Below are 72,089 nucleotides of genomic sequence, written 5' to 3'. Positions count from 1 at the left end.
CTTAACAATGCTGCATATGAGTCCTATTTCTGCAAAGCTCCTTTCTTGGCAAAGGACTTAAACACATTTAAATACTACTGGATTCAGTGACAGCTGAGTACATATTTAAGTATTTTGTTGGTGGCTGGATACCATATTCTGTACCTTGCAGAATCTAGCTTTTAGACAGATCTACTGGGTGGGGGTGGGGGCATTAAAATATAGGATATTGGCACCCATAACATTTTTTTTCCAGCTACAAAGAAGAAAAATTCAAGAAATATACTTTTGAAAGTGAATGCTGAACTTCAAAAGTTTATAGGAAACTTTGAAAACTGGTTTCTCATATTACCACTATGAGATAGCATTGGTAGGAAAAAACCAATTATTAATCTTTAAAATAGTATCACATCACCAGATGTCCTTTCTCAGCTATTCAGTATCCGTATGGCAAACTTTCTTAAGTGTATTTGTCATATACAAAAGCAATCTCCTTAGATATTCTGGACTATCAAAACATGACAGAAAAATGAATGTGCCCCTTTCTATACTCTCTTCCCTTTAAATCTGCCTCCTCAAAATAGCAGATACTTCCAACTGTATATTCATGGACTAGCTTTGCAAGTTAATTACCAGTGTTCTGGATCATTGTAAATGAAACCTAAGGGCCAGTCCAATCTACTGAGCTGCAAGGGAAGTCATTTATTTTATAACGTATGACATATCTAAATATACTGTGTAATCACAGAAACTTTTCTGATGCAATTTAGTTTCAACTGGCTCTGTATTTGATGAAAAGCTTACATAATATAATGATGAAGTACATTAAATACACGTATGTAATTTGCAAAACTTCCAAAAAAGAAGGAATAATTTTTATGAAGATAATAATGCCCACTACAATCATCTTACACTCAGGAACATGAAAGGAATACTAGATTAAAAATGGATTACCACATACGTATTTATATTTCATTGAATAGATAAAAGCGAAGAAAAGCAGTGCAAATTTTGATACACATTCTTGCTGTGATGACTTATTTACCCATAACTTAAATGAATCTGTAGCTCTTTCCTACGGACAACCTGGTCCAGACTGTTCCTTGTACAGTCCACACTCTGCAATTCTTAGTTGATTTATTTTCAGTTATGTTCACAGATGGAGGCAGAAGCTGATCCCCTGACTTTGAACAGTTCGATGTTCATTTGGAACATGAGAAAAAGCTAGTGGTGCCGTGATAAGGCCAAAACAAGATTTTAAAACGCTGACAGACAGCTTTTCTGACTCACTGGGAAGTCTGCAGAGCCAGCACAGACTATGCAACACGACACTTAGTCTTAACTGTGCTTTCACCTCAAGTTGGCAAGCAATGCAAGATTAAGCAGAACAAGTGGCATCCAAAAAGAAGAACACATAGGTAATTATGCAAAGGCAAATCTCACTCAGCAGCGGTAATACTGCTGTCCTCCAGAGATTGCTGCTTCACCATTGTATACATAAAGGATTCAAAATAAATAGCCATTCTCCAGGAACTTGCAGGCTGAAGACAGCATGCAATGCATCGTACAAACCGATAATCAAAGCAATGACTAAGGCACCTACTCAAAAGTATCTCCCCAAAAATGTCTGCTGTAATGGCTCTCACAAATACTCCCAAAAAGAGATATTCCAAAATACAGAGCAGTGTTGAACCAGTGATTACTGGCTTCTGCCACCTAATCACAATGTGCAGCTGCACAGAATAATAGTGAAATTAATTTGAAGTTTGTCCATGCAATAACAATGTTTCCTGGAAAATGTATGCATATTGCTTCAGATCAAATACGTGAACAACTGGTCAGTCTCCAAATACGCAAGTTTTACAGCAGCAGTAACAACTGTTTATACAAAGACAGCCTTAACCTCTGATGAAATATAATGTCTTCTTTCAAAGGAAAGGGCTACACTGATACATTCTGTTGAACAAGGTAGAGAGGCTATGGCAGCAGTGACTAAAGCAATAAAGATCAATAAAAGTGACAGTACAATTCAGAAATGAATGTGATTTTCTGGTAGAACAAAATGGTTTGTAATAGGCACTATAAAATGTAATTGAAAGTTCTGTATATGCCTACATTAGGGGCTTAATTCTTTGGAAAACAGTATAGTTACTCTAAATGGCAATTCATGTTTCAAAGGTGCATAAATTAATAATTGTTCAGTTCTGACTATATGAAAATTCATACTATATTTCAGAAGATTTAAGAAGTAATGAGTGTTGGTTTAAGAGAAACAGAAAGTAACAGACAGTGTTGTGGAAATCCTCGTTACAGGTTAGCTTGTGCACTGGTTTGAAAGCACATGTCAGTACACATTGATTACACACAAGCTGATTTTTCTATTATTATTAAATACACCTACCCCTATGATGTTTACTCCTACTACTCCACAACTAGTACTACCAGTGATGATAATAACACAAGATGGAGAAGCACAGTTTCATTTAAGCGAACAATTTTCTGTTTTCTATCTTCATGCTTCTATCATTCTGGCAATTTACCCAAAGGAACAGCATAGCTAATTGATCCCATCACAATCCAAAGACCTATTAGCTTCTAAGCTTAATTGTATGTATTAGTACAGCAAAGACCAGAAATCCTTTATTTAAAGTGTTGACTTCAGAGAATCTGAAGGCAGAACAAGGGCTGACAAATAATGAAAATTGCTCAAAAATCATTAGGTGTTATTATGAATGGAAATCTGTTCCATCTGTTGCAATGAACCGGTCATATACAGCCTTATTTTAAATAAGATAATTGTCATACAAGCAGTGACTACAGAAAGCGTACTCTTTGTGCTATTCCTACTGTCAGTAGAATTTAACAAGTGGGAACTCAAAATGAGAAAGGAGGTAATGAAAGCATTAGTTAAAATTATGTTATTTAAATAAGGAATGAGGCTAGTTCTCTCGTGTAGGGAGAAAATGAAGGAGAACATAAAAAACAAGCCCTAAGGGATCAAGCCGCCTGCCCGTCTGGCCTCTAACAGGGACCAGAAGCAGGCAGCTAGAGCAGGGCATAAGAGCAGAGCCAGGCAGGGGTATTTTGCTGGCAGCTCCACAGGGGCTGCCCGCCTCCGCCCAGGGTCGGCAGCAGCAGCCCTCTGTTCAAGAGCCTCCGGGGTACTTCGTACCGCAGAGTGTGAGACAGAAAGCAATGCAGAAAATGCCTCAGAGGCAGGAGGTGTCTGCACAAAGAAATTGTGTATTTGCTTTATTCTACTAGAAAGAGAAGATTAAAGACTAAGGCTTGGATTTTGTCAATCCGATGTCTGGAAAACACATAGAGCTTTATTCTTAAACTGTGAACAGGCTTGCACACATTTTGTAGAACACTTTCTCCCTTTCGTACTTATTAAGAACAAACTCCTGGTCAGTTTTGGTGAAGATGGTGAATATTACACCTTGCTGAGGTGCTCAGAGTCCTAGAGAGCTTTACCAAGTGTCAGAAGACCAAGGGTTTGTTCACAGATTCTTACAGGTCTTATCATTTACCCTTGCGTAATGATACTCACATAATGGTCCCAATCCTAGTTAATAGGGCATACCTGCTGAGATCACTAATGCAGCATCTCAATGGTAATTCAATTTAAAAGGAATCTTTTGTAGGGTGTCTGCAGTATACAATTTAATTATATTAAGATTAGTTTACTGTCAGCCTCACTGATAGTACTGATAGTCTGGCTGTGTCAGCCTTATGTTTGAATATCTATTTCACTTAACTTGTAGGCCCAGGCCAAAATAATCAGGAACTTTCTAGACAAATTGCATGTTCCCAGCAGAATAATGGTCAATATATCTACTTGATAGCATAGTTCAGGGGAAATGCAGAGGAGTGAAGTTTATCTGCTTTAAATCTGGACAATACAGAATTTGCCTAATTTTCATCTATACTAAGTCTATGATTTACTATTGTACTACTGCTCTTTGACACAGCATTATAACCAGGCTATTACACTGGTAGCTTCACACTCTTCGCTCCTGTAGGACAGCATTCTGCTCTAAAAACACCTGCCTCTCATAGGTGTGAGGGAGAAAAGGTTTGCAGGAGGGAAGAAGAAACCGCCTTACTGGTAGTAATGCAGCCAAGTAAAAGCTGGGTTAGCTGCTTGGCCCAGGAATGGAGGACAGAATCCAGTTAACGTTATGCATGAACGTCTTGAATGGCACATGGGACAACGTGAGACAAACAGACAACGCACTGATTGGGGTACCACCCAGAGCTGGTCTACAGGGTTTGCTGAGTTCACCAAAGCAAATGCAATCCTGTCCTTTGAAGGCATCACCTTCAGGATCAGTTCCTGAGGAGGCCAAAAGTCCTTCTTTAAAAGCTCTTAGTAGATTCTTTTCTAAGCACGGCTTCAAGAAGAGTATGTGTCATTGAGAGTTTACCCTATGCATTCAGCCATGACAATATATGGAGCATGATAAAAACCGTGCCGGGACAAAACACCTGAAGCCATGCTGCCACCTAAGTCTTCCAACTACCTATTTCACAAGATGGCACATGTCCTCTCTTGTTTTCTGCTGCACAATGACACAACTTCAGCAGCTTTCCCACCCACCTACTCTTCTAAACACAGTAGCTTATACACAGCAAACTCTTAAGAAAGGCATAGAATGTGTGTTTATATCCTTTGAGGGGGAGAACACAACCGAATATGAAAACAGAAGGAAACACCATAGCTCATGGTGGAATGACTCGCACAACTGCAGTGCTGCAATGGGTGGCTGTAAATTCTCCAGAAGGGATAGGCAAGGAAGGAGAGGCGGTGGGGTAGCCCTGTATGTTAGGGAGCGTTTTGACTGTCGAGAGCTTAATGATGGTGACAATAGGGTTGAGTGTTTATGGGCGACAATCAGGGGAAAGGCCAACAAGGCAGATATCATGCTGGGAGTCTGTTATAGACCACCCAACCAGGACGAAAAGGCAGTCCAAGTATTCGATAAGCAGCTGGGAGAAGTCTCACAATCACTAGCCCTTGTTCTTATGGGGGGCTTCAACTTGCCACATGGCTGCTGGAAATACAACACAGCGGAGATGAAACAGTCTAGGAGGTTCCTGGAGTGTGTGGAAGATAACTTCCTGACACAGCTGGTGAGTGAGCCAACTAGGGAAGGCACCCCACTGGACCTGTTGTTTGTGAACAGAGAAGGACTTGTGGGTCATGTGATGGTTGGAGGCCGTCTTGGGCACAGAGATCTTGAAATGATGGAGTTTTCTATTCTCAGAGGAGTAAAGAGGAGGGTCAGCAGAACTGCTACCTTGGACTTACGGAGGGCAGACTTTGACCTGCTTAGGGTCCTGGTTGACAGAGTCCCTTGGGAGGCAGTCCTGAAGGGCAAAGGAGTCCAGGAAGGCTGGACATTCTTCAAGAAGGCAATCTTAAAGGCTCAGGAGCAGGCCGTCCCTATGTGCCGAAAGACCAGTCGGCAGGAAAGAAGAACGGCGTGGCTGAACAGAGAGTTTTTGGTGGAACTCAGGAAAAAAAGGAGAGTTTATGACCTTTGGGAGCAGGGGCAGGCAACTCAGGAAGACTACAAGGATGCCGTGGGGTTATGCAGGGAGAAAATTAGAAGGGCCAAAGCCCAACTAGAACTTAATCTGACTATTGCTGTAAAAGACAATTAAAAAATGTTTCTATAATTCATTAGCAACAAAAGGTGGGCTAAGGAGAATCCCCATCCTTTATTGGATGCGGGGGGGGAACATAGTGACAAAGGATGAGGAAAAGGCTGAGGTACTTAATGCCTTCTTTGCCTCAGTCTTTAATAGTAAGGCCAGTTATTCTTCGGGTACCCAGCCCCCTGAGCTGGAGAGATGGGGAGCAGAATGAAGCCCCCATAATCCAAGGGGAAATGGTTAGCGACCTGCTACACCATTTAGACACACACAAGTCTATGGGGCTGGATGGGATCCACCCAAGTGTACTGAGGAAGCTGGTGGAAGTGCTCACCAAGCCTCTTTCAATCATTTTTCAGCAGTCCTGGCTAACTGGGGAGGTCCCAGTTGACCAAAGGTTAGCAAATGTGACGCACATCTACAAGAAGGGCCAGAAGGAGGATCCAGGGGACTACAGGCCTGTCAGCCTGACCTCGGTGCCAGGGAAGGTTATGGAGCAGATCATCTTGAGTGCCATCACGTGGCACGTACGGGACAACCCGGTGATCAGGCCCAGTCAGCATGGGTTTATGAAAGGCAGGTCCTGCTTGACTAACCTGATCTCCTTCTATGACAAGGTGACCCACTTAGTGGATGAGGGAAAGGCTGTGGATGTGGTCTACCTGGACCTTAGTAAAGCCTTTGACACCATTTCCCACAGCATTCTCCCAGAGAAACTGGCTGCTCCTGGCTTGGACGGGCATACTCTTCGCTGGGTAAAAAACTGGCTGGATGGCCGGTCCCAAAGAGTTGTGGTGAATGGAGTTACATCCAGTTGGCGAACGGTCACTAGTGGCGTTCTCCAGGGCTCAGTATTGGGGCCAGTTCTGTTTAATATCTTTATCAATGATCTGGATGAAGGAATCGAGTGCACCCTCAGTAAGTTTGCAGATGACACCAAGTTGAGCGGGAGTGTTGATCTGCTCGAGGGTAGGAAGGCTCTGCAGAGGGACCTGGACAGGCTGGATCGATGGGCCCAGGCCAACTGTATGAGGTTCAACAAGGCCAAGTGCTGGGTCCTGCACTTGGGACACAACAGCCCCATGCAACGCTACAGGCTTGGGGAAGAGTGGATGGAAAGCTGCCTGTCGGAAAAGGACCTGGGGGTGTTGGTCAACAGCCAGCTGAACATGAGCCGGCAGTGTGCCCAGGCGGCCAAGAAGGCCAATGGCATCCTGGCCTGTATCAGCAATAGTGTGGCCAGCAGGAGTAGGGAAGTGATCGTGCCCCTCTACTCGGCCCTGGTGAGGCCGCACCTCAAATACTGTGTTCAGTTTTGGGCCCCTCACTACAAGAAGGACGTTGAGGTGTTAGTGCGTGTCCAGAGAAGGGCAACAAGGCTGGTGAGGGGTCTGGAGAACAAGTCTTATGAGGAGCGGCTGAGGGAACTGGGGTTGTTTAGCCTGGAGAAAAGGAGGCTGAGGGGAGACCTCATTGCTCTCTACAACTACCTGAAAGGAGGTTGTAGGGAGGTGGGTGTCGGTCTCTTCTCCCAAGTAACTAGCGATGAGAGGAAATGGCCTCAAGTTGCGCCAGGGGAGGTTTCGATTGGATGTGAGGAAAAATGTCTTTACTGAAAGAGTGGTTAAACATTGGAACAGGCTGCCCAGGGAAGTGGTTGATTCACCATCCCTGGAAATATTTAAAAGACATGTAGATGAGGTGCTTAGGGACATGGTTTAGTGGGCATGGTGGTGTTGGGTTGACGGTTGGACTTGATGATCTTAGAGGTCTTTTCCAACCTTAATGATTCTATGATTCTATGAAGCATAAGTATCTTGATCTACAACTAGGATTTTGAAAGGTGATCCTAACTTGCTAAATGATCGTGGATGAACCTAAAGGTTCATCTTCCACACACGCCAAGCCCCACTTTAGGCGTATAAATCTTCTACCACAGGGCTCTGGTATCTCAGTTCACCAGCCAGTGCTGCAAAGGGGTTAAATGGATCAGTGACTTTTCTTGCTCACACAGAACCTGCTCACAGTGTTCTTTTGTGGAAAACTTCAAGAACGAGTGATTCATCTCCGAGTTTCATCATATGGGGCTTTGTTGGCCTGGGGGAACTATATACATTGTCAATGCTAGGGTGAATTTTCTTAATGGCACAGGAGCACAAGGCGGTGAGTTAGATAAAGCAGCTGTTCAGCTGGAAAAGCTTATGAAAAAATACCAGTCTCTAGGCTCAGGCAAATAATTTGAAGAAATATACAACTGAGGAAGATGGAGACTTTGCTGAAGATGCAGACATTGTAATTCAAGGTTAATGCATTTCCCAAGAGTTTTAGAGAGTGATTCTGACATTACAGAAGTTTTCAAGCTGTTAACATAATACGACATTTATAAGATATCTTTGAATGGGTTTTAAAATGGGTGTTTGGAAACCTTGATGATTTAATATATTTGATAATGATAGTGCAGTAATTACAAATTATTTTGCTTCCACTTAAGATTATGAATGATCAAGACCTAGAACGAAAAGCAATTTTACAGAATTCAAAAGGAAAAGCGAGCTATGTCCAACCTGCATTATTTCTCCTTCAGATCCTTTAAGACTAGACTCTAGTGCCTTGTGGGCACTAGAATGGAATTACTGAAATACTGTACTTTAAAAAATGTATTTTCCTGAATGTTTCAGAAGAAACTTATAAAAGAAATTCAGAAACTTATCTAAAGCAGTAAAGCCAAGCTGCAAAGTGTTGGGCCAAAAACTATTTCTTTGTGAAAAGCATGGTCTGAAAAGCTGATCCTGGTCAAGGCTTCATTAAATCAGCCACTGGCTAAGACAGAGAAAACAACCGCTTTATTGAATAGGCAGTAGAAGGAGGGAAAAAATTTCTCCCTGTTATTGCATGCATGCAATTGTGTGATGTCATCCATGTATGTAAATAGCATAATAAAAGTAAAGCAAAATATGGGTTTGGAACAATCATTAGGGTCTTGCAAAAATACTGAGAAACAGATTAAATCCATGTTTCCAGTGGATGTTCAGGTGCTTCTGTAAAATTAACATTATATATAAACACAAATCAGTGTTTAAGTGCCAGATGGTTAATGAAGGCCAGCCAGGCAACTTCCATAATTCACAATAATGAGTATGGTAATGAGCCTGCATTATAAACTGAACAGCCGAGTGATACACAGTGCCTACTTGAAGAAACAAAGCATTTGGAGTGTTTGATATTAGCGAAAAATGTTGCACTTCCACAAAAAAAGACAGGGAATGTGATAGATTTAGTTAAGTTGAATGAAAAGATCCTCAAAGTTTGTTACAAGTATTATAAATAAATTTAATCTCCATTAATAGCAAGCAACTAGAATTAAAATGAAGTGACAGAAATTTAAACATGAAATTAGTTCCACTAATGCATTCAATAATGAACAGCTTTTCCATTCCAGCATTTTCTGTTTTCATTGGCTTTGCTAGTGGCAACACAGGCTCCTCCTGCTTTTTTGGGTCTTCATTCTTGTGAAAGTGAGGTTTGGTACAACCATGATAGTGGCACATCTAGCACTTGTCTGTGATAATGGATTGATGTAATAATCTATTTGCATGTGCAGTTACAAGATGATACCTGCAGATTAGTCCTACAGTTGAAACTAACCATTACCACTGTGGCCTCTGTATGCAGCCCACTTTTTAAAAGAAAACAAGGTTGAATTCTTTCCTCCATTATTGACAGGGACCAGTCGGGGTCATAGATTGTGTCTCAAATACTTAGGAGATGGCCGGGTAAAAGGTGATGCTAAAACGCAGTTATGGGGTAAGAAAAGTAAAGTCCTGTGGTACTACCTGAAAGCTGATCACTTGTGAAGGTGGTTCCACTTCTTCCATTCACGGGTGGTCTCTGGTGGGAACCCTATACTCTAGAGCTGTCAAAATGCTGTTCTCCTTTCTTAGACACAGGCTTTTGTCCTCAGACCATGCCTGAACAGCTGCTTTTATCTTTGCAGCAGATGCCTTCACCTTGACCCTTTTTTTTTCAGACAGCCTTTTAGCCTTCTGAAATGCTCATGTGATCTGACACATCTGTTTTGCTTTTCCTTCAGAGTAACCTTCAGAGTAGCAAAACTGCAATAAAACAAAGACTTCCTCTTTCTTTCCTCGTCATCTTCAGGACTTTAACATCTGTTTTACCGGTAGTCACATCTTCATTTTCTGGCTAGCTGTTCATGCAAGGTACCTCCTTAAGAAGAGATAAATCACAAGGTGCTGGCATTTTCATCAACCTACATCAGTATGTTAATAAACATAGGCTCAGCAGATCTATACTGCTAACAGTTCTAACATCATTATTTTTAAAGCATTTATTCATGGAATAGTTAAAAAAACCTTAGAATTTGATTTAAAAAAAAATGTGGACAGTCTTCTATTTGAGCCATAGAAATGGGGACTTAAGTGTAAAATTTTCACTGCATTCAGTAACCCTTTTATCATTGATTGAATTCTTACTTTTTCATGAAAATTCTTGTCCTACACTTTCTTGATCTCATAAAGCCATTAAAATTTCTGTAATTAATCAGTTCATCATTTTCACATCAACAACTTGTAAACTTTCAGGGTCTATTTGGTCACTTCCTTACACCTTGCACAGACATCATTCAGCTGGAGCCTGCTGATTTTTCTGGAGTCTGCAGATTTTTCTGCAGTCTGGGCTGGTGAGAAATATGCTTGACACCATTTTACTAGCAGTCAGTTTGGAATGAAACTGCTGTTGACAACAGACTAGTGGCGCTCTGCTTCTTCCAACAGCTCTGTAATCTGCCTCCTTTTACTAATCTACATCCTCCTTCTTACCCTTCCGTCTTGTCAAACAGATGCCATGACACTGCATTGTCAATAGAAAGTAGTTTAAAAGATGCCTATATAAAAATACTATAGATCCGCAAAATGGGTGCACTCAGAATGAGAGTTCAATATTCCCTTTGGATTCTTTTCACAGAAGGGTGACCCTAATGGGTGCAAAGCAAAATCTTGCTTTCTTAGCCTTATGCCTCGGATTAGACCACTAGCCAAAACCCCACTTGTTTTAAAGAAGTGTCAAAGCAAAAACAGTGGAACGATGGGCTTTGTGCAACACATTTGCTTTAGCCATACTGTTCTTCCACTTCCTTCTTCCCTCTCATTAATAATATTAGGCACTTCAGGAGCCCATTTTTCTGTCTGCCTTATTAATCCTTTTCTTGTATTTCACATCCTATTTCAGTCATTTCTGTACATTATTGTATGCTGTTTGTATTTGCTTGTTCTGCACAGCATGCCTTCCATTACCCAGTTTGTTTTCCTTTTGTTTCAAGCCATGTGGTTTCCCTGGATTCCTTTCTGGATGTTGGTTGCTTTGTTGTTTCTCAGCATTTCTACATGAGTCATTTCATTTTGGCTTTTGATTCTGTTGTTCAGGTTTAGTATCTATTTTAGATGTATTATATCACAAAATGTTCATAATTCTACTTTAAAATTGCTGACTGCCATTATGATATTAATTTATTTACTTTCAATCTAGATGTACCAAGGAAATTTTGAATATTAGTAATATGACTTCAAGCATGATTTGATGGGGAGAGGATATTATTGTGCCAAAGAGACTTTGAAAATGCTTTTTCAGTATCTTTCATACACAAACAATTTAAATAGAATAAATCAAATTTGATTACTGTAAGATTTCTATGTAAGCTAAAGAAAAATACTAATCTTCTGTGGGAGGAATAATGATTGGTTACTAGTAAGACATAAACCTCTGGGACAAACCTGAGAGACGTTTTAAAATCCTGGCAGTAACAGTCTGCAAGATTTCAATAGCTGCCTAAGAAAAGGGTCAAATAAGAAGGATAACACATTACCGACCAACGTAGTCTGAAAGTAACTTCAGACAGAAATCGTTATCATAAATACTGATGGGTTGGCTTCGCTTTCTCCCTTTACTGTACATCTGTCATTCTAACTTTCTCTCTCTTGCTTTTTCTCACTCCTCCTTTTCTTCCCCTCCCCCTCTCCTTTTTCTCCTGAATATTTCTCTTTCTCTCATTTCATCTCTCATTGTTATCAGACTCAATACTCCACATGTCTTTTATCCCATTCTGGTTTTACTACAAGGAGAAACCATAAATGAATACATTCTACAAGCACAGACATCTAAGACAACAGCTTGCATCAATGTTTTCAGAACAGGATCACTCAAATTCATAATATTATGAACTATGTTCAGTATAATTTTTCTTCTGAGTTGTTTTTTAAATTGCCAGAATATACCTGTGTTGTTTTCTGGTATACATGCATTTTTCCATTTAAATGGAATGACAATCTGTCGCATTCTAATATAGGAATAAATACAACTACAACTACTAAAGCCTTTGTCTAATACATCTGATATATGCAGTATATGATACTTTATAAAATGTAAGATATAAAATTTTAAAGAAATACAATTTACCTCTGGGAATACATATTAATGGTGCTGCTACTGTTGTTACTATGTTTGTGTAATGAGCTTGGGGGTCCTGGTAATACTGAGCTATGTATAGATATAGAGCAAAGAAACTGCCTTTGTTTTGAAGAATTTGTGATATATTCATTTCATTCAGGTATACATATTCCACTATAAAGTTACATGAAATTTATATAGCCAAGATGATTTATAAATAAATAATGTCCATACTGAATGACTCCAGAAATAGAATTTTAAAAGGAAAATTCAAGGGGACTTAGTCTCTCTAAATGGGATTTTAGTCTCTCAATGGGATTTAGGTTCTCTTGAAATTCAAGCTTTGTGATTATAAAATCGTATTTTATTAAATGTCTCACAGTTATGAATCTAAAATGAGTTGTCGTTATTGCTTTTCAGTGTTATTCGTATAATCAACTTGCTTCATTTGAGGGAAGCCAGGGATTAGCTATTTCTTCTTTAATGCCTTCCTGAATATTCTGACACACTTTGATTGAACATGCATGATTTTTCTTTACCTTCCAGGGATATTTCCTCAGACCTGTGTCTGTGAGAATGGGATAGGAGATCAGTACAACTGTCTCATAAAGACACTGTTATTTTTTGAAGAGCATTAATTACTGTATATATAATTTAAAACATTTAAAAATAATTGTGAAGGACAGGGGAAAATTAAAAATGGATTCAGAATACAGAGACTTTCTCATGTGTGATTTGTGAAGGAGGAAAGCAGGAAAAAAGATTGTTTTCTGTCTTGTAATGATTAGATAAAAAGCAAGAATAATTACCAGCTCAGTGGGTAGGCTGGTACAAAGGAAGAAACACTCATCAAGCAGTTGTTTTTTCAGCTTTGGCAGATTGCGCACATAAACACACACACACACACCCCTCGGTGAGTTTTGCTATCCTGTAAAATCTGATTAATTATATTCATGGCACATTTTGATGCATATTGTTCCATATGATCGGTTGATGTCATTCCAGTTTTTATATTGTCTCAGACTTAACTAATGGCTGCAATTCAAATTAAGGGTAACAAGGTAGGTATGGAAATGCTGAGTGCATTTTCCCAAGTCTTTCCAGATTAAGCTTGTTACCAGCATGAGATACAATGATGACTCTATGAATAATTCTTAATAATCTTGAGTGTAAAATGTAGACCAATCTCGATAAACCCTAGTGAAATAAAGCTTCTGTTTCCCCACTTGGTATTCTGGAGTTTGTTCACGTAAGAGATTACTTCTTTTATCAACTATTTGTTCAAGTAAATTTCAGCATAGACCTAGGAGTTCTGTAAATCTGGTACAGAGTAAACTCGTTAGTATTAAACAGTCTGCTATTTTATCCAAAATTGCTTGATGTACCTTACATTCTTTGTCAAAATGCTCTGAAGGGTTATCATATGCCTTGCTCACAGGAAGAGGACCTTCAGAAAACCAGGTTACAGAAATCCAGACTTGGTATCTAAGACAGGAATGACCAGACCAACACAGACCAACACAAAGACCAAATACAGAATTAGGCTTGTCAAGTCAGATAGTTCAATGGCTATGGTTTAATTCATTAACATATGTCTGTTGGGAGTCAAATTCTCCCGTAAGTGTTGCACAGGCTTCTAAGTCTGAATCCACCAAAATACTAAGTTTCCTGTCTCCCATAACAGCATATTTTCTGAGGTGTCAACTGGCTATAATTCTTGTTTATGTAGTGGGTATCATTAGTTTTAAGATAAGGACAGGACATTTACAGAAATTAACAATGGAAATGTATCAGCCAGTACTGGAGAGGAGGAACAAGAAAATTTTAGAAATATCCATCTTCTAGTCATTTCCTCCTAGCAATAGGCATGGGGGCTGTAGATTCAAGGGTTAGTGTCAGGAGAGAAGAAACGCTTACTGAAATTCATGGTTCACATCACCCTGGTACCAAAGCATGCTTAGATCATGGCTGCCCCCCATTTTCTGTTCCCTGTCACTTAAACCAATGCTTTATTCTCTTTAGAGTACTGGGTGCAATATAAACCAAAGACTGCACATTCCTTTTTTCCCTTTTTTTTTTTCTTTAGATCCATAAAATCTTTCAAATCCTGTAATGATTTAAGGAACAACACTACTTGCTCACTAAACTATATGGTGTAACACACAGTTAATAGACTGTCCATGCTCCTTTCAATGAAAGATCAAAATGATGTACATAATTCCTTTCTCATTGGTACCAATTTTAAACCCATCATGGGAGTATTACATGACATTTTACTGCTGTTCTAGTTTGTTCTTCTCAGTGATGCATACCCCATACTTGGATTTAAATGGATCTTAAAAGTTAGAAACACTCAGACCCGGTATTTGTTACCAGGAAACACCCATCAGCTGAATTGTTTCAAGATACTAATTTGTGTAAAAATAAAGGGTCTGTATTATAGGGAAAAGAGATGGGTGCAAAACATAAGACAATAATCCTCAAGCAGATGAGGAAAGTAAAAGACTTTCCCAAAACAGAAAGTATAATCTGTCTTCTATAGACTCACCTAAGCTATGCAAATTTGCAATGTGTTCAGCAACCAGTAAATGTGGTCACAGTAAAGATGGATGTCTCATATACGGGAAAGGCAATGCTTATCCAGATGCTGCAAAGCTATCTTAATTTGTGGCTCCTTTAGACCAAGAACAAAGCAGATTGCCCGCAACCATAGCTACTAGTTCAAATGTCAAATTTCTCTCTTAAACATACTACAGAGGCAGCAGCAGCTGACAGGCAATCCAAGTGTAGAGGATAAGTGGATAATGGAAATTCCAGGAGAGATCCCTTGCAACAACTAAGGAAAGCCAAAGGTGAAAAGAAATGCTAGTCACTTGGGTGTGAATGTTTGTGAATATTGCTGTTACATTCTGCTGTGAGCAGCGCAAATTCAGTATTGTTTCTGTCATCTTCCTGTTCTCCTGCCAGAATACACGATTCTTTTTCTTTTTTTGCCTTTATTACTGGAAATGCAGACTACAGCAACAATATCAAGTGAAAATCTGACCCACTCAGCAAAAAATGAGAAATGTAGCCAGGGATTCTCAGTTACTGCCTCATGTCTAAATGCATGGAAATTGTACTATCTACCCAGGTAGAGAGCAGAAAACTGTAAGGCTCCTTTACTTACGGTGATCCTTCATGAACACAGTCCTTCACAAGTCAGCACCAGTGCCTAGTGGGCTTACTGGACCAGGTAGCAAAACACATAATTTTGAATAGGTTTAAGTTTTGCTCTGTTTTATAGTGCTTTTGGATGGGATAAAACTAATGGAGAGATCTGACCCTCCCATTGCTTTGGAAGGTCATTCTTATCTCTACAACTCACCTTTGAGGGAGCAAGTGAAGATTTATTTACTTTTTCTTTTTATATAAGAGAAGCCAGACAAAAGAGCAGAGGAAAATTCCAGAGAGAAGTCCCACTGTGAAGCATAGGGATAGGACAGAACAGTTCAACTAGAGAGCATAATTTTTTTAAATTAAGTTCCTTGTTTAACGTGAGTTTTAACCATTGTCACACTGACAGCTGGGGTGCTGAATAAGCTTGTTTGGGGTATGGGCTAGCATTTGCATGTGTATGTGCTTATGTGTAATTTACATAGTTTTTTTTAAGATACTTCACAATTTGCATCACTTTTTCTAAAGTGCTTGCAATATACCAGATGGAATAATTGTGTTTCTTTTCTGAAGTATTATTTTAAAACAAGATCCCCAGTGCAGTACTTTATTTATAAGTACAGAGAAAAGTAAGAAGCAAGACATGAAGGAACTATATGAAATACTATTTTATTTTGTCAGAGTTCTTAGATGACATTTGACCTCTGTGAACAGTTGCTGCTTATCTTCTCTCTGGACTAAAAAACTCTTTTTTCCATATCCCAGGATGCATTATAACAAAGTCAAATGTCCTTTATATGCATTAAAATTTGAAATGGTCCTTTTTCACTGGAACTGCAATGCTCTGACAGTAGCATCAGTTGCTTCAAAAGAAAACACAAGTACTCCTGCAGCAAATGGCTTAAGGAGAAAAAATATAGTTCAAGATAAATCTCCTTCAACTAAGAGAACAGTTTAGTGTAGCATAGTCCACTTTAAACAGTCTTCTTGAAGGAAAAGGTAACCATATGAAGCTTGGCTTTAGCCACCTTGTTTCAGATACCCAAGCTGGTTCATACAAAGCTAGTCAGGGCACCTCTGTAACCCATTACAGCAGAAGTATACCTTAGCTTTGCTTCAAAGTTCATATAAACTTTTGAATACAGCAAGGTTATAAAGTCAGTTTGTTTACTGACATTAAAAAAAAATTTTTTTTTTTCCTTTTCAATATATTCAGTTTGGTTACATATCATAAACGTTTGAAAAATGTACTTCACAACCTATCTACAAGCTGATGGGTCTGACTAGATGGCGTAACAAAAGAAATATTTGAGAGACAATTCGCTCTCCCAGTTTTGTTCCTATAGATTTTTGGAGTATGCTGATTAGATGACAGACTGGTATGATACACACACACAAATAAAATTAACAAAGAAACCTCCCACCTTAGGGCACCATCTGATCTTCCTGCAACTCTGTGTGAAAGTAGTAAAAAGTCTAAATTTCAAGCGTATTATTACCCTTTCCCCTTTATCTTCTGAAGGCCTAAATAGTGCATGCCCACCTATGCACACCTCCTTCTGTCACATAGCTAAAATGATGACAGTACTCCATGTGTTTTATAGATTCTTTTGGCAAGGTTCTACATATTTTGAGATTTGCATAATCTTCATGAAAACCAAAGGGAAATAATACTTTTGAAACTATTTTGCAAGGCCATCCTGAGAAAAGAAATGGAATTACTTAAAATTGCTCCAAAAACTTTTTGGAAAGCTAACAACCTGGTAAAGTCTGATATCACCCAGCTCCTTTGCTTGATTAAACTAAACCTTTCCCAAGTAATTTTTCTTTTATTAGAAATGTGACCTATGAATCTTCATATAATTAAGATTTACAGTAGATTAGGGACAAGGTAAAGTTTGCATTTGTTGTAGGTTTAAAAAAATTATCATCCTATTTCTGGTAAACATACCTGTTTCACACATGCTCCTTAAAATTTTGTAGTAAATCCCTGGAGTGAAATCAGTGAAAACAGTGCTGAGTCACAAGGACATCACTATTCACGGATACAAACACCAAACCCAAGAAACTCCTTTCCAGCAGCAAATTGTAGATAATGCTTTTTTCATCACTTCTCTCTCCTTAGTGTCTACCTATAATACAAGAACAACTTATTTAAGAAACCAAACATGAAGTCCTGAAACAAGTCCTATTAAAAACCCTCACAATATTGAAAGATACAATGTTGACTTTGAAGAAATGATGCCAACAGCAACAGCTGTAAAAATCTATCATTCCTCATGTTTCTATGAAGCTAAGAATATGGATAGCCTATTATCTTGAGTGTCGTGACACTATTCCTGAGTACAGCAGTATTATTCAGAGGGAATTAACTGTAACTATACCAGTAGGAGGGTATTTGCATGATGAAAGGAGTACAGATGTAAGAAAAGACTTTTTAATGCTTTGGGAACCGACAATTTGTTAGACCAAATCTGTAGCAAAACACGTGCAAGAACTGCTGCTGGTGTGCTTTCTTTCAAAGGCAGCACTGCATCCAAGATTAGGATACCAACTAGCACAAAATATCACGAAAATATAGGAAAAGCGTAACTTACAGTGCTATTTTATTTTAAACAGTATTCTTGTAAAGTGGTTTTCCATTTTCCAGGAAGGCCGTTCTGTTTCATTTTGTTCCTCACTAAAATGCTCAGAAAATAACTTACCCTTGAAGGATCTCTGTGGAAAAATTTGCTATGTTGTCCTGAGCGGACAGTCCTAGTTGGGATATTTGGTCAGGAGAACAACTGGAGACTAAACACCCATGGGGAAATTAGGAACACATTGTTAAGCTCTTAGGACAGCACTCTGCGGCCTTCTTGACTCTGCATAACTCCTACCCATTTGTCCCTTACTGATAGCAGTGATTCGCAGACTGTAAAGTATGACCTTTGGAATGGTGTCAGTGCTGGGCACCATAGCTGTTACCTGGCCCCTGCTCCCAGTAACAAGACCAGTCAACTTTTGGAAGATGTGGATGGTACGGAAGAGCTTTGATAACTATGAAATAAGCAGAGTACAGTGCAGAGCTATCTGTCAGCCACCTCGGTAAACCGTTCCTCAGCCACAAAGCCCTGGCTGCTTGTAGTTAACATGCTTTGCCTCTCTCTCTGTTTATCATCTGTAGGGAGAAAACACTCCACACTGAATATAGTAATGAAAGTCAGTATAAGGTATATATTGCAGAAATTATATAAAAATATAATTTAGTGAATAAATTATTCTGTCAGATAGAATTCAATTGCTCTGAGAAAGAGCAATTAGTGGCACCGACATGGGAAAAGGAGATATGGCATACAATGCAGTTTGAAAGAAGGGGGGAAGTTAGCAAGATACAGATGGCAGGAAACGAAGAGAAAAGAATGTTGATGTTAATGGCTTGCACAGTCTGCAAAGGAAAAAAGAAAGGAAGCAGGTTAAAAAAGAAGATTAAAAAAAAAGGAAGTGATGGTGGAGAGACAAGTTAGGGGCTATATCCGAGAGGTGAACTGCAGAAAATCTGTATAGATTTTTAAAAGAAAGAGGTGGTTTTGAATTGGATTCTGAAAGGGCTGAGGAGTCATTTCAAGGTGATCTGTTTCTATTCTTAGTCGAAGTGGTAAGATTGGTTGCAGAGTTCTGCAGGTAAGAAGATGACAGAGGAGTTACAAGGGTGACAAAAGGGAATTAAAGGGAATGTAAAGACAAACAGGCTGGAAGATTTCAACACTGTTGGACAGCGTACTCAAACAGAAATATGTGCTGACAGTGGGAAAAGAAGCATAGCTTGGGATCCAGGACTCCATTGCTCTGAGAGAAGTCAAAGACAAGTAAGCAGGGAGCAGCCTCCTCAGAATCCTCCTTACTGTTGTAATACAGCATCTTTAGCATTTTCTAGTGTTATTTCCAAATGAAGCCAGCACACCAGCCAGCAGTAGAAACCAAATAAATTTTGCCAGCTACCCACCCTACCTGCTAATTGCAAATGGGGCCTGTAACTGCGAGAATTACCGTTAATCAGATTCCAGTATTATTTAACAACCTCTGGCTTTAACAACCTATCTCCAGTTTAAAAATGTATTTTGAGCATTGAAACAGAGTGGCGGAGTAATTTTCTGAAGTAATACCTAATGCTGGTGTACATTCCTATTTTACACAGTAGCCTCCAGACTTCTCAATACAGATGTTTTCACCATGTGCTTGCATCCTGCTAAGTCAAATGCTTTGGAGTATCCAGAAGTATCCAGAAGTCAGTAAGCCAGAAAGCTGGAAACAGCAGTCGTCTAAGGAAGAGCTAAAGTCCTACTGACACACAAATGATTTCTAGCTCTAACTTTTTAGAAGATTGAAGTTGTGTTGTTGCTTTAATGACATTTACTCAGCTGAATAATTACATACAAACTTAGCTCTGTGTTAAAAAAATACCAGACAAAAATACTTTTGAAATAAACTTCGCTAAAGGAGTCTTTCTAAAAGAGCCTTTCTCCCTTCTTGGATACACCAGACACTTATTTCCAGCTTCCTAGTTTACAGACTTCTCAGCATATTAACTTTTTGGCCTGTCAGCTGTATGTCTGTTGACCTTAGGGACTGTTGCCTTTACGGTTTTTAACCATATGTCCGGCTCCCACAGCAACTGCAGGGGTGGATTATCACAAAGGCCTTAGAGATAAGGAGTGACATCATGCACTATTGTTACTGCCTTTGCTAGCTCAGCAATACACACATCCATGCAGCCAAACACTCATGGACTTCCTCTCCATGTTGCGTTTCAGTTGTTGCAGGCATGACCCATACAATAGTACAGAATTATCCAAACGCTTAGTTCTTCAATAGCAGTTCTGATATAAACTGCTTGTGTTAGATATTTCTGTGGTACACTAAGAGCTGTAATCTGTATGTGTAATCCTCTTTATGTTGTGACGTAGCACATGAGTCGGCTGTCCGATACCATATTCCTATCCTCTCTGGACAAAAAAAGGCAGCTAAATCACTGTGGCATCATGAAATTGCAGCATATTAAGCTGTTTGTATCATAATGCTCTGGATACTTTCCACATTCTGAAAAATAGGGATTAAATTGTATTTTCCAAATCCTACTCTTGAAGAAATTAAAGTGGTAAGTAAGGGTATCAAAAATGATCATCATACCATGGCACCAAGTTCACAGAAACACATGTACCTTCTGCATAGCTGCCAGAGCCTCCCCACACCTTTTGCTGCTTTTCTACATGTGTATGAAGTGTCCCTGGACATGATGTCCTTTGAAGGTGAAGACCAAGAATAGAACTTTCTTCATCAATAGCTTATTTTTCCTGGCATTTTATCAGAATCCGTACTTCCAAATCCACAACAGGGATTGTATTATAGCAAGGGAAAATGTCACTACTGCAAGAAGTTTACAAATTAATGGCTCCTAAGAAAGTGAAATCCTTTTTATTTATTTATAAATACACGAGTACTTCAGAGTTCCTGAATCCTACCCTCCTTTCTCTCCTCTCTTCCCTATCAACAAGAGTTCTGCACCTTTTAGAAGGCCGCCTTTAGTAAACGCTTGCTGGTACCAAACGCTCTGTACTGACGGGCACAGAGGTTTTTCTGCCTGCTGGTGGAGGGGCGCGGGCTCCCGCAGGCCCCTGCCAGGCACAGGACACCCCCGGCCCGGCCCGGCCCTGCGCACCGGCTGCCAGCTCCGCGCTCACAACATGGCGGGCCCCCCCGCCCCCGGTGCCGGGGAGCTCTTCAGGGCTTTCCGATGAGGCAAGCCCGCCGTGGATTCTTCCCGCCGCGCTCGCCGAAGTGAGGATGAGTTTCTCCCCGTCCCTGACAGAGGGCAGCAGCAGGCCGGGGCAACCCCGCCCGCACCCACTCCGCTGTGCCCCCGGCGCCCACACCCCCGGCTCCGCCGCCGGGCGTCCCGCAGCCGCCGCCTCCCGCCAACAGCCGCCACCCCCCGCGGGGGGTTGGTGGGTGCGCGCGCTCCGGCCGCACAGCAGCGGCGCGGCGCCATCTGCCGGCCGGCCGGCGGGGATGGGGGGCGGACGACGTGAGGGAGCCGAGGGGAACAAGGCCCCCGCCCTTACCTTGGATCAATTAAGTTCATTAACTACAGATGTAAAGCTGCTGCCTATTCCCAGGGGAGGCTTCTCCTTTCCTCACCGAATGCCCCTCGCGAGGTGAAACACGTCCCTACCTCAGCCGGGGCCTTGGGCGCGCGAGGTTGGCCACCTCGCTTGCCAAGCAGAGAGGCCGCCCGTCCCCGTTCGGTGCTCTGGCGGCTCTCTGGGGCCAGGGTTTCAGGAGTACTTGACAGGACGAAGCTTGGAGGGAAGAAAACATCCTTGAAAATAGCTGCAGTGCAAGGATGAGGCACCAAAGCTGGTTGTAAATTTGCCCGCTCGGGTGCTGGGTACCGGCACGGCGGCTGGGGTCTCACCTTCTGCGACCTACAGCTCTACCCACCAGTCAGCTTCACAAAGCTGGATCCATGTGAAGCTGTCCAGATGCGGTAGTTTTCTTCTGGAGCTGAAGATGTCACCATTTTACATTGGCTACAGCTGCCTCCTCTGAGAATTGATTTTGGGGGCAGCCAGCTAATGCTGCCCCCTCACCTCTGCAGCTCAAGTCCTAAGACCTAGATCTGCTACTGAGCGTCTTCATCTTTGACCAAAACCTCCCAGTTTTGTCTCATTTAATAGCTGGATGCTTTAGAGCATCATGATAACCCATAGGCTGTGTGAGATACTTAGAATTATCCTTTAGTATTAGCTTTCCTTCTTGTAAACGGCAGGGGTAAAATGCATATGGAGACTCTGCTGGAAACCTTGACATAGCTGGCTAACAGGCCCATTAGACAGCAGTGCAATTCACCCCTTGATCCTCTACAGAGCTACGCTCTGAGCAAGTGGGGGGATAGTCTTTCACCGTAATAATTGGCTGCAATTTGAACTGAAGTCCGCAGGAGGCTAGCTGACCATTAGCGACAAGTTGTAGGAATACATTGCATACTGAATTCTTTGAAAAACATCCTTCCATTTCTAAAACTTTATATTGAGTGTATGTGGCCAGTTGCCAGCCGATGTTCTTCTCTTGTACTGTGAGAATTCTCTTCCCCTGGCTCAGTACCTTTACACTGTGAGCTCTTCAGGGCTGGGACAAACATTCATGTTTTGTTTTGTCTGAAAAAATAGAAAACATAAACCAGATAATAGTAGTTAATAAGTATTCATGTTGTGCTATGATGTCTGCATATTCATACAGGTTAAGGAATTGCTCCAGGTCTGTAGATGTTTGCAGGTCAGAGATGCTTGAAAATTATCTCTGTTTTAAAAATACCAGTTTTTCAGAATGAAAACCTCTGCAGAAATGTCTCAATCCAGGAAAAAATCCATTTAGAAATTAATAGATAAGGTGATGGTTTCATAAGGTGAAACCATCAAATTTCATTTTGGAAAGCAGCATTTAACTTTTTTCTGTTTCAAAAGCATAGAGTATCATTTTTATATTTTGTATAATAAAAATGCTAAAAGCTGGAAATACACACTGGTTTGCAAACCATTCAGAATCTTCACTCACTCACTTTTTTTTAGCTGTATAAGGTATTGCTGAAAGGACCTACAGAGATTTTTTGCAGGCAGAGTAGATCACCAGGGTTTCTTTCAGGAACTTCTGCTCAAGTGAATGACACTCCAAATTTAATTGTTGAGATCTGCAAATGTTGTGAGATACATAATTTTATTTTATTCTAACTTTCTTTGTAACAGTGGGCTTTATTTTTTCAATGTTTACTTTGAACAATGAGCTTCTAAAATCTGTAAATTATCTGCATATAATAATGTTGCAATATTTTCCATGATTCATTTTAACATAAGAGGTAAGACTTGGGAAATTCTATGAGACAGCTTTCTGTGTGATTTGTTGGTTAGTTTCTCCCAAAAGCCTTTTTCTGAAGGCAGATAGCCGGACTAGTACTACCATATATATTTTCCATTCGGATTTACGTATGGACAGTAGTATTGGATCTCATTCCTTAATGTTATCTCTGGGGCACACAGGACTGAATGCTGTCTCTTCAAGTCTGTCCTGTGGTGCAGCTTCTTAATCAGAGCTGACTGGTAGCTTTTCCATTCCTATATACACGGTAGGTGGAGAATATCTGGACTTACATACTTACAAAGGTAGAATGGTTGTTGGTAGACTTTCCTCCTTTGAAATTAGATGAGATGTTGCTGCAGTGAAAATATTCTTTCACTGTTTATTTTCTGGATGATACATTAAAATATTGCTATTGGGAAAATCAACACATTTTATTTGAAATTGTACAGAAGCAGTAAAAAAAGATAAAGGGAGTTGAGCATAGTTTTGCATGTTACAGCAATTGTTTTAAGTGAGATAACTGTGTTTTGTATCCTTATTAACTGGCTTAGTTTGAATAAGCAATCTGACTGGCCAGGGAAGATTACGAACTCGATAAATAAAGAAAATTCACACTGTGTATATATTCTACTTTCTTTGCCAGGAAACAAATTAGTTTGAAGCATGTAATAGAATAAACAAAATAGACTTGACTTCCGCAGTACAATCTGCGAGTCTTGCAGAAGTTACGCAGAACTTTCAGATTCTGCCAACGATCTCCTGACATTTTACACATAAAAGATATGAACACAGCCAGCAGTTTCTGGAGGATAGGGAAGTATCTAGCAATCAATAGTATAGTAGATTATCAAAAAATGTAACAAGGTGCCTTGACTGGAAGCAGGTCAATATGTATATCCAGTTTAATATTTTCAAGTTGTCCTACACAATGACTGTATAAAAATCAATCACTTTTTTCTCCAAGATTTAGCAAAATTGCCATCTGGTTTGCTAGTTACATCAATAAAATCTTACAGGTGCTGTTACTGAAACAGAATGAAGATAAGTAGCAAGATAATTCCTATAATAACTCCTAGACAGATTCTGGTTGGTGAAAAATCAATCTCTAGCAAATGAATTATGCCATCCTATTTAATTTGGAAAGTTTACATTCTGAATTTTCAGCACCTCTGTTAATTATGTTGTTTGTATCATTTTTAAATCAGTTCTGTGAAGAGAAGAACTGATGGGTCTGGTCTCCTGTGGATGAAAGAACTGATGCTGAGCAAACATGAGAGTTATCCCATATGGGGTGGACTGCGCTGCTGTTTTCACAGTGAAGTCTGTCCTACCCACTGTCTTTGAAACACGTAGAAGCTGAAAAAACTCCGAGGCAGACAGACAAATAATCAGATTAATTAGGAAACCAAACTGCAGATATGACATATTTAACCATGGAATTTCAATATTTTAACCTTCTAATACGTAGGCAGCACCAATTTTTGGATCAGTTAACTTTTTGATGAAGCTGTATCTAAGAACTGTCAGATTTTACCCTCTTCATAAATTAGTTTTCATTACAACAATATTTTACTTTCTCAGACTTATTTTAGTTAAAGGGATAGAAATTGCTGTTTCCAAAACAACTGCAGACTTTGTCTGTAGCTTCAGCCAGAGTATCCAGCACAGTTCTGCTATGCAGTGTTAAGGAGGGAGGACCCTGGGGTATTTTCTGTGCAGCAATGTTATCAGTGTTAGGTAGTTGTCCTAGTTTCTCTAGGGTGGTACGGGCAGAGGCTACATAATTACAGAATGGGTATCTATAAGGAGACATCTGAATTCCTCCATAGCCATTCACGCGAAGACTCGCTATAGCACTACCTGCCTAGAACAACTTGTAAAGATTCAGTCTTGAGTTTGAGAAAAACTGCACACTAAAAGGTGTGAGAGACCAGAATCTATTAAACATAAGCTACCTATTGTGGTGGTGAAGGGACTGACATGCCTATCTTAAGCCTGTTGGAAAATCTTACCCACAATACCTACAGGTAAGATCACCATTGGTGTAATTATCATCTAAAGAAGGCTTATCCCCTTTTGTTAAGCCAGGACCTATTTTGGTACATGTCATCGTGGACATACTTAAAAAGTTCTTTACAGTACCCAGATTTAGTAAGGAAAAAAATGCTGAAGTAGTCGTGAAAAATATATTCAAAGCCCTTCACAGTGGTTTCACTGTACCGGCTAGGGATTCTTTAACTTCAGTAGCTGAAGACGGAAAAAAGCTCAGTTCACTCTATCAAGGCAAAAAAAAAAAATCAATCCTCTGTTGACACAAATACATACATCCTCACAAAAAGCTGGCAGTTTTCAAAATAATAGTTTTTTGTAGTAATTTCTGAACAACTGTTACATACATGGGTTTGAAAGACATGCTTGCAGCAGCTTGCAACTCGTACAGTTTTTTCCCATTTTAGGATCCAGTCTTCACCCATAGCACCTACTAACTGAAAGAGTGCCTTAATGCATTAGATCTGCCTTCTCTTAAGTCAGAGAGAAGGGGAAAGGAATGTCTTGAGCAGTTGTGTATTCAAGGGTGTCAGTAAAAACACTGAAAGAATCATTTGGAACTTGGAAAAAAATACAATAGCCCAAACTTTACTGTCAGTTACACAAATACAACTCCCAGGATCATACTGTCTTTGCCAGAAATGCAGTCAGAAGTAAAAATGCATCAACATTGTCTATTCTTGAACCTGCATCTCTGCGCCTGAAAGCAGAATTTAGTTCCATGTTTATAAATACATCTGCCAGATCACCAACAGGCTGACAAACTCCCCTTCCATGATTGTTCAAGCTAAAATGCCAGGCTGTGGGCCAGAGATCCTCAGACACAGGCACATTTTCCATTGTGACTGCTCGAGAAAAGTAATCTTTATCTTCTCTGAGCTTGGGAATGGTAATCTTTATCTTCTCAGAGCGGCAGAAATCCTTGCACTGTGCAACTTCAGAAGACACTTTTACTGAGCTTTTGAGGAGCTTTCCAAAACTTTGGCTCTTTCTCCTTGACTAAGCCAAGATTTATTTTTTAATTTAATCCTTACCATGATACCAAGAATGATAACACAGCAGACCCCTTAACTTATCTGGCACCTAACTGATTAAACTCGGTACTTATCTCTAACACTTTGAGATCCCTCTCTCAAGAAACAAACAATTGCCAGCGTTAAACTCCAAAATTGTTTCTTTTTGTTAAAACAGTGTACCAAAATTGCATCAGGGTGCAACAAGGCCTGGCTGTTCTGCAAAGGAAGGAGAGCCGGGAGCCGACTGGGACAGCAAGTCAGATGGGAGCAGTGGCCTCGCCGACAGCATTGCAGGGCTCAGGATCAGGGCCAGAGGTGATGATCACAGTCAGACACAGTGCAGTGATGCCCCAGCAAGGCCATAGCGCTGGGGCAGGTGTAAGGCTGAGCCAGGAAGCCCAGCCGGGGGGTCTGGGTCAGGACCAGACTGGGGGAGTTCAGGGACTGGGTGCAGACCAGCTGTTGCACAGCTGTGGTACCAGTGGTAAAGCCACAGCTGGAAAGAGCCCCCGGGGGAAAGGAGAGGCAAGTCCTTGCTTCCAGCTTTCACTGCACCAGTGAAGGAGCCCACCTTGGACTCAGCCAGCTGAACTCCTTCACTCTGCCAGCTAAACACCAGAAGGGGTTCACGCTTACAGCCCTGACAAATTGGACTTTGTGCCAAAATTTGGAGACATAACACACGTGCATAGACACACACTGTACTTCAATCAGCGCCAGAGAACACTGACAGAATTACTTCAGCTATTCTGGACTTTGGTGTCAGAAATGTTTTGTAATTCTGTTCTGAAGAGCAGAAATTAACCATTTTAGAACAACTGTTAGGACTTTCCAATTAAGCTGGTTAGCTTACTGGCTGGTTAGCTTAATGGCCAACAATACAAACTCTTGAAACTAGTGACCGAAACATTTTTCTATATATTTAAAAAATAATCCTAGTATCACTTCATTTTTTTGAGCTGACAAACCTAATCAGTGATTGTGACAGTATTCATTTCTCCTGATGTGCTTACAGGATGTAGTGTCACCATTTTACTGTGTTGCAATATCACTGACATACCTGAGAAATTTGGTAGAGGGGATTAATCTTGCCCAGTTACAAGCTTTTATCTCACCCTTTTTGTTGGATCTTTCATGCCTAGTTTTAAAGTGTGTTGCATGCCTAGGATGTAGCAAGTTCAAAGCAACAGCTGTAACTGCTACACTACATGAAGAGTAAGCATCAAAGCAATTAGTTGTCTTCTAACATTATTTTCTTTTTTTCAGGACAGAAAATTTGACTGCTTCCATTTAAACATGCTGTAATTTAGGAAGGAGGCACAGGGAGAGATTTCCACGACAATTGTAAGAAATACAAGAATCTAGGGAGCTAGAAGCCTTTGACTTGCTCGTGTGTAGGCCTTCATGCATCTGTTTGAGTGCTTTCCTGACAAAGAATATTTTCCTGACTAAAGCCCTTCGCATTTTAATCCTAGTGTGTGCTGGGTTGATGAATAGACAGGAATTATGTTTGTATATTGATTAGGAGAGTCTCAGGTCTGCAGCTATAACTAGTACAGTACCTGTTTGTGTAGTAGCTTTTTGTGGAATTTCATGGGGTTTTGGGGGCGTGTTGTTTTGTTTTGTTTTGTTTTTAATACAGAGCTGTTAGCTAGGATCAAAACTTTGATTCAACATATCACTGCTGAATGAATTGGATTAATCAGAGACCTTGCTAGGAATTTAAGTTATAAATTGTTTTTATTTAGAGAGTACTTTAGGACATAGAAAGATTGCATGCAGTACTTTGTTCATACTTTATAGCCTGTGTACATCTTGGTACATTATTATGAGATATAAATACATGTAGAGAGTATTCAGCCTCATTAATGAAACTTTAAATTGTTTTGGTTGCCCTGGGAATTTTTTGGTAGTTAGGATTTCATTTACTACTCTGAGTTATCCTGCAGAGCTCAGTTTTTGCTAACCCATAACAAGAGCTATTTTAGGAGGCTTGGGCAATAGGAACATGGCTGAATCACTAATGCATAGTATACAGGTGATGTAAGTTCCCATCTAGCATAACGCTGGACCTGGCTTCCTAGAGAGGTGATCAATGACCCATGCCTGTCAGTGTTTAAGAGGGATTTGGACGATGCCCTTAGTAACATGCTTTAACTTTTTGTCAGCCCTGACAGGCAGTTGGACCAGATGATCATTGTCGGTCCCTTCCAACTGAACTGCTCTGCTCTGCTCTGCTCTACTCTACTCTATTCTAAGTAATTGCAATATAAAAGATACATTTATTAATCAGTTAGTAATTGCTATGAATAACAACCACATCTTACCAATAAAGCAACCATTTAAATATTGTTATTCTTTAATAACTGAGTTAATTATTCAGCCCAATTTCAGACTATAAGAGCAATTTTTTAATATCTTATTGTTGTGTTTTAGCATCTAAGTAATTATCTAGACAATGTGACCTAGAATAAAATCATATTCCATTTGTTATCTTTTTTGTTTTGGTTTGGTTTTGGAAATGTAAAAAGACCTGAAATAGTAGATAGCTTGTTTAGAAGCTCAGTAGGCTGGGTCCTAGTGCCATGCAAAGAACAGTAAGTGATGTTAGCTATATAAAGAGAAATTATTTTTATTAAGCTAGTTTAAAATCTTTGTTTATTTGCAGTACTATTTCATTGATTTTAATACAGAAAGAAATGTTTTGTTACATAGAAATTGCCATACTGAATCAAGAAAAAACTTAAATCTTTTTAAATCTTCTTTAAAATAGTGTCAGGAATCAAAGGCCCTTGGGGAAGCACTCTGAAGTACAAGGGTAGGGATTTCATGCTGAAATGATCTTCTTAATCAATTAAAAATACTTTAAAATCTCAAATTCTGAACATGGATTTATAATCTTTCTTTCCATAATTGTTGGTATGCATTTGTTATTTATACTATTGTAAACCTAGATGTTGACATTATCTATATAAACTGCAAAGTATATCTTGTATCCTGCTAAACACTTGTTCTTAACGATAGTTACAAGTAATGTTACTTATAAGTAATGCTACCTTGCAGAAATAACCCTTGGCTAATTTTACAATGTGTCAGCAAAATTATTTTAACTGATTTAAAATTTTCTGCTTTTATTTTATTAAACTGAATGTTTTCTTGTTCTTGAATGGCAGGTGAATTTTAGTATGACGGGATTGTATTAACATTATCTGTGTTTTAAACTGGAACATATCATGCTTTCCTGAATTTATAGCCACCTGAATTTTTGGGAGAGGAGATTTAATTTGCAGTATTGTGTTGTTATTGGCGTTTTTACAGCTTGTTGTGCTGTAATTTTAGAGTTTTGGGGATGCATCTGAGTAACTGTACTTGAACAAATCACTTGTAGAGTATATATACAATAATTCTCATGCTTCTAAGAAATATTTGCTCTGCTGTGAAATACACATAGTATCTCATTTGCTCAAAAATATCCAGAAATAACCAAAGGTACAACATTCCTAACATACAACAGTAACTCCAGTTGAAGCTACCATTCACGCACACTGTAGGAATACCAACATCTGAAAAAAAAGAAAATTCTTGAAAACTACTGGGAAAAATTTCTGGACAGAAAATGGGATGTGTCCAAGAAAACACACAGGCATGACAGTTTATTGTTTGCAATACAATTTTGTTACAGGAATCATCGTATTGTTTTTCATTACTGCCTTTCAGTACTCTGTCATAGTTTTCTTTGAATTCCTCTATGAGAGAGGATGAACTTGATCATAAAAAGATTCCTTTCTTGTTATAAAACCTAATAATCGGGGCTTGAAAAAAAGAGGTGGTGCTCCTCGATACGGTGGTATTCTGTATGTTCTTACTGGGCACAGAATCAATATGTGCAGCTACAGTTTGGCTTCCTGAGAAAAAAGTTTGGTCTGAATACTATGAATATTAAAAATGTTACAAAATTCTAAATGCTTACATGCAGCTCGCATGAAAAATCTTTCTACTTATGTGTTTATTTACTCTTTTGAATACAATATAAATGATAGCATGGATGCATCAGTGATACGGAGGTGTGTCATGCAACTATTTAAAATTATTAGAAAGAAACTGTTAGACTTCCTGGACTCTTGGTGGACTTTTGGATTATGTCTTTACTGGAGCATGATCACCAATCAGCAAAGCAAGTCTTCAGGAAGAATTCACTCTTGCTCCCCAGCTGAGGTTACAAACTCAAGATGCTTGCACAGTAGTAGTGTTCTTCTATTTAGACTGACATTTTCTGCCAAAACTTGTTGTATTTCTGTGGAGCGATGGATTGATGCACCATGAAAAGTATTCACAGAGGCCTTTTTTGTAAATTGTAATAATGTTGGCTGGCTTCCAGTCAGCGGGAACCTCCCCAGACTCCCAAGACCTTTGGTAGATGATCGAGAGGGTCCTGCCGTAATGTCTGCTAGCTCCTTCAGTACCCTGGGATGAATCCCATCAGGCCCCATGGACTTGTGAACATTCAGCTGATACAGCTGGTCCCTGACAATTTCAGTGTCCACAAATAGAAAGTCACTGTTCCCACACTCATGGCCCTCCAACTCAGGGGGCCAAGCAGCCCAAGGTCTGTCAGTTTTATTAAAGACTGAGGCAAAAAAAAGCATTGAATGCCTCCACTTTTTCTTCATCCCTATTCGTCAGGTGACCATCTTCAACATGCTTAGATTTCTGTAAGTTCTGCAAAAATTAGCAGCTATGTACAGGGGAAAGCAAACCAAGTTAGCACTTCTACTGAGCATGAACTCTACAGTTAGCCATTTATATGGTTTCCTGGCTAGCAGTCGGCATGCAGGTACTGGCTAAGCTATCAGCATGTAGAAAGCTAGTAACCAGCCTCAGTATGCCCTGCCGCTTGTCTTGCTTAAAATGGAGGGATGTGAAAAATAATTATAGGAAATATGGAAGGGCAGAATGGCCAAAGAGCGAGAACTGAACTGATAAAGTAAGAGGGGAGGGGAGGAGTTGTAAGAAAATGGATGACCGGGGATTCTTGTTGCTGAGTGGCAGCAGGAGTATGGGACACATTCATAGAAATCACATTTCATTAGATCCAGTGTTCACTTGTTTTCTTCTTTGGGGATGAAGTTTGTTCTTGACCTTGGTTTTCATGTTTCAATAAGTAGATATTGTTGTTCATAAGTGATTCATTCCTAACTGTTATGTTTAGAGTGTACCCAACATGGTAATACTGGACGACTAAAAAGCTTTTGTTGTAGATGGAAGCAGGCTAGAATACCATCCATCATCTAATAATTTTTTTTTTTTTTGCAAGAACTGACTCTGTTTATTATTGGAACAGAAAGTAGGGATACTTATGCCGACAAGAGTGTTGAACAATGTAAGCGTATGCTAGTTGAAATATTCTACACAAAGTTGATAATGAGAGATTTTCCTGAGGAATGACTAATCATATTAATAAAAATCAATATTCAAACTTTATAAAAAATAGTAGTTGAAAACAGGTGAAGCTTCATTACTGTAGACAATGTGCAGCATGTCTTCTCTGGCCTTGTTTTTGTATGGCAAGTCTCTGCTCTGTCTTCATCTCAAATGCCGTGAGCTTCTCCTCCTGCTTCCTGTATGCACAGAACATAGCACAGTTCTTCTCGTGTGAGGCCACTATTTTTCTTCTTTTCCCTTGCTCTGCCTTTGTTTCCTCTGTAACGTATATGTCTTTTTGCTTATCTCCCTCTTTAGTACAATGTGTATCGCCCGATGTTGTGCGTAAATCTTTCTGTCCTACCGCGAGCCACCCTTATCCACTCCTCCACAGTAAAACGTGAAATTGCTTTCTGCCTGCCTCTGAATAGTAAAGTCTCCTCCTAAATTCAGATAAGCGACCGGCCCAGAGGTGAACTCACTCTGCATGATTAACAACTGATTAAAAGGCTAACAGTAATTTATTCAGTAACAGAGAACAAATAAAGCCCAGAAGCACGAAATCCGGGCAGGAACACCGCTCCAGGTGAGCAGCTCGGTGGCGGCTGGCGGTGATGAGGTACGCTGGCCGCCACGGCGTCCCTGCCGCGGCTGCCTTAGGGCCGGCAAGGCCCTGTCACCTCGGAGGCGTCCGCCCTCCTCGCACGACTCGGGAAGAGGTCAGCGGCCCTCCTGCCGCGGGAGCTCACCTCAGTCGGTACAGCCGCGGTGCGCCGCCGGCTTCCGGAGGTTGTAGCTACACAACCTCCACCGCCGCCGGGCACCCCCCGGGCGGCAGCCGGGCCGCACGGTCCTCGGGGGGGGGGGGGGGGGTCCTGCCGGCCGAAGGCCGGGGAACAAGCAGCAGCGCCCGGCAAGCCGGCCCGGCCGTCCCGGCCTCTCACCCCATCAAGGCACCCCCCCCCGCCCCGCCCCTCCGTGGGCGGCAGTGCCCCCGTTCCCGCTCCTGGATCGGGATTGGTCGCTGCGTTTTCACCCTGGCCAAGTATTGGCCGCTGCTAGCGGCTGCAGAGCGATAGGATTGGCTGTAGTGGCGGACGCGGGCAGGCAGGCGGCGGCTGCGGGGAGGCGGGCGACCCGGGCTCGGGAGGGGTGAGTGCGGGCCCCCGCGGGGGCCGGCCTGGCCCGGCCCGGCTGGGCGGCTGCGGGTCGAGCCCGGGCCAGCCTCGGCTCGAGACCGGGGCTCTGCGTGCGGCCTCCGGCTGGGGAGGGAGGGCGGTAGTAGAGCCAGGCAGGGCCGCGCCGCGGCCGTCTTCAGCCCCCGGGGCGGTCGCTTGGGCCGCGGAGCGGCGGCCTCCCCTCAGGGACGGGCTTGCGGAGCGCGGCCCGATCCGGGGGGCGGCACCGGTGGTGCTGTGGCCGAAGAAGCGGGCCGCAGCCAGTGGGCCGAGGGAGAGGCCGAGAGGGCCCCGCGGCCGCCTCCCTCCGGCGCAGCGGGCCGTGGTGGCCCGGCGTGTGCTTGTGCGTGAGGGGCCGAGGCCGTCGGCTCGCGCGGGGAAGCCGGCAGGGCACGCAGCTACAGAGCAGGCATGGACAGGCCTTCAGTTCGAGGTTTTTTGTTTTGTTTTGTTTTTTTCTGTGGGTTTTTTTTGGGGGTTGGGTGTGGGGTTTTTTTTTTCCCCTAAACCAGTGTGATTCGGTATGCCGGGACGGAATGGGGAGCCTGCTGCGTTGGTGCTGAGGCTGGAGAGCTGTCGGCGATGGCGGGCATGGGCTACCCGTCCTGCGCAGCAAGCCTCTGAGAGCAGCCCTGCCAGCTGGGCGGGTTGGGTTCTTGCTGTGCTACCTCAGGCAAAATAAAAATGGGTGTGAGCAGGCTCACTTCTAAAGTAAGCCACTTGACCTTGCTTGAACTCAGTTATGAAGCACTCGCACTACCTGTTTGCTGGAGGAGAGGTGGTCTGAGCCGGCAGTGAGCAGAACCACCCCCAAATTAAGGGACAGAAGGAATGTGTCTTGGGCCTGGAATCCAGAGGAGATTTTTTAAGGTGCATCAGCTAAAAGCGTGCATTTTCTTACACAGAAGCAAAAATGCATTAACGTGTAGTTACACTGAGCAGGACAGGTTTTGCACCTGGATGAGAGCCTCCTTGAGGGTGTTTCCTGTGTGTGCTTTGATGTTGCACCTTTAATACGCTCACTTGAACTGCTTGTCTTCAGCTGAGCTGTCTGTGGTGGAACTGAGTTCTCTCAGAATACTGTGCACTGCAGATATGCTTGACTGGATACCGCTGGTGAATTAACACTTTTTATGAAGAATATATATCAGTTACATAGCATGTGAACCTGCATGGTGCACAAAGGTATAAAAAGTTGGTATTATAACTGTGGTGCTGAGTACTTTATAGGATGTGTCTGAAAGCTTAGAGACTGCATTTAGGTTGTTTTTCTATACTCTGACGTGTTCAGACACTTCATTCTTTCAGTGTGGTTCTTGATTTGCACTTGTCTGTATACACAGTTAAGCGATTTAGAGGAATGATTTTTGATTAAATTTCTGTTACACTGTGTCTAGAAAAAATAAATTATATCCTGTAGCAATAAAGAGTGCTGTCAGACTGTTACTATTCTCTGTTAATGCACAAATCATGAAGAATATGTACTTTATAGATGTAAATTTCATTTAGGAGCATGCATATTTAAATTTGTGTAAGCAAATATATGTAATAAAATAAGTTTATCTGCAGCTGAGTCAGACTTGAACAGAATTGATTTCCTGTTCTTTCTCACCCATTAAAGAAAGCAAAATGTCTGGAAAAAGTTGTTCAGAAAAATCATTGCTTTGAAGTTGCATTAAAAAGCAGGATTAGGAAACTTTTGTGAAATACGTCTATTTTTTTTGTTTCCTTTGCCAACTCAGTGAATTGCAATGCAGTGTAGGTAGTGTGCAAAAGTTCTTGACTGATCAAAGCCTCATCAAAATAAGACACATTTATGAATTATTGCCTTGTTACGTTAGCTGCTCCCATGAAGATGTTTACTTCTGCAAAAGTAGTTTTGCATAGCGGATTAAAAATACTGATACAATGTATTGGGTTAATTCAGCAAATACTGTCATGGGTATTTGTAGCAAAAAGTTAATGGCATTGCTACCATTTTAACATAGTAATCTCCCTTGTGGTCCGTAGTACTTGTTGAGTTGTGTTTGTTTTGATTCTTGGTCTCTTGGGAAGGCTTGAATAAAACAAGAAGTATTACTGTGCTCTACAGCAGTAGAGGCCAGAATCCCACTGTACCGAGGGCAATACAAATGTAAGGCAGACAGTCCCTGGCTTATAGTTTGCAGTGTAAGTAGTGTTTGTTTGGCATCTGAGGTAATTGGAGTTGTGGATGTAATTGAAGTGGCAAGCATAAAATTTACAGTTCAATGAAGGTTTATCCTAGTATTTCTGAATAATATTTTGAACAAAGTATGGGGAGCAAATTTGTTGTAATTCGTTTATTCACTGATATGTTAATGATCCCGCTGCATTTTTATCAGACTTACAGCCTTATCCATAGAGTCCACTGCAGAGTTATAATGAAGCTTCAGCGGTCGTTTATCTGTATGTTTAGTAGTGTATTTGGACACGTCCCAAAGGTCTACTTTGCATTCATTTCAGTTGGCAAATGTATTTAAAAACTTCAGTTAATGCCTTGAAACAATGTTCGAGTTACAGAAACAACTATGTATGTGGGATAAATATAGGTAAACCCAAACCACTGGAGGGGAATGCTAACTAACCGCAGCATACTGTTTAGACCATCCATGGAGAAGTGATACTTTGAATGTCCTTAAAAGACAGGCTAACCTGAGCTTAGGATGGTACTTTCCATCAGTGTTTGGAACTTCAGCTTCTGTGGGTTTGATAGCCTGAGCTTGAACGAAACACACTTCATGCTGTTTATCACAGGAATACCCTGAAGTGCTTGGGGGAATGCTGTACATATTTAATACAGGGGCGCCTATTTGAGTTGTCAAAGTGTAAAATATAGCAGGTCTTGCAAGAACCATGGTTCTCTTATAGGCCACACCTGGCTGGCTGTTTTTGTGGTATCTGTGGAGCAGAGCGATCATTTATATGGGAAATGGAGGTAATTATTAACGAGCTTTTAGTAATGAGTTGAATATTCTGCAAGGATCACAGAATGGATGCTTATATAAATTGCTGAATGCTTATGTGTCTCAGTGGGAGAAAGCATTCAGAAATTCTGCTGCCAATGGTATTAATCATTCTGAATAGTTTTAAAACAGCTTTTCAAATTTGATTAATGTCAAGTGTGATGTTTTGATACTAGACCCTTATATAGCATTTCAGGTAACTAAATATGTGACTGTGGAAGCAGAGAGAGTTCCAGCTGGCACATATGTGTGCGTCCTTTCATATGTGCTTACAATTATTAAAACATGACCTGAAAAGTTTGCGGTTGTTCAGATGCTAAAATCCCCTGCCATTTTTATGTATTGCTGTAACATCGGCAGTATCTCTCTGCTAGGTGCTAAGCAGGGAAAAGAAAATCCAAGGTGATAACTGATTTGAGTATGAAATGATGCAACTAGTTGATACTATAGAAAAGGAGAATACAGAGAAAATTTTCTGATCCTGAGGATGGATTGTGGATGATTGCTCAGGAGATTAGTGATAACCAGTTATACCAAAATGTCCTACCCCGTCAGCTTAGTGTCAGAGGTGAAATTTCTGAAACAGTCGAGAGAGAAGTTTCCATAACCCAAATTATTTTAAAACAATAGCAAAACCCGCCTTCTGTTTTAGTGGCTCTGTAGTCAACTTCACATCTTAAATAGGTGCGTCTTCATCACATGTTCAGAGAACAAGACATTTGTAGCTTGGTGACAGCTTAAAAAAAAAACCTGTAGTGTAAGATTTTGAGCAGTTCTGAGAGCCAGGAATCTGCAACAGTATTTTTGAGGCCTAAAAATTGGCTCCTAGGTAATGGATCTGTAATATGCTTCCACAATTGTAATAAGGTGCTTTAAGTGAAAAGTGGTTGTTTTTAAAAGGAGATGACAAAAATAATCAAGTATTTGTGCTACACCCAGTAAAATTGGTGCAATTTCATACAGCATATCAATCGTGTAACCTTTTAGAAATTTTTAAAAAAGAAAAAAATGTGTAAAAGTAATAGAGAAATTGATTAGTAGAGAAATTGTGATTTATCTTCTAAGTTATATGAAAGCAAGCAAATAGTGATTGGGAGTCACATTGTAGGTTGTATCATATTCTACACACCAGGGGTTTGGAAGAAAACCACACAGATTCTCCCTTCCACCCTATGATTGTGATTCCAGCCCTGGGAGCAGAATAAATATCTGAAATTCTGGAGGGCTAGTTTAGGGAAATGATCATGGGGCTGGCAGGGACCTCAAACAGGTATCCTGTCGGGCTTTTCCTCTCTCTCAACCCTTCCTCACAGTGATTCTTACACTAGATGTTTGAAACTCTTTCTCTGGGCTGCATTGCTGATTGATATTCTTCAGCCTCCCCAGGCAATCTGTTGTGATACAATATTCTTACTGGTAGAAACATTTCCCTAATGTCATTTCCATGTGTTGTTTCCAAGTGTCAGGGAAATCTTCCTTGCTGCCATTTAAGAGTGGTCTTTTTTGAAGTATAGTACTTAAAACTATATGCAGAGTGCTACATCTGATTTTAACATCATTGATCAGGATAGAAGGATTACTTTTCCTGTCTTGCAGCCTTCATTCTTAATACAGCTCTGTATGTTGCTGTTTGCCAAAACAGAGGGAAAGTATTGACTTGTGTGTAACTTGCGGTCCTCTATAATCCTCCTCTGCTCTTCTGCTTAGCTGCACACTGCCGATTATTCCCCCTTTGGTAATTTGCTCAGTTGTTTATTCCTACCTGACAATAATATCCTGCACTTCTTTTTGAGAATAATCTCACTTTCTTCACAGGTATATTAGAATCACTTCAGATTCTGTTTCTAGAATTTAGAAGTTGTGATGGCCCAACTGACTTTAGGTGAGCTCTGCTGTCTGTCGGTTGGATCAGAGGCTTTTGTTACCCTTGTATCCAAGATACGGAATTCTGTTTATGAAAGGAAAAGAAAGAGTTTAAAGCAGTTTTTGCTGTTCTTCAGGAAAAAAATTACTTGCAAAAAATGATTTTCACTACTTTTTGTAATGAATCCTTATCTGCTACCATGTTTTGGGTTAACTTTGCTTTAATAAAGACAGTTATGTAAGATGAAAGACAACAATGCAAAAATGTCTTTGGGTCTGAGAGTTTGCTGAATTGTATCTCTCCATCATGTCAGAGTTTCAACTACCTGAACTTCCACCTTGGGATTCTCTTGTCATCTCTTATTTGCTGTGTTTATCAGGGAGAAAGGAAGCGACTGCTCTAAATTTTAAAGTATGTTGAGGTCATCTGCACTGACAAAAGTAAAAGTGAACCTTGTCTGCTTAAACAATAGAAAAGTTTTGGCGTTTTGTTTAGTACTGGCTTCTACTTGCTGTCTTTCAGCTCTAGACAGATGCTTCCTTCTATAGAAAGTTTGTAATTGGAACTGAAATAGAAATGCAAAATGGTGAAAGTCATAGGCAAAGGAAAAAGAGGACAGATTGGGGGGGAGGGCATTTTTTTTTTTTAGTGGATGAGTAATTTGAGTGGGAAGGAGAGAAGAAGACAGACTACCAGTACACCTTTTATTAAAAATAAGGACCGAATTTCTGGATATCTTCTGAAAGGCAGTAGGTAAAAATTACTACTTCCATGCCCTTAGTTTAGTACACATATTTAGAATACAAAAACTTGTGATGCTGGGGAAGGAGAGAGATATGAAGGTTCAGCTGATGATTAGCAGCCCGTAATAGTGTAATAGTGTAATAGTGTTCTGTTAACACAGAACGTGTTAACCGAACGTCTTAACCTAACTTCTAACCACAGAACATCACTACAGGGGCTACTGGCAAAGTTAGGCTTTTTGTTCTTAAAGTTGTAATACTAACTTTCTAAGAAAGGGTGGGACTTGTTCTTAATTGGTTAGTACATGACACATACACCATCCTTGTCTTTAAGAGCTTTTAGTACTTCAGTTACTTAATCTTCCCTCTCTCTTGAGTTGAGATTTAACGTGGAATTTCTGCTGAAGCTATCTGTCAGGATAAAAACTGGAAAAGCAGTTATTGTGGTAAGCCAGAGCTGGCAGTTGATAGGACAGATTTGCATGTCCTACCAAAGTCAGGGTTGAATCAAAGTCAAGGAAGAAGAAAGTGATGCATTCAAACTATTTACAGTTTTGTGTGAGACAGTAAAGAGAGCGGGGCTAAAATGGGAGCAAGTCAGTGCAAATAAACTGGAAATAATGCAGAAGTTGAGTATAATGTTGGAGCAGCTAGATGGTCAGAGGACAGTGAAAAATCAGCACTGGAATGGTTACAGATCAGTGCCCAGTGAAGAGTGGGTCCGTGGCTCAAGGATACAGGGACTTCGGCAGCAGAGTTTGTGTATTGATTCCTGCCTCAAGCTGCTTGCGTCTGGCCCGGTTCTACCGCCTCAGCTGTGCTAATGCAACTATCTACTGAGCTTTAAAAAAACAAAGACAGAATTAAACCCTCAGAGAAGGGGATTTGGTAAAACTGAGTAAGTTCACTCAGTCCAGTTTACAGCTTGACAGCCAACTGTTATAACCACAGCTGAACCTGCATCAGAGCAACCCAGCCTAACCCTGGCTCCTTGGCTGAAGCGAACAGGTGGCAGACATCTGTGTAGAGGGATTCTGTGCACCCATGTTGATCAGAAGAGCCTGGATGAAGGAATAGGAACCGTGCAGGATCTTGAACTCTAGGAGGATGTCTAAGGATAGAAAGGAACTGTATGAAGATGGTGGTTTGTAGCAACTTACCCATTCAGACACCTCTATATATGGGAGGTGATGAGTGGGCTCCACTTGTAAAGAGTTCTGGACTTGAAGCAATTTTGTGTCTCTCTTTTTCTTCATAACTTTACTAAATACTGATTGCCCTGTGAATATATCTAATGCATTTCATTCAGAGCAACCATTTAGACTTTCCTGCATATACTTGAATTCACTATTGTTTGTATAGTGCCAGCACCTGTTCCCTTTAAAGTCTGGCAAAAATTTTCATAATTTGGATAGAGTTGTGAATTGTATATGCTGATTATAGGAGGTCATTAATTGAGATTAGGAGTATGCAGACAATGTCCAAAATACTAATAGGCTTGCTTCTTTTAGCCTGCATGCTGACTAATGCTTTGATAAATGTAGAAATTGAACTATTTATATTTGTATGCTTAATGGATTGAAATACTTCAGAACCTTAGTTTTGCATTTATGGCACAAAATGCATACAAAACTGCAAACTTTTGGGGAAATGCAAAACAGAAACTGTTTAGTAATGAAGTGAAAGGAAGCTGCTATCAGCTTGCTGGTATTCAACCCCTCGCTTTTGGTATTTGGGAAGAGACTCAGATCAGTATCAGAATATTTTGCAATGATCTTGCTTTTGGGGGTCTTTCATTTCAAAATATGTATGTGTGGAGGTGGATGCTAGTAGTCTTTTGTTGTTTTATATATAAATATTTGTTTATTACCTTTTCAGGCAATTCCAATGGATGTCTGTTATGTTAACATAATCTAACAAGCATTTGTATGGCATTGAGCTAAGACAAATTGTATTCATCAGGAAGGAGAGGGAGAAAAAGACATAAAGCCTGCTTCAAATTTATCTTCAGAGCTCTTCTGTTGAAATAGAAAGCTTTTTTTCTGAAGCAGCATTTTAGAGTTTCTGTCCTCTAAATTGCCGGTTACTAACCGTTTATGTTTTAAGCACAAATAATATGCTTCATACAATATCACCACGCATCTTACATTAAAATGCTACTAAATATCGGGGAGATAGTGTCTATTTGGTGGTCTCATCTTCCTTCTGTCTTCCCAAAAAACAATCTCTTGCTACTCTTTGATCTGATTTGGTATTCCTTGCAGACTGGGAATTTGGCCTGTAATAAAAATTGCAGTGGAAGGGTGCACTGGAACTAAATCCTTCCCCTCCCTTTCAGCCCTGGGAATGCGCAACCTTCCTCTTCTTGCCTGTTACCAGACGACTGGCTGTGCACTGCCGCTGTGGTTTCCAGCCCTGCTGCTGCCGGGAGCACGGTCTGGTTCTGATCTCTTCTTCCTGCCGCTGGAGCTGAAAGCCTGTGCCGATTGCCTTACTCTAGGGGTAGGGCTGCAAGGCATGTGGGGAGGGCTGTGGACGGGTGAGGGCAGTACAGAGCAGAGGATGAGTGAACTGTCTTAAAAGTGTTAGTATCTAATTTTGGTATTGTATATATTTAGTGTCATAAGACTGCCTTGTATCGCTATTTTACTGTCGCTAGCATTGATTCCGGTTATATCAAAACTGATAGGGTCAGGCTAGTAGTATAAGTATAAACATGTTGACACCAAGTGTGCATGCACGCTTAAGTTATGAGTTTAGTTTGGAGTGACTTAGCAAGTAAGTGTGAAAAGCCCAGCAGTATTTTTGAAGTTCACAAAATATGAATTTTCTGTGATTAATGTTTCCATTAGCTCTCTAAATAGGGTTAAATGCAGAATTATTTTTGTCATTAAAGTGGGCAAGGTGACAGTAAGATTTTCCTTTATTCACAAAGGTATTCAGATATCTTTAATTGCCTATGCTGTATTTCCAAAGTTAGGCCCACAGTGGAAAAAATACCTGATTCATGTTTGCACTGTTGAGATTCCAGAGACCTAGACTGGTCCATCTGTTTGAAGGTGCAACCAGCTGCTGTTTCAGTTGTTAACAAAATAATAATTTTCTGTAATCTGAGAGGTAAAAAAAAAAAAAAGAAAAAAAGTAGTTTATTTTCATTTAAAGTGAATTCAGTGGTAGGCCAACCTGCCAGCTTATTGAACTTGGACAACAGGCTACTTTCAGCCTCAAAGAGAAGGAATTATACTAAGTAAAAATGTTGACTTAGTGGAATCTATAGCTCAAAGGAGAGTGCAAAATGACCCAGAAGGTTAATGAAAAGACAATAATTAATGCCTGAAAAACAAATCCCTGAAGCATATTCCATTTTTCAATGTACATGTAGCTGAGTTGATCCTGCTTACGGAAATAATCACTACTGTGTTCTCGAATATCCTAGCGAGCAGCCTAAAGTTACTGCTAAACCAAAGACTTTGAAGAAGAAAATTTTGGGTGAATAAATCTGATCCTTTAGAAAAACGTTTAATTTTTGCTTATGATATGGTGTACTAGTTTCAGCTGGGATAGAGTTAAATTTCTTCACAGTAGCTAATATGGGGCTGTGTTTTGGATTTTTTTTTGCTGAAAACAGCATTGATAACACAGGGATGTTTTAGTTGTTGCTGAGCAGTGCTTAGACAGAGTCAAGGCCTTTTCTGCTTCTCACCCCACCCCACCAGCGAGTAGGCTGGGGGGGCACAAGAAGCTGGGAGGGGACACAGCCGGGACAGCTGACCCCAACTGGCCACAGGGATATTCCATACCATGTGACATCATGCTCAGCAATAAAACTGGAAGGGAAAGGAGGTTGGCCAGGCTGCCGTTACTTTGGAACTGTCTGGGCATAGGTGAATTGCTGGTGAGCAATTAGGGGTTTTTTGTATCACTCTTTTTCCTTGCTTTTGTTTCTTTTCCTCATCATTCTTTTTTCCTTTTTAAAAAATTATTAAACTGTCTTTATCTCAGCCCACGAGTTTTCTCACTTTTACCCTTCTGATTCTCTCCCCTGTCCCACTGGGTGGGGAAGTGAGTGAGTGGCTGTGTGGTGCTTAGCTGCCTACTGGGCTTAGACCATGAAATACCTTTGCTGTCTGGGATTTACCTAAACCTCAGAAAGCTATAAGTTCTAACTGAATATTCATTGTTTTGAGTAGAAATTTGCCAATGTATGTAGTTTGAAGCTTGTGAGCATCATAAAACATTTAAAGAATTTCAGTGTTAATCTGCCCATAGTGGCAAAAGAGGGAAATTGACAGTAATATGTTGTTTTAAATTATTGAAATATTTTCTCTCCCTTTTTGGGATTATTCCATGCCTTTCTTCTGTTAACTGGAGTAATCTCTCCACTGTTCTGAGCAGTGGTGCTTGGAAAACTGGAAATTCTCCATTCTAATTCAAATTTTTTTAATTAATCTGCTCTTGGAAGCTTTCAATACCTGCAGGGAAGAAAGAGATGTAGAATATTGGTTACAGATAAAGAATATTGGATAATACAGTTTAAAAGATAATGTGAATATTTTTACCTGCAACTTTTGTCTGAGTTGATCAGGGATATGCTTTCATTATGATTCAGAATTAGTCAGGTAAGGGAGAGGGTGTCAAGAATGTGAGTTGTTTTTAACTTTCACCCATTTGACAGCTAAATGCATTGATACACTTAGGGAGTAAATGCAGATTTTTTTTTTTTTAAGACGGTAACCTAGAAAACAGTAATTGTGTCAGTATTACATGCATTCCCTTTTCAGACCTTGAATGTGAGATCCTGTTCTTGCGCTGTGGAAGAAAATGGTTTCTGTAATTCACAGGTGTAAAGGAAAAAAGAGCAGTAGGATGCTGCTGAGTAGGATGAAGGAGATTTGTTTTTCCTTCTATGTCAAATGTTGGTGAGACTGAAACCGGAATATGCATACAAGTTTTTTAAGAATGCTGGGAAAAATTTGGGGAAGAGTGGAAAAAGTTATGAGTTATTAAAAGATTGAAAAAAATACTTCTTAGAGAGCTATTTGAAGTTCACTTTACATGTCTTAAGGGAAAAAAATAATAAAGCTAGTTAAATACCTTCTGCAGAAAATGATGACCCCCCATCCCCTCTTTGGGATGAAAAACACTTGGGACTGCTTCCCCACCACCCCAGCTTCTACCCCCCGCTCCTCCCTCTCCCCATGCCACACACTCCTAATTTTGTTTTCCCCCTGTGAGGTATATAATAGGCCTAGGAGGTGACTGTATGTGTGAATGAATGATACCAAGGAAATAAAATTGGACATAATAGGGTGAAAAGAAGATCCAGGGGAATTTGATGGAATACTTAACTGAAAATGTCCTTGTGAGGTTTCTAGGGTTATGGGATATATTTTTTTTTTTTTTTTTTTTTCAGTGGAAGTTACAAAACTCAGTTGTCTTCTCCTTGAACTACAAAAATTGCTAGGTATGTAAGAGAAAGTTTTCAGTATTTCAGCTCTTGGAAGAAAGGCAAGATTTTGTTCAGATGTTCAGAACTGCTTTAGGTAAACTGCGATTTCTTTATTTTATATAACTTTTTTACTGTTGTTTCTATGGATTAGACTCTGCTCCAACAAAGTGGTGCCGTCCAAGTAGGTCACAGCAGTTCTGGGAGTCATGAATAAGACCTGCCTGCCTCTGTGGCAGTCAACATCGCCCTGTTCAGGTGTATGCCACAATTGGTGTCTTACATCTGTATGGGTGATGGTGATTTGTTTGAGTAGCGTTGTAGATCTAGGTCATGCACTCCTTGATCCCAGAAAGCTGCTTCTCTGTTTGTCTAGTGTGCAGGATGTGAGGGAGTCAAGAGGACAGGGGAGAATGAAAGGTAATAGAAAGGAGAGTAAAGGGAGGTTTCTGGGTTTCAGTGGGTGAGGACTGGGATCCTGTTGGAGGACTGAGCAAGTAACTGAGCAGGAGACACCAGTGGTCCTAAATCGGGCTCTGTAAATTAGATTGGTTTGAGATTTATATGTAGGATTCTGGTCAAGGGGATGGATCATTTCTGAACGTTCAAGTTACGGTGCTAGGTTGTGAACACATGTATGCATGCATCTACAGTTAACCTTGAACATTGTGTTACTTCTGGAAAAACAGTGATTTTTTTGTGGGAGAGGACAAGTTGGTTATGCAAGTCAGATGGATTGGGTCTAGATTCTCAGGCTTTCTATGGTACAGCCTGTAGTTTGCTGGCTCCAGGGAGTGGAGTCCTCAGTGCAGTATTTGTAGAAGTAAAGAGGAAGTATGCCATTCTGTGTCAGTGATTAAGTCAGTGCCAGGGAAAGACTGGACCTACCTGTTTGTGCACTGTGCATTTCAGGAGACACTCTCCCCTGTTTTTTTTTTTTTTAATCCAGCTCTGGTCATCTAAAATGCTTTTCTGCTTTGACAGCTGCTGCTGATCCTTTGAGGAGTTCAGGTGACTGTAGTACCCTTTTGAAAGGATGGAGGTGTGTGTATAAACATCTTTAGCCTGAGAAGGGAATAAATAGCCTGTTTCCCCTACCTGGATTATTTAGTCACTGGTGTGTTGCATGTCTAAGATGGGTCAGTTTTGCAGAACTCTGTCTTGTCAGCAGGTATTGGGTGTGTTTTGAACAGGACTACTAAACTGAGCTTCTGAAAGAAGATGGAGCATTACCTACTTTTAAGGTTGGGTTAGCCTGGAAGAAAGACCCGAGAGAGGATATTACACATCTCAGGAACTTGATTGCCTGAAGGGTTTCTTGTAAATTGGTCTCTGGATTCAGATGACTAAATGCTGCCCATTTTAGGCATGTAGGCAAATAAATGCATGGCTGCTTCTCTTATTTTGAGATATTTTGTATCTAGGTAGAAGTTAACCACTCCTGTAAACCAAATGTGACATCCAAACTTTCAGTAACTGGTGAAAGCTTTCACTATATTGATCCAATAAATCTTTCCCAGGGCAGAAGAATAACTGCATGATGTAGCTTTTAAGAACAATTGCATATGAGATGAGATAATTCTCTCACATGCAGAGTATTTGGAACAAAAAATGTAGTGCATTGCACCCAGCTCTAAAGATTTTGCATGCTGTGAACATCAATTTTAAAAAATAAAACATTTGCATTCGGACAGTTTGACTCTCTTGAGTGGACATCTGGTTTTGAACAATACTGGTGTTTTAGAGAACAAACTAAAATTAAGAATTAGGCAGTTATGTTGTATTTTTACCTTTTTTATTTCAACTACTTGTATTACCATGTTTGAGGCAGACTTCTCTGTTGCTGTGCTGATTTACTAATCTAACTGTTGGATTCTGCTCTGCAAGTTCAGATGTGGCTGCTTATTGTCAGGTCCCTCTGGCAGTCTGCTAACCAGCCATGTTATAATCAGTGGAAATTTAAGAATTGTCAGAGCTTGCTTGAATAAACATGACTTGCTGGTTGACTTAATTAGTCAGCCAGTTAATATCCTTACTAAGAAAACTAATTGTCAGTCCCCTTTTTCTTGCATTAGTTGCAGAGACTTTTTTTTTTTGCAAAGGTGGTAGAGAGTTTTCACCTTTCCAAGGATTGCAGGAGTAGTAGAGTTAATACTGAATTGACCATTTTAGCTTCTGTTGTTTAATGTGGGAAGGGCAGGTTTGGACAAATACCTGAAAATATTTTCAAGGGAGATTATATGGAATCAAACTACGTAGAGCTTCATAGATAAATGAGAAAAAAGCCTGTGATACCTGCTAATTTTTTCTCCAAAGGTTCAACTGAGTTGTATTCCCAGGTCTGTAGAAATAAGCAGTATCACAATATTGCAGCTAGTGATGGACACGTTTGGACTTCTGCAGTGTTCATGGAACTGGGCTATGGTTGGAGAGATTCCATGTGTGGGAAGAAGAGTGGAAGGAAGACGTGACTAGAATTGCATGTTTTAAGGGAGATTTAGAGCCATAGATATAGTGTGGTGAGTTATAGCACAACATTTTTGTAGCAAATGGTTTCTTAGAATTGGCTAAAGATAACAAAAAGTGAAGCTGACAACATTAGACAAAAGATTCTTCATCTTATAATTTGCTTAAATGTTCCAATTTTAAGCAATTGAATTGTAAATATTTGCCTTTTAATTTTAAGCACTGCAAGTATCTTCACTGTTGCTGTCAATTCACCTGGGAATGAAACAGTAATATTTTAGACTCTTGTGGCAGGTGTTCTATTGTGAGTGTAATTTTGTTTGGTTTACTCCAACCTTAATTTTTTTCCATGTCAGGCTGAAAGAGAAAGTGATTATTTTTTTCCTGGGACTTGCATTTTTTTCTGAGGCCTTGCGTGTTCCACCATCATTATACTACTCATGTTTCTGTGTTTTTTTTTTTTTTCCCCTGTGGGGAAGATCAGGCAGAAAGTATTTGGATTTTTTCTACAGAAATTTGACTGAAGTGCAGATTGCTAGGAAATGTTTTCAGAATTGCCATGCTGGCAATTGTAGACCAAATTCTTGTAGGATGTTATGTGTCTGAACCTCTTAAGACTAGCTTCTACTAGAAGCTGTAGTTTACCATAGGTAACTTTCCTTCTATTTGCTTCTTCATTAAAGCTTTTAAGGGATCATGTGATTTCTGCAAGTGGAGCCCCAAGAAAAATATTTAATTTTTTTCCTTGCATTTTATTTTTCATTATTTATGTTAGGTAGGCAGCAACAGAGTTAGCTTCCTGTATGTCAGTCCTAGCAAAATGACAGCTTCAACAGTGATGCTAGTTTAAAAAACAAACAAAGAAAAAAAAACAACCTGCTTGGACTGTGACAGTTGGTACATGTGTGCAGTTGTATGTTTTAGGCAGTCCACATATTGTAACTACCAGCTTTACTAGTGGCTATACCACTCGAAGCTGCATAAAATAACTGCTAATAAATTATGTCTTTGCATATAAATATTCTCTTTTTAAGGGTAGTGAAGAGATTGGTTTAACAGCCAGGAAAGCTTTCTTATTTTTCTGAAGTTCAGAAAACCGTTTGGTAATGGTTGCAGACTTTATTTTCCTGGAGTTTAATGTCTCCTCTTCAGTTTGGTGAGTTTCAAGAACAGAAAAGCTACTATGTTAATTCCATATCTAGTAAAGACTAAAAGTGACTTAGAGGGACATGAAAAAGCCACTGAACTTCTAATTGCATTTGTACAAGCAACAGCCTTTGGACATGAATACTTGTGTTAGATTATTAATAGCTGATCCTACTGCTCTATTAAAATCTCTCTTCGTTACATCAGCAGCTTTTCCCCACTGTTTTTCAAGTTTCCTTGTACTACTCGTCCCATGTTTTCTTGGTAAAAGCATTAAGATCCATTAATATGGAATACTGGTATAATAGGAGCCATATGTGGGCAATTGCTTTGTATGGCCATGCCTGAACATACTACCTAGTGTAAAGAATAAAGCCTTCTCCCTGGGACTTGGGACTTTTCTTTTAGAAGGCGTGATTTGATTAATTGTACTTTTCCTGTCACAGAGATAAGGTAGCTAGGGCTGGCTGAATTGTGCTACATCACCTGAAGGCTTTTCCATTACAGTGCTTGCAAATGTTTTTTGCAAGCTGACATATGTGTTGTGTCAGAGCTATGTGCAGAAGTGTATCACATTCAAAAAAAAGTCATGTGACATCTGGACTTGATTTTTTAAATTTTTTTAATAAAGTCTCTGTTATTTACTACACCATGTTAAGATGGGGGCAAAGATAGGTGTTCTTCTATATTATTTAGTGTAGATGAAAATTCTGTTATGTGCTTTCATAACACATGTGCCCAGAGCACTTCAGGCTCTTAATAAGCGTATTGTGAGTGAAGCTCAAGACTTCACAGAAATGTGAAATTTCTTGCTAAAAAAATTGTATCAGAGTGTTTGGGAAGAGGGAAATTATAAAGACATATTGTTGTCTAACACAGTCTCTCTGTCTTTTTCCTTCCTCCATAATCTCTTGTAGCAATGGGTCAAGAAGCTGGCAAACTTGAATGGCCTGAACCAGCAGGAGGATATCAAACTATTACAGGTAGAAGATATGGAAGAAGACATGCCTATGTCGGTTTTAGACCATCTTTGAATAGCCAAGACAGAGATGAACATCAATACAATGAAGACTGCGAACGATTACAATTGGAGGATGGTCAGAAAGAGAATTCTTTATGTATGTGCATATCTTTGTGTATGTGTCATTTGAATGCAAACTGGGATGCATGGGAGTGGAGGGGGAAGGCGCATAGAGGAGTGAAGGGAAGAGAGTAGCCACTTAAATAACACGTGTAAAGTACATTTCATGTGGCTTAATAGAATGAAACTTAGCATGAAGGCAAATTAAAGTATAGTCTATCTTAGGCTGTTTAATTTTGCCTGAAGAAGTGCATTCCTGAATGAGTTAATGCATTCTAACCAACTAGATAGCCATAACATTGTATAATTCAAATGATTTTGTCTTCAAATCAAATTACAAATCACATTTGGAAGAGAATACCTGTTCTAAAACCTTCTATTTGGAACTAGGTTGTGAAATATTTGATGTATCATGGACCAGGTTGTTCTGTCTTTGTCAACCTTAGTGTAGTCACAGTGGAAATTAGTTTAAGCCTATAAAATGTCTTTAAAGGGTCTCCTTTTATTTGTTTATACCAGTCAGACCACTTCCCTTTCTTGTTTAATGAATATTGAACAGTAGTAATTCCCAGAATAAATCAGAAATTTGTCTTCGAGAAATGTTTTGGATTGATTTATTTCCCTTACCTCAACTAGGTTACATTTTTCCCCCATCAATACTTATTTTTTGATGGGTGGGTACTACCTAAAATACGCTGCATACTTCCTTGCTAATTGGCTTGACATATTATATACATCTGAGCAATTGTGGAAGATGCATAGAAGGAGATATCATTGGAAATATTAAAATCTGACTGCACTTGGTCCTTGGTAACCTACTATAGGTGACTCTGCTTGAGCAAGAGGGGTGGACTGGGTGATATTCAGAGGCACCTGCCTGCCAACTTCAGCTGTTAGGAATTTCGTGAAGGAGCTTCAAGATTTTAATTAGGTAAAATGTAATGTTACAGTATTGCTTCCTGCAAGCCAGACTCCTAGTGCTGAGAGGCACAGCTCTCATAAGAGTTCAGTGCCATGACTTCACCAACCTCATTTAAATGAGATTCTTTTTTCTTTTCTAAGTTTTTTTTTTTTAACCCCAGAACACTGATTTTACATGGTTTCCTACTTCTACCTGTTTTTAAAATAACATGCTAGGGAATCCCTTCATTAACCATGCATGTCTCTCTCTCTTTGTGTGTTGTTTTTTTTTTTTTTTTTTGTCTTAGAGTTAAGTTTCCAAATCTCTTAATATTGACTTAAAAACTTTAAGTATTCTCATCAAGTTACACAAGCCATTGTATGTTCAAAAATACTTTGGACTATTGCCTTGGTTAGGAGTTTACAGATGACTTGAACTAAACTTTAATTTTGTAGTAGCAGCAGTATACATGGTTTTAGGTTCTTTAACTCTTGCTGCTGGGTTTGATATTTATTGTCCCTTTATGCAAGAGGTGTTCAAGTGTAGTATAACCAAACTGAATTTGTGATGATGGTAACTACTAACTGTAATTCCACATTCATCCCTGCTATTATTTTCTTCTTCTGGGGAGTTGCACTCACAGCTGCATGTACAAAATATAGTGCTATTAGTATGTAATTTATAATAGCAACAAATGGCTTTATCTGAGTGTGGCAGGAGGCACAATTTAGCCAGTTAATGAATGGATAGTCCAATTTTTAACTTATGGAAAGAAATGTTGCAGCTTTTTTAATCTTCCAGTGTTTTTTCAGATTTCCTGTTCTCATTTTAAAATCCCCTTTTATATAAACAATGTAAAAATACTGCTTATGAACATGTTCTTTTAATACCTGTTTTTTTGCTGTCACAGGCTGAGCTCAAATTGTGTCATTTAAGTCTATGTCTATATGCTTAGCTTATATAAATGAGGACTTAAATATTTTAGTGAAGACTGCACCTCTGGTAAACGTTTCTCTTTATCAAATTGCACTGCAGTCCTAGTGAACTACCCTTTCTTTTTCATGAGCAGTTGTTGTAGATGACAATATTTCTATTGTTTTTGATTATTCCAATGCATTCTTTCTTACAACTTTCTGTGAAGGTTCCAGTCCATTGGTTCAAGTTTCTTCTGGTTTATTGGATGAGCCTTCATTAGAAAATATCGGAACTGGAGAACCCTTTTGCCAAAGTGTATTGAGCCGAACTTCTGAAGAAAACACAGTACCATTTTCTCTATTCTCTTATGGTCTGGAAGGCAACAAAATCTCAGGGAACTTTATGAATCCTTATGAAAATTCTGAGGACCTTGCAGAATACGAGTCTGAAGGGCATAATGATTTGAATGGTCATAATGGAATTGCTTTTGTAAACATTGACTCTTATGAGCCAGATGACAGTGGTGGAGAGGAAGGTGATGCTCAAGATGAATTTTCTTTGGCAAGAGAAGAAGCAGGTATATTTCAGGAAACACTAGATAGCATGCTTTCTGAGTTAGACAAAGGTGTAGAGTCTTTTACTGATTTACAGTCCCAATTGTCGGCTCTCAACCACAGAGTTTCTAGAGAATTTTGTGAAGAAGCAGGACCAATGCCTTTAATGAGATATTTTAGCATAGGTTCAGACTTGGCATGTCCAAACAACAGGACATTTAAATCTTCTGCTGAAGATAAAGCTATATTGAAAAGTAACCTGAGTGATGCCAATTGTGAAACACAGCAGATAAGAAATATAGTGGATGTTGGAATCAGAACCCCTATAGCAATTGCTAATGAATTGAATGCCAATGATGGAAAGACTGACCAAGGAAATTCACCTGAGCTAGTAGTGAGACCTAAAATAAGAAAACAAAATACTGCAAACCAGTTGGAGAGAGAGAAGTTTCTTCCTAATGATGATGAAGAAAGTGGTTCCCGGAGGAGAAGTGAAATTGCTGAAGTCCAGCAAGGCCGTGCTGAGTATGCCTTGCGAAATAGCAAAGAAGAAATGAGTTCTAGTATGCTCTTTGACTCAATAGAGTACAAAGGTCACCAAAAGAACACAGAATCAGACCTAAGGAAAAATACAGCAGCTCAAAACCAAAAAAATGTTCTAGGTGATAGCACTTTTTGGGATGAGTTTGAAGACTGCAGCAGACGCTTCTCAATGTCCCACAAAGATGAAGACAGGTAAAATTTTGTTTTTATATCTGTATTAGTATTGAATCTTTTGTGTAAATAATGTGCAAGTCTGAATAATTTGTTAGCAAATGGGACATAAAAACTCAAGCAATTTCAGAATATGATCAGATCACAAGATGCCAACTTTTCCTTTCAGTTCTCCTTCATCCTTCCTCAAGTCCATCTAAAGAAATGGTAACGTACATTTTTCTGGTAATGTAAAAAGCCTTTCCTTATATTTAGGGTCAAAGCACCTTACCACTAAGGAAGATTGCTTGTTTATTTTTATTTTATTTTTACTGAGCAGATGGAGAGTAGAGAGGGAAAACCTTGTTCAGCGTGGGTTTTGGCAAATTATGGGTCTTTGAAAGTTCCCTTCAAGACTTGTTATTTTCAGAATTTGTTCTTTTTGCCATCAAATCTCAATACTCTGCATGACAGCCTATGTATGTTCTTGTCTCCAGCCTTTTGAAAGAAATTATTCTTCCTTGTCATATCTGGAGAATAACTTGATAGGATTGCTTATAATCCCTTTTTTAATGCAAGTTTTTTATACTAGTAGGTGTTTCCAAAGTAACTATTAATGAATACAGTTTCAGATCTACAAATGGCTCTGACCTGGACACCAGGAGCAGTATTCAGGCTCCTACTGTTTTGGGCTCTCTACCCAGAAGACAGCCTAATTTGGATAAACCTTATGTTGATTAACTTTTACTCATATAATGCTGGTTAAGAACTTTTCACTGAGAATTGGAGTTACGTAACTAAGCTATTTGACGGTAAAAGAAATTTCTAACCTGCTGTTCATTTATGGTAAATGCAGTAGTGTTTGTGATGGCTTTTGTTTGTTTTTTTTCTGCCCTATTTTTCTTCTACTTTGCTTTCATCTTGCTGAGTCTGTTCCCACTGCATTCTTTACAAGACATGTCTTCTGGATGTTTATGTGGCCTTTGTTGTGTGTGCTTGCCATCAGGCTTCATAAGCTAACCTGCCTAGTAGATTGTGTTTCCACTGCTTTTGTGGGGAGAAGAGCATGAAAATTAATCTGCATAAACCCTCGTCCTTAAAATATTGCCAAGTCCCAATTATGAGAGAACAAAATCCTTAAGATTACAAGGCATTGTAAAATAGGTCAGTAGACTTAATTTTGTTTTTTCTTATTAAATATATAGGTGGACTTGCAAATGAATCCTTTCCTTCCTCGTAAGGTTTACTTTTCAAAAATTTTTGTTACTGCATAATCTTTTCTCTTCCCCTTCTGAAATGTTGCTACTAGAAGATTAAAATGCAATGGAGGAAATGGACTCTATTTTACAATTATAGCATTGGCTTCCATGATGCAAAGTGATGGATTGTTGTAGCATGACAAAAAGAAATATAGACTGAATATCTGAAAGTGACTATGTCATGATGGCAATAACTGAACCACTAAACAGGAAGCATATGTGTTCTTTAACTTAAAAAACCCATAATTTGTGTTCCAGACCCTCAAAAGACTTATCCTTATGAAGTAAATTGTCAATGATTACTCTGTACAAAGAAGTAATGTTTTACACTCTCAAAAGGTAGTTTTATGTTTAAAGGGTTAATCCATATTACATGTTTAAATATACATATATAGCTGCTTAAAAAGCAGAATTGACATATGTGTCAAACTAAATCCTGCAACTCAGCTTTCACTTCTTTCCAACCCAGGGAGAAATTCACTTTGCTGATTGCTGCAGCCTGGGCCTTCACCTCACATTTTTGCCTCAAGGAAGTGCCCAGCTATTATGGTGTTAGCATGTAGAAGCTGTGTGAGAAGGAGAAAGTCTTGCATATTTGTTAGAACCACATATGGTCTAAGTTGGAAGGGTCATGGTAGGTCATCGGAGGGCAGGGGTGGTGGGATGAGGATCATATCCTTTAGCTCACTCCATTTAGTTTTGGATCATATGGCAAGTACAGGCCAGTTCAGCCAGGGGAGAGACTATTCTCAGAAAATCCATGTGCAGATGCTAAATTAATGTGTTATGCTTTTGGCAAGTGACAAGTCTATAACTCTCTAACCGTTAAGTGATGTTCTGCTTCTCTGCAGAATTGGGCACAGTTAAATACGAAGTTTTGAAATACACACATTCAATGTTCTTCCTTTGTTCAGTATTAATGATTTTAGGCATATCTTCTTTTCTGGTTTGAATTAGTGTTTGTGTATAAACTTTAAAGAGAACAAATTGGACTAACAACATAGCAATATTATTATAAACTGTGTTGGAAATCACTCCTGTATTGTAAAATAGAGAAAACTAAAATAAGAGACTTGAGTATTTGGGTTAGTTTTACATTATGCTTAATTAACCTTTTTAAAACAAACCCAAACAAAACAAAAGGTTCTAAAATGTTAGTGTTCAGCTTTAGTTGGTGTAATATAAGATGCATTAGACTGCATATCAGAATTTCTTAACAGATATGATTTCTGTTGTAAAGTAGTCCTTTAAAATAGCCCAAAGTTAATGAATATTCTCATTTCCATCACTTTCCCTAGTCATCAAAATTGTGATAGAAAAATATATTCCTGCTTCAAATTAAAATGCTTCCATGTAATCTGTCTCGATTTTCTTTGTTGTAAAACTTGCAGTGTATAATGTGCAGTTTTTCAAAAGTAGTTGTAATTCATTAAATAGTAAGTTTTATTGGCATGTGCTTGTAATGTTATATAGAAGGAGGGTTTCTTTAAAGTGAGTTTGTAGGTGGGAAGATAACATTGATAGACATAGACATACTGGGTTTAGCAGATTGCAGACTGAGCTGCAAGTGTTGTGGATTGCTGTGTAAGATGTGCTCTATTAAGCATGCTTGCTGTTCACATATTTATTAGTTTTTTGTAACTTTTTGAAGTGACATAGCTAGTTGACTATAGCTTGAATTTTGGTAGGTGTCAACTGTCATTGTTAGTATTGAGTAAACCTTCTAAGTGGCATTACCAAAGGTAACAGTAGATAAGTTCATCCTTCTTGAGATTCTGCTAACATCACTATTTTTTTTAAGCTGCCCACAACTTATTTACTGCCCTTTTCTATGTGGTGGCTGAGCAAATTCTCTTTGAAAAACTCCCTGCCATTCATCTGTTCTAGCTAGTGAATTATATAATTTGCAGCAAGTCATCCGTTGTATCTTTGTATAATTTTTTTTTTTGAAAAAAAGGACCATTGTATATGGCTTAGAGGTTACGAGAGCTTTTACTTTAAGTTTTGTTTGGCTGAGAGGTAAGGCCGACATTGCTTCTTGTTTGTTAGGCAAGCATTGGTGTTCTCAGTGTCACTGCTGCTGTTTTCTCTTTGTGTGCTAGGAGAAAGATGTGTATAGTGGGTCTGGGCTTATATTCCTGAGTTGTTTTATGTACTCTGCAAATGTGGAGGGGGAAGAACAAAAACCTTTTTGCAAAGTGGGATGGGCAGAATTCTTTTTAGGAATTGATTTTTTTTTTTTAATCAGCTCCTTATGTATACTTGCCTTATAATATATCTTTAAATAGTACAAAATTAATTTGTCCTAGAAAAAATAGTCTATATTGCGGTCATAGAAAAGTAGGAAATCACAGAATGTTTGTGTTTGTTTTCTTTCCCCTAAAGCAGTGTTTAAATTCACACCCTGTTCCTTGTTTAAATTGCAGCTCAGAATGCAGTGATGGAGAATGGTCTACAACTGTGCCTACCTATTTTACTGCTACAGAAAAAGAACAGTCTTCAAGTGATGAGAGCTGGGAGACTGTCCCAGGCAGGGAGGAACGTGAGCCTGAAGTGCAGAGCAGCAGCAGTAGCGTAGGAGAGGAGAACGCAGACTTCTGTTTCCAAGGAGGGTATGGCTTTATTTTATTAGCTAACTTCCTGTAAGTTCTGACATCAGCAGTAACACGGTATCCACGTGACACTATACAGAATAACATCAATTCTAAAAGTAGTTACTATACTAGCAAGAATCATTTGCCTACATCAAAATACTCTGAATAGTTGTATGTATTTCAAATCGGGGAAAAATGGCATGTCATGCAAAAATTCTGTTTTATGAAAGATACGGAAATAATGAGAGGGCATTGACATATAGTGTCAATAAGGATAATAGGCTGGATATACTGACTTTAAAAAGCCAGATTAGGCAAGTTGACACACTCAAGGGTATAAAAGGGAGCTGGCAGAAGTGCTCACCAAGACTCTTTCAATCATTTTTCAGCAGTCCTGGCTAACTGGGGAGGTCCCAGTTGACTGGAGGGTAGCAAATATGACACCCATCTACAAGAAGGGCCAGAAGGAGGATCTGGGGGACTACAGGCCTGTCAGTCTGACCTCGGTGCCAGGGAAGGTTATGGAGCAGATCATCTTGAGTGCCATCACGTGGCACATACGGGACAACCCGGTGATCAGGCCCAGTCAGCATGGGTTTATGAAAGGCAGGTCCTGCTTGACTAACCTGATCTCCTTCTATGACAAGGTGACCCACTTAGTGAATGAGAGAAAGGCTGTGGATGTGGTCTACCTGGACCTTAGTAAAGCCTTTGACACCATTTCCCACAGCATTCTCCCAGAGAAACTGGCTGCTCCTGGCTTAGACAGGCATATTCTTTGCTAGGTCAAAAACTGGCTGGATGGCCGGTCCCAAAGAGTTGTGGTGAATGGAGTTAAATCCAGTTGGCGAACGGTCACTAGTGGCGTTCTCCAGGGCTCAGTATTGGGGCCAGTTCTGTTTAATATCTTTATCAATGATCTGGATGAAGGAATCGAGTGCACCCTCAGTAAGTTTGCAGACGACACCAAGTTGGGCGGGAGTGTTGATCTGCTCGAGGGTAGGAAGGCTCTGCAGAGGGATCTGGACAGGCTGGATCGATGGGCCCAGGCCAACTGTATGAGGTTCAACAAGGCCAAGTGCCGGGTCCTGCACTTTGGCCACAACAACCCCATGCAGTGCTACAGGCTTGGGGAAGAGTGGCTGGAAAGCTGCCTGTCGGAAAAGGACCTGGGGGTGTTGGTCGATAGCTGGCTGAATATGAGCCAGCAGTGTGCCCAGGTGGCCAAGAAGGCCAATGGCATCCTGGCCTGTATCAGAACTAGTGTGGCCAGCAGGAGTAGGGAAGTGATCGTGCCCTTCTACTCGGCCCTGGTGAGGCCGCACCTCGAATACTGTGTTCAGTTTTGGGCCCCTCACTACAAGAAGGACGTTGAGGTGCTGGAGCGTGTCCAGAGAAGGGCAAGGAGGCTGGTGAGGGGTCTGGAGAACAAGTCTTATGAGGAGCGGCTGAGGGAACTGGGGTTGTTTAGCCTGGAGAAAAGGAGGCTGAGGGGAGACCTCATCGCTCTCTACAACTCCCTGCAAGGAGGTTGTAGGGAGGTGGGTGTTGGTCTCTTCTCCCAAGTAACTAGCGATAGGACAAGAGGAAGTGGCCTCAAGTTGCGCCAGGGGAGGTTTAGATTGGACGTGAGGAAAAATGTCTTTACTGAAAGAGTGGTTAAACATTGGAACAGGCTGCCCAGGGAAGTGGTTGAGTCCCCATCCCTGGAGGTATTTAAAAGACGAGTAGATGAGGCACTTAAGGACATGGTTTAGTGGGCTTGGTGGTGTTGTGTCGACGGTTGGACTCGATGATCTTAGAGGTCTTTTCCAACCTCAATGATTCTATGAAAGGAGGTTGTAGCGAGGTCGGTGTTGGTCTCTTTTCCCAAGTAACAAGGGATAGGACAAGAAGAAGTGGCCTCAAGTTGTGCCAGGGGAGGTTTAGATTAGGTATTAGGCAAAATTTCTTCACCAAAAGGGTTGTCAAGCATTGGAACAGGCTGCCCAGGGAAGTGGTTGAGTCACCACCCCTGGAGGTATTTAAAAGATGTGTAGACGTGGTGCTTAGGGACATGGTTTAATGGTGGACTTGGCAGCACTAGGTTAATGGTTGGACTTGATGATCTTAAAGGTCTTCTCCAAACTAAATGATTCTATGATTCATTTCAAAACAACGTGAGTGCTCTGAATCGGGCTCTCAGGATTTGACCTGGATCCATCTGTAAAGGGCAGCACCATGTATGTCAACTTTAGGTTCATCCAGGATCATTTAGCAAGTTAGGATCACCTTTCAAAATCCTAGCTGTAGATCAAGATACTTATGCTTACACACACACTAAGTCCCACTTTAGGCATATAAATCTTCTACCACAGGGCTCTGGTATCTCAGTTCACCAGCCAGTGCTGCAAAGGGGTTAAATGGATCAGTGACTTTTCTTGCTCACACAGAACCTGCTCACAGTGTTCTTTTGTGGAAACCTTCAAGAATGAGTGATTCATCTCTGAGTTTCATCATATGGGGCTTTGTTAATTGTAAAGACATATATGTAACATACGCATCTTCTGATACTGCTTAGCACTCCTTGCAAAGTAGTTGTTTATCTCTTTGCTTTATTGCTTCTCATATTCCACTGCTGCTCTTTATTTCTGCCACCCTATCAGTGATTAAAGTAAACTTGAACTACTTGCTTGCTGAGAAGTTACTTTCTGGTCATTCAGTACTTCACTTTGTAAAATGTATCTGCTTTTGTTGCAAGGCAAAATTTGTAGCTATAAATAGCTAAGGAAAGTGTTTTGGTTGGTTCCCCCCCCAAGCATCTAATATTGACCTTATATTCTTAGTTTGGGTCTCTATAAAGCAACAAGCCATGCCTAACCGTTCTTTCAGCTTCTTCCACTCTTAGGCAGGCAGTACCTATTACCAAGCATTCCAAATCTGTTACTGCTTTTTTAGTATCACTGTCTCTTGAGGTTTGGAGAATTAGTGTGGCTTTATGAAAACATTATGAAAACTCATCTGTTTCAGAACAACAATAATGGCGCTATGTACTCTTTAGCTTGCTTTGATGTGAACAGCCTGCAAATGTACCCATTTCTAACATGAATCCTGTTTATTTACCCTTTGTTAAGGAAAGTGGGACTCGCAGCCCTGTGTCTCTAAACATCAAGGTGACTTGTGCTCCTCTAGAAAATCCAGGAATGTGAGGAGTCTTTCTCCTTATGCAAGTAGCTTCTCTTGCAAATGATATCTGTTTGCATTCAGGCCAAGTTTCCCCATGAAGGCTGTTCCAGGGTGTCAAGAGAGCCTTTCTTTTTAGTGGCTTTAGGACCTTGTAGATGAATAAGAAAGTCTTTAGTGCCAAAATTACTAGCCCTGGCAAGGATACTGTCTGTACTAGGGAAAATGCAAAGCAAGCTACTTACTGTACTGCTCCCCTTGAGCATTAGACAAATAATTTTGCCACAGATTCATGGGTGTTACAAGATTCTGAGTCTGGACCTAATACCACTAGGATTTCCTTGTTTTTTACAGCAAATACTAAATTCCTAATCTGGGACTCTGCAGTCTGGGAAACATGCAGCTGCAGCCCTTGTAATATGTGTAGGTTTTGTTGCTTGCATGTGTTCATAAATTCTCCTAGATTTTTAGTTTTAGCTTTTCATTTATTTATTTGAAGGCAACAGACACTGTTGGAGGAAGGAGAGATTCCTTGGTTACAGTACCGGGAAGAAGTAGAAAGTAGCAGTGATGGGCAAAACGATCCAGTTAGTGATTTTGCGCATCCTGGATTCTTCCTGTTGGATGGAAATAACAACCTTGAGGATGACTCCAGTGTGAGTGAAGACCTGGATGTGGAGTGGAGGTATGCCTTTGATAGGTTTCTGCATTAATTTCAGAGGTTTTGTAGTTACTGTTTTGGTTTTTATGTAAGATGTCAAAAATACTCATGGCTATCAGTATGCACTTGCTTCAAAGGCTGATAATCTGAGTTTTAAGGCTTAATGTACTTCGAGTGCTATGTTTCTTCTAACGAGAGAAAAAGGATGTAGATTTGCTAAATCAGGCTGTGATCTCAGAAAATTCTGGTACACTAAATATTCAAGGGGTGGGTGTACTTTTTCAATTAATTTTCAAGATAAGTGTAGTGGAAGTATAACAAAAGTAAAGCAATATGAATGTAATCAGCATTTAAGTCAGTGCAATTTTATAATTGGTCTTTTCCTCTTTTGCAACTGGTGTAAGTTAGATGTTATAAGCCTATTTTATTTCTCTTTGAAATGCCATGCACTTACCTAGTATTGTCATAATTTTGAATGCCTCGATCAATTTTCTGTCATTAGATCACTGAAGAATATTGCAATATATTTATTACAAAAATTCTGCAAATACCAGGAAGCATGTGATCGGAGCCACTTGCACAGCCTAATCCTAGAATAGTATAGTGCCTTTGTTTTAAAGTAAGAGTGAGCTAGACAGAATGCTTTCCACTGAGAGGCTTACCATTTGCTCTCTTCTGCTTATTAAAAATACTATAAACTACAGTATAGACATACCAAAACCACTGGTATTTTCTCCTTGTGAAGTTATATTCTGAAAAAGCACAACATGGACTAATGCATGAGAGTCCAAGCTAGAAGTAAGGCACTTGTTCTTACAGTGCCAGGCAGCAAGCTAGCAAAGGAATTGCAGGATTTTTAAGTGTTGGAGGTTAGCCTTGGTAAGCTTCCTAATTACTCAAAATAGGAAGAAAGATGCTTCTCTAATAGTCTGTTCAATTTTCTGTTGAGCATACGCAGATCTGTACATGATTTTGCTTGTGCCCGTTTTAAGATTTGATCTCTGAATGTTGAAAACAGAACTCAAAGCAGCCACCAAGCTATGAACTGTGACACATGATGTAATAAAAATCTGAATGCTAGTTGTAAAATGAGCTTAATAGCATACATAGAAAATTTATTAGCTGGGCTGTGTGCCCTTTTACTCTGGAGTAGTCAACAGTAAAAGCTCCCATCATGTTCTTCTGAAGTCTATATTGTCTTGAGAGTACATCTGTACTGGTAGCAGGTGCTGGCAGGGGGCTGCAGGGCGGAATCTGTGAGGAGAGGCTGGGGCTGCCCTGTGTGGGACACAGCTGGCTCCAGTGGACCCACTGCAGGGTGGTGTCTCCTGGGAAAGTGTATTTAAGAAAGGGTAGAAAAATGCTGCACAGCAGAGTGTGAGAGAGGAGGGAGGATGATGTGAGAGAAACAACCCTGCAGACACTAAGGTCAGAGAAGAAGCGGGAGGAGGTGCTCCAGGTGCTGGAGGAGAGATTCCCCTGAAGCCCCTGGAGAAGACCACACTGGAGCAGGTAGGTATTTGCTGAAGGAACTGTGCCTGTGGAGAGCCCACACTGGAGCAGTTAGTGAAGGACTGCAGCTTGTGTGAAAGACCTATGCAGGAGCAGGTTTGTCCTGAAGGACAGCAGCCTGTGGGAGGGACCCCACACTGGAGCAGGGGAACAGTGTGAGGAGTAAGGAGTGGCAGAGAGGAACTGCAATGAACTGACCACAACCCCTATTCCCTCTCCCCTCTACACTGCTTGGGGTAGGGGGACATAGAGGAGTCAGGAATGAAGGAGTGAAGTTGAGCCTGGGAGGAGAGGGAGGGCTAAAGGGAAGGTGTTTTAGTTTTTGTCTTTGTTTCTCACCATCCAAATCCATTTTTATTGGCAATAAATTCATAGAATCATAGAACAGCCCAGATTGGAAAGGACCTCAAAAGATCATCTGGTTCAACCTTTCAGTTAAATTAAGGTTCCCCCTTAAGCTGAGACTGTATTGCCTGTGATGGTGATTGGTGAGTGATGTCCCTGTCTTTATCTCGACCCACGAGCTTTCAGTCTTATTTATGTCCCCGTCCAGTTGAGGTGGGGGAGTGAGAGAGTGGCTAGGTGGGTATGTGGCAGCCAGCCAAGATCAACCCAACGCAACCACCACATGAGAGTATACGCACACAGTTGTTAACAGGTGATGTGCAGTAATTTGATGTACCCAGCCTTCGTGTTATTACTATTTACTTTGAAATGAAGACCATCTTCCCTAACTCATGTTTTTCAGACTACTTGATGAGTTTGGTGATGGCCTAGGACTTGCTCAAGCCATTCCTTCTGTGGATCCTCAGTTTCTCTCATTTGTGGCACTAGAGGGACGCTTACAACAAGCTATGGAGGTATTAAAATATTCTTGGTGGTATTATATCAGTGATATTGTGACATAAGTTTTTATTATTGAATCCTTTTTCAGCACAATCTGAAAATCAGGAGAGTCAGGAAAAAAATTGCTTTCCTGTTTTAGCTTGAACTTTCAGGTCTGCAAGCTTGAAAATAAATGTTGGAAGCTCTGTTAAATGATGTAGTGCAAGAATTCATTGATCAGTGCTACTCCTTTTAGAATATGTATTTATTTTCTCTTAAAGGAAAAAAAGATACTCATTTCTACCAGTATAAACATACGCTATTTAAATTATTCTAAAGAATGTTGCCAAATTCCCTACTTGATAAAGGAAAGTTCATACCTGGATCTGTGCCTATGAATTGTCCCAGCTTTTTTTTTTTTCAAGAGTACAATTGGATGTCTCATTTTTATTCCTCAGTAGACGACTTTTCTGTGTTTGACTGTCTTGACTCCATGTGTTTTAAATTAAAAAAAAAAACAAACAAAAACCAAACAATCCAAAAGCAAAAAAGCTTTTTATCTTTACCTTGTTCTAATCTCATTTTATCTGTCTAACTTTGGATAAACCAGAGCATTTATAACCAAGAACAAGCATGGTTACTATCTTTGTCTTTTTTGTGTTACATGATGTTGGTCACTGTCAGAGTGAATATGGAGTGAGCTGAAATTCACTTTGATGCAATGCGACAACTCTTGCACTGCCAGAAATCTCCCCTGCAGGGTATTTGTCAAAAGAAGAGTTAAATGATGTGTAGACATATAATATGGTGTTACAACAATTAAATTCAATGTTTTGTGTGTGACATAAGTTTAGGGGCATCAAGGGGCAGTTTGACTACTAGCTCTTAGTTAAAAGGGGTGAACAGGGCAGACTGTATGTCATAGTGTGCTTGCAGACAAAATACCAAGGATGCTTTAAAATGCTTTCTGAAGCTGACAGTCAGTGGAACAATCATAGATAATCTTTTTTTTCCATGGATATGTGCAAAATCAATGATTTTGTGAATAAACTTCAGGGGATTTTCCAAGGGGGTGGAAGGGTTGTTCCCTGAAGTTGGCAGTCATTAAATTTCCAGGTATTGTGCATCCCCCAAGGTATATGGGAGGTCAGCCTTATTCATGATCAAGTACCATAGGGTCTTCTCCAGCTGTGTAGGATCTTGTTAGCATTACTCATCTGGAGACACTTCAGAACTGCTTATTAATGTGTAGGAGGTCTGTTGATATCCTTAGTATAAAAGCAGTATTTTGAAATTGCATAGAGAAAATTCCTTGTCTCTTTCACAGTTGCTGGTTCTAACTACATCAAAAAGGACAGAACTACAGAAGCAGTTGACCTCCTCCTTTGCACCAAAGCAAGAGGATCTGTGTAGAGAGGGGGAAACTAATCCCATCTTTTCTTTTTTTTAATCAATATGTTAACACTTGAAGAGGAGACTGAGGTTATTATAGCTCTGAGTTTTTCTTTCTCATTACTGTGTAACAACATTTCCCTAGTTACTCTGTCATAAGAAACGTGTGGACTCTTTTCAGGCTTGACCTGTAAAAGCAATCCTAGGTGGCTGTGTGCATGGCTGGCTGAGAAGATGCTGTAATTATGTTAGTGTCACTAGGAATGGAGTGTCATTGAACACACTTGGCAAGCAGGTAGATGACTACAGAGGTAGTTATTCTCTGGTACCTGTGGTACCAGAGGTCACAGGTCACTGTGGATGTTGGACAAGAGGGAAAGCCAATTCTCTTAAATAGTATTTGTGCTTGAAATTAGCCCTTAGGTGCCTGAAACTTTATGGTGGGCATAGAAGTCTGGCATAACTGGAATTAGTCAGCAGAAAATGGTAACTGAGTAGTAAAAGGAACAGTTGTATTAACTGTGACTAAATGGACAGCACAGATTTTGAGTAAGAATTACAAATATTTCCTCCAAATCTCAAGCAGAATATATAGAGCACCTCTCTTCCAGTGTAAAGATGGTTACTAAAAGTTCAGAAAATAAGAGCAAGGATTACCCAAAACAGTTCAACATTTCTCTTAGGCAATATTGCAAGTATTTCTGGAAGTTGAGAGAAAGTGAGAAAAAAAAAAAAAAAAAAGGCTCTGTAATGTCTATCTCTCCAGAATTAATTTTAATTGTTTGCTGAGATCCTGTCTTTTTAATGACCACAGCAAGATGTAGGCAGGATCAGAATATAATGTTTTCTGCTTTCTAGAAAATAGGACTTGCAAATGGCTAGTCCAGTGTAACCTCTTAATATAATACGTGACCCTGTCCCTGACTAGATTAACACAGACTAGAAACTTGTGTTCCTGGAACGACGTTCAGAACAGCCTTTAAACACAACTTCCCTGGTTGTCAGACAATTGTAGATGAAGAGGTAGAAGTGTGTTCCACAGATTTAAAAATGTGAATTCTTTCATTGAAATAGTAAGTATCTCGTAGAGTTACAAAGCCTTTTCCTTATCTTTGGTACTGTGGTAACAGTGCTTGCTCAGATATCCAAAATGTGGCGTATGGCGTACTGCATTTTCAGGGGGAAAAAAATTCTTTTTAAAAAAATGTTTTCTTCTGTGATTCAAAGACCAAACTGAACTAACTTTTCAAGTTTGGGTAAGAGAGATTGCTGAAAATGTCTTTGCTTTCTGCTGGAAAATGCAATTTCTGATTTTCCATTTATAGGATGTATAGAAAATGTTTGTAATATGACAATTTTTGTTCTGTAGTTTGTTGCAACTGTCTATATGTATCGAGTAGGGAGTTAGAGATCACTGTGAGGGATATCTTAGTAACTAAGGTCAAGGTGATCAGGCTTGAGAGCTCTTTGAGGGAAGTGAGAATTGAAGCTAGTTGTCTGTCTTCCTCATGATTGGTATTTTATGCTCCTCATCCCTCTCCCCAAGATTAAAGGGAGTGATTTCATCTGTTTTTGACATAGTTCATCTTACTTTGGGGATCAGGACTTGTTCTGGTTTTGCTAGGTATTTTACTGCAGGATGATTAGATTTCAGTTTCATCAGTACCTTTCCTGCTTGTTCTACAACTTTTGTTCTCACTTTCCAGATCTTACTGCTTGCACATGTGTTTTCTTTCTCTGAATAACTATACCCCAAGCTGGTTTGCTACTTTGCAGTTACATATTATCTATATATTTATACTCAGCTTTCTAACAGGTTACTTGTTGCCAGTTATGCTGTTTTAGTATTATTTAGATCTGGCTTTAGGGCAAATGGCTATTATTTAAATCTTGCTTAGTCTGGTCCTACCTTATGCGTGCAACATAACTCTGCTTTTGTTTCAAGTTTAAAAAGTAACCCATCTGCTTTCTGGTAACAAGTATTTTTGCACCAGAGGTTTTGTAATGGAGAAGCCTGAGCTTTGACTAGTTTTAAGTATTATTCTGATTTGATGAATAGATTGGGTTGAGTTTAATTATAACATCATTAATAATCTATCTAATGAATGTGACTTTATTCAACCTGTTACTGATTTACTTAATCCACCTCCTTAAGTTTCCCAAAATTCTCTTATCTAAAATAGTAGATTCATTAACCAGATCTTTTTCACCTATAACAATGCAATTTATTATGAGAGTCTATTATAGCTCAGAAAACTTTCTGAAAATTTCTTTATCCAGCAAACTAATTTACTGTAGCTATGAAATAGTTGAAAGGGATGAGACTTGATAATGCATCCAAAATTCAAGTGTATCTTAACTGGGAGGGAGGGATTTGTCCCAACTAATTGTGGCATTTGGAGGGAAAACATAGTGAATATATTAATTTAAAAAAAAAAAAAAAAGCTATGTTCTATAAGACTCTGGGATCCTAAAATGTCATAACCTGTATGTGCGACTTATTTTTGGGTTTTTTACTTCCGTTTGTTTTAAAGATATTACTTAGCTGGGAGTGTTTGGTTTACTTCATTAGCAGTATGGAACAGGCTGGGTGTCTTTACAGTGTCAGTGACTTCATTTATGAATATTTCCTGTGCTGATTTACGGATGTGAGGAGCTCAGACTCCTGTAGGCTATAGCACTCCTGTTTCTAGCAGTGTCCAGCATTTGGTTTATGGTACATGGAGCAGTAAGCAGTCGCATAAGTAATAAGAGGAAGGAAATAAAGGTATCTTATAAAAGTTGCGAAGTGGACACTTCTTTGCTCTGCTTTGGTTTTGAAGATGTGGTTTTAAGCATCAGAGTCATTGTGAGGCTTTCTGTCTGTGATGTTTCTTTTGCGTAGCTTTCAAAAGCAAACAATACAATGCTTCTGCAAATTGTTTTCTGTTTGAGAGTGCTAATACTGGATACAGACACAGAGGTTTGACACATAAGTAATATTGCATTCTTCTGTCTGCCTGGGATCTTACCTAATTTTTCCAGCTGTAGTAGTTAATCTAATTAAGTATTGTATTTTTACCTACAAGTTATTCTCAGACCATTGCAGCTGTAGCAAAACACCATTGCAAATACTAAAATCACCTTAATGTTAGTAAGGCAGTATTGTCTGCTGTAACAGAATTGAATGTTTTTAAGCTGTTAAATTGGAGGAGCGTACCTGTTTTGCAGATGGACTTGCGTAGTGCAGTAGGGATAACTGTCCCAGGATTTCCTTTAAATTAGTAGATTTCTAGATGAGAATATGTGTGGCAGTAGGAGCTGTAAATATTTGTCTGTTAGCTCATGCTGATCTCTCTGCTGCCACAAACATTTGGCTGTAGGTGTAAACCTGCTAGTTTAGACCTATGGTCAGATGATTGCCTGAGCTACCTTGCCACTGTGAAAAAAGTGCAGGCCTGTTTTCAGGCTTCAGCTCTAGTAACTTTCTGAAAAGTTTAAGAGGAAAGACTACTGAAGATGTTTGTATATAATCCAATGTTTCTTTAGTATATTTTTGGTTTTTAGTTGAGTGTACCCCCAACACTACAAAAATGTCACGTTATCTTAAACTTCTTACCAAGGGAGTTTTGTGGCCATTAGAGTAAATAATTTTCATGCTGATTAGAGCAGTAAGTAGTTGTACTTGAGGGGTGTGACTAGTTCATTCAGGATATGAACTCAGTGCTTCTGTGTTCTTGGCTTTTCAGTATTGGTTTGTTCTGTTCTTCAAACAGGTATATCTAGCACATTGCTTAGTGAATATAACCAATCTGAGTTCTGTGTTGCATTTTTTCTACTGGAGATCCTTGCAGTGTCTTATGGGGTTGAATGTATGATGTAAACATCAAATCTACCAGCTGTAGCATTGGAGTCTTAAATTTTTCACCATACAAAAATCTTTAAGTTTCAAACAAAATGACTTCAGAGTACTACGTTTGTCTTAAGTCATTATACAGATGAGAAACATCTATGTGGATCCTGGTTTTTTTTCTGAAAGCTTACATTGGTAGTATAGCAAGGTACTTAATATTTTTGTTTGTACCTGAGCAATTCAATAGTTGAAGCCAGTTAACACATTAATGAGACTTTTATTTTCAGAAAGCGAAATGTAATGACAGTTTTGTATTAGTAAGCATTATTACATTTTCGACTTGCTGCCTTTTCTGAAACTTTATAAAATGAACAAATGTTCGTTAGAGAATAAGTTGTGACTCTGTCCTGATACTTTAAGAAGGCTTAAAAAACAAGCTGTTACTGTTTTGACCTTCAGTTTCATCTCATTCATTATAAAAATAAAAATGATGTCATGGTTAGTCTGACAGACATACCTTCCATTTAAGAAAGCAATACTATTAGTATTAGATTCCTTTTCTTGATTATTTGTTTTTATATGGGATGTTACATTTGTGAGTAAGAGAACTTGATCTCTGCTCACTCCTTTCAGACTGCTCTGGCACATTTGGAGTCTCTTGGATTTGATGTTGAACAGGCTCAACCACCAGCTACTAAAGAAACCATAGATTGTCTGCCACAGATTATCGTCACAGATGACCATGATGGTATGGAAAAATAATTAAGAATTAATTTCCACAATGTTTATAAGAACAAATTTAGCTTTCTGTAATACCATAGATGCAGTATTTAAACATACTTACTGTGCAGCTGGCAATGCTGTTCTAAGAGCTTTTGAATCTTGAATCAGACTGAATATAACTTTAGTCATTTTGGAAAACTAATGTTTAGTGGAATAAGTGTGATCGTATTTTGTAATCATTAGTGATACTGTTGATAATATATGTATTTTAATTTCAGCTCATCTTAGATGTAAAACAAGGTAATAATAATAATGTTTTTTCTTCATCATAGGTGTAGATCAAGAGCAGTGTTGTACTATCTGTTGCAGTGAATATGTGAATGATGAAATCATAACAGAGCTACCCTGTCATCATTTGTTTCACAAACCTTGTGTAACTCTTTGGCTACAGACAGTAAGTACTACAGGATTGGTGGGGGGTTTGTGGGGTTTTTTGAGTATTTGCATTCTTCTGGGAAGAACAGTTTGTAACTTTTTGAAAATGTGGGGTGAAATACCAAGAAATAACTGGCTGTTAATTTTCTGCATTAGGGAACGAAATTCTAGTGCAAGTGAACAAAGTAATTTGTATCTGTACTCACCTGAAGGGCAATTTCTTGAATAGAGGGGGTATTTGTGTGAGGAAAAACATGGCCTGCTTTTAGTATGAATGAAAGAGATGGATGAGTTATAACTTGTTTTGGTATGAGAAAAGCTTTCTTTACTGTACTCATACCCTGAGGTAATGAAGATGGCTTGTTTTTCTCTGAGAAGAGCAAAGGATCTGATCTGTCATGCCAGAATGTCAGGCCCATTTATGGTGACAGCTAAGGTTGGTGGGAGAAATACTGGAATGCTTGTAGATTAATTTAAAGAATTTACCTTTGGTAAATCTATGTTGTATTAGATTTCATTTTCATAATCTGTAACCAGTTTCCTTCCAAATGTCTTAAAAAGGCTTACATCGTATTGAGGCTAGACTAAAAGAACTGTAATGAATGAATTGGTATCTTTTTTCCTTGCACTTGCACTCTGCTTTACGCACAGTATGAGCCTGAACTAGCACTTGCTAGTTCTCAGTGAGCCTACAGTTTAACACATCATTTCCTCAAGAGGAAGATTAATTGATTCAGACTAGGGAGATCAGAACACCTCTAGCATGGGTTGTTGGTGGGGTTTTTTGGTTTTTTTTTAACCTTGATAATGTTGATTACCATGTTGATATTGCTTGTATTATATGTCTTGCCTTTTTCTACTGTTACAGTAAACTACTCTTGCTGAAAACTAGGACAAAATACTTCCTGTTAGATTTGGGCTGTACCTAGTTTATATTTAATCCTTGCCTCAGAAAAAAAAAATCCCACCTGTAAAATCAATTCTTTGAGGAAGACCTTGCAGAGAGCCTGATGTATCCGCTGTGTGACTGGTGTAAAAGCAAAACAAAGCTTTCTTCTGAGATTGTTAGCTGTCTCTTAGCTCCAGGTAGCCATCCAGTCAAATTTGACTTTGAGACAATGCTCTTGTGAAGACATTAAATACTTTGAAAAGCTAAAGGTTATTATTTACAACAGAATTGAATGCAAACTGTGCAAATGCCTGTTTTTTTTCCTTTTTTTTTTTTTTTAGTCGGGAACATGCCCAGTTTGTCGACATGTACTTGCACCCGTGCTTCCTGAAGCAGCTGCTGCCACTGTTTCCTTTCTATCTGATCATGATTCTGCATCTTCTGTTCACAGTGCTACAGGAGCTTCAAACTAGGGTCTGAAATTATGTCTTTGCCACCAAAATAAAAATGTAAATTTTTCCTGTTTAATTACAATGTGAAAACAATTATGTATAAAATATTATATGTGAAATACTATCTATATTCTATATTTTAGTTTAGAAAGAGGGTGCAAGACTTTCTAAACTCTTCAGATTTACAATAATAGCTTAAATTTTCAAACTGTAAGTTGGAAGAACATGCAGCCTTTTTTCTTAGTAGAATGTTGATGGTAACTGTAATGTCTAAAGTTTGTATTATGATAAATTTTTCCAAAAAGATAATTAATGTGGCACTTTGTTCAAGTTCTTGCAGCTGCAGTGTAGTTGCAGCTTATTAAAGTTAGGCTTATAATCAGCAATATAACTGAACTATTTGTTTTTGTCAAATTTAGTGCCACTGAGTGACTTTGTAATTGATCTCTCATATTTGCATCAAATGTGAAGAAGTTCTGTGATGCCAGCAGTGGTAGAATTTGATTTCACTGGAAACTAATTGCATAATGGAACGATATTTCTTACCAGTTTATTCCATAATAAACTTTTTTCTTAATGTCAGAAGTGCTATTAAATTGCTGCTGGTTTTTTAATAAGTGCAGAATTTATACTAATCCAAGAATTGCTATAATCTTCTGCATCTCTATTACAAACTAGTGCTGTGGAGAAGGTTGATCGATGGCTACCAACTACCCCAGACAACAAAATAGTAATGCAATCTTAAAGCTCTTCTAAGGTGTGTATGGAATGTGTGTAGATTTAAGAGAAAGTGGAAATGAAGACATTTGTATTGCTTGCAGGGGACTTAGTATCAAACTTGTTCTTTGTTAGGGCCTTTTATTCTTCAGTAGCTCCCCTTGCAGCAAACGTTACAGGTATTTTAACCAGCCTGTACTCTGTTTCTCTCTGGAACAGCACAATATGTTGGCCTTCATTTAATCTCTTAAGCACAGTGTTTTCTAAAGAGAATTCCTTTAATTTCTGTGGCAAGATTTGGAAATCCTCTTGCTAGAAGCTTTTGATTCCAGACTTAACCAGCAGTGTCAAGAGCTAAGCTAGAAGCTTTTTCCTTCCTTTTGTTATCTGTTGTTGGTCTCAGCTCTGACTTCTTCCTATTTCTAAACAGCTGTCTAAAAGAAGAGTGTTCATGTTCTCTTTTTTCTTTTTTTTTAACTTGAATGTAGAGGTCTTATTTGCAGATCTTTCCTGGCTTTTCATCTGAGGAAACAGCAGATGAAAGGTCTTTCTAACGAGGTGTCTGAAAAAGCATATGCCAGGTCATACTCAAAAGATTACCAGTAGAAGTGTTTAACACAAAATAGAAAGTAAAGAAATCCAAACCTTCGGATCATGTCCAAATGTTTGTTGTGATTTTTTTTTTTGGTAAATGAAGTCATAACAGGTTCTGTGCAGATTCTGTGGTTCCTGCTTCAAATATAAAATTGTTCGGTTAAAATGGGCCTAGTTCTTGAAAAGGCCCTGTAAAGTATAATGTTTTCCTAGAATAATAATTTTTTTTTTTTTCTCAAAGAGAATTCTCAAATAAAAGAACTCTTAGCTGCAAGGAAGAAAATCTTCTTTCCCTATGTTAGGTTAAAACCAAGCATTCCACAAGAATGAGAAAGCAAATATGAAAAATAAGCTTGTTTCTGTTAAAGGTTCATGTTGTCTATACATGCACTGGTACATTGGAAGCATCTTACTTAATTCTGTTTACGTCACATAGTTCATTTTAATATTTCCATAAAACTTTTTCATTTCAAAGTTAACATGCTTTTTTTTGCCTTTAAAAAACGCAACAACAGAGCCTTTTTAATGTTTTGTTTCCTCCTTTCAAATTCTGGCAGGTTTTGAAAGGGTAAATTACCTGTTTTGGCTATTAGACACGCAGGTAACAGATTTTTCTTAAATAGCCATAATGAAAGCAATTAATGTAGTGTAAAAAGAACCTCCCTTCAAGTCAAAGGGGAAGTTCCCTTAGTTCTTGTGCCTGTTTACATCTTAAGATTTTGGTTAAGGTTACTCAGGGAGCTGTCTGATAACAGTCACAGCTCTACAGACACATTCCTTGTTATACAAGGCAGAAAGCTCCTGTTTCCCCCTGTGTTTCCTTATTCTGTGCTTGATTGAACACCTGAAGAAAACCAACCAGTGAACCTTTCTATTTGCTTTTTTTAATTGCTATAGAAGAGTTGCAAAATGCAATTCTTTATCGCTACAAAAATAACTCCTTACAAGCCATGTAAGCTGTTTATATTTCCTGTGAAAAGAGTTAAAATGATAGAATGGTTTGGGTTGGAAGGGACCTTAGAGATCATCTAGTTCCAACGCCCCTGCCATAGGCAGGGAGACCTTCCACTAGACCAGGTTGTTCAAAGCCCCATCCAGCCTGGCCTTGAACACTTCCAGGGAGGGGGCATCCACAGCTTCTCTGGGCAACCTGTTCCAGTGTCTGACTACCCTCACAGTAAAGAATTTCATCCTAGTGTCTAATCTAAATCTACCCTCTTTCACTTTAAAACAGTTACCCCTTGTCCCTGCTAAAGAGTCCCTCCCCATCTTTCCTGTAGGCCCCCTTCAAGTACTGGAAGGCTGCTATAAGATCTCCCTGGAGCCTTCCCTTCTTTAGGCTAAACAACCCCAACTCTCTCAGCCTGTCCTCATAGGGGGTATGCTCCAGTCCTCTGATCATCTTCGTGGCCCTCCTCTGGATGTGCTTGAGCA

The 72,089-nt window shown here is 39.6% G+C and overlaps 1 protein-coding gene across 3 annotated transcripts; it reads left to right on the top strand.

Annotated features, from left to right (window-relative positions):
* Window positions 1-32,761: 32,761 nt before the first annotated feature.
* Window positions 32,762-70,530, top strand: PJA2 (praja ring finger ubiquitin ligase 2). 3 transcript variants are annotated; one of them, XM_076362504.1, is made up of 9 exons: window positions 32,762-32,789; window positions 48,382-48,582; window positions 50,588-51,650; window positions 55,294-55,479; window positions 59,123-59,308; window positions 61,545-61,656; window positions 67,479-67,593; window positions 67,901-68,022; window positions 69,234-70,530. In XM_076362504.1, the coding sequence occupies exons 2-9, from the start codon at window positions 48,384-48,386 to the stop codon at window positions 69,363-69,365; spliced, it is 2,115 nt and encodes a 704-aa protein (XP_076218619.1). In that variant the 5' UTR covers window positions 32,762-32,789; window positions 48,382-48,383; the 3' UTR covers window positions 69,366-70,530. The 3 variants fall into 3 exon arrangements, with proteins under 3 accessions (XP_076218619.1, XP_076218620.1, XP_076218621.1); XM_076362505.1 differs by lacking the exon at window positions 32,762-32,789 and adding an exon at window positions 33,148-33,685; XM_076362506.1 differs by lacking the exon at window positions 32,762-32,789 and adding an exon at window positions 43,837-43,870.
* The last annotated feature ends 1,559 nt before the right edge of the window (window positions 70,531-72,089 follow it).

This window comes from Aptenodytes patagonicus, chromosome Z, assembly GCF_965638725.1.
Source record: "Aptenodytes patagonicus chromosome Z, bAptPat1.pri.cur, whole genome shotgun sequence".
NCBI classification, from domain to species: Eukaryota; Metazoa; Chordata; class Aves; order Sphenisciformes; family Spheniscidae; genus Aptenodytes; species Aptenodytes patagonicus.
This window is presented reverse-complemented; position numbering and strand designations above follow the sequence as displayed.

Bases quoted from the DNA above. Each gene is read 5' to 3' on its own strand.
- PJA2 (XM_076362504.1), top strand. From the start codon at position 48,384: ATGGGTCAAGAAGCTGGCAAACTTGAATGGCCTGAACCAGCAGGAGGA. The intron at 55,480-59,122 runs GTATGGCTTTAT...ATTTATTTGAAG, and splicing joins GACTTCTGTTTCCAAGGAGG to GCAACAGACACTGTTGGAGG. The intron at 59,309-61,544 runs GTATGCCTTTGA...CATGTTTTTCAG, and splicing joins GACCTGGATGTGGAGTGGAG to ACTACTTGATGAGTTTGGTG.